The 57,686-nt window shown below is 45.2% G+C and overlaps 5 protein-coding genes across 6 annotated transcripts; 3 read left to right on the top strand and 2 right to left on the bottom strand.

Moving 5' to 3' along the window:
- Nucleotides 1–1,676: 1,676 nt before the first annotated feature.
- HYOU1 (hypoxia up-regulated 1) lies at nt 1,677–12,015 on the top strand. Of its 2 annotated transcripts, none has more exons than XM_006890845.1 (26): nt 1,677–1,730; nt 2,696–2,793; nt 3,021–3,114; nt 3,316–3,394; nt 3,516–3,670; nt 3,787–3,863; nt 4,175–4,356; nt 4,610–4,725; nt 5,941–6,133; nt 6,322–6,456; nt 6,619–6,701; nt 6,842–6,974; nt 7,253–7,440; nt 7,817–7,955; nt 8,425–8,485; nt 8,621–8,700; nt 9,103–9,288; nt 9,400–9,572; nt 9,669–9,756; nt 9,871–9,993; nt 10,159–10,292; nt 10,392–10,476; nt 10,997–11,237; nt 11,332–11,379; nt 11,628–11,678; nt 11,795–11,856. In XM_006890845.1, the coding sequence occupies exons 2-26, from the start codon at nt 2,700–2,702 to the stop codon at nt 11,854–11,856; spliced, it is 3,000 nt and encodes a 999-aa protein (XP_006890907.1). In that variant the 5' UTR covers nt 1,677–1,730; nt 2,696–2,699. The 2 variants fall into 2 exon arrangements, with proteins under 2 accessions (XP_006890907.1, XP_006890906.1); XM_006890844.1 differs by having other exon boundaries at nt 1,678–1,854; nt 11,795–12,015.
- A 17,307-nt stretch (nt 12,016–29,322) lies between these two features.
- On the top strand, nt 29,323–34,155 carry SLC37A4 (solute carrier family 37 (glucose-6-phosphate transporter), member 4). The gene is made up of 9 exons (XM_006890843.1): nt 29,323–29,665; nt 30,472–30,704; nt 31,025–31,268; nt 31,725–31,883; nt 32,120–32,205; nt 32,997–33,110; nt 33,306–33,368; nt 33,715–33,853; nt 33,989–34,155. The coding sequence occupies exons 1-9, from the start codon at nt 29,518–29,520 to the stop codon at nt 34,153–34,155; spliced, it is 1,353 nt and encodes a 450-aa protein (XP_006890905.1). The 5' UTR covers nt 29,323–29,517.
- Nucleotides 34,156–35,603: 1,448 nt separating this feature from the next.
- TRAPPC4 (trafficking protein particle complex 4) lies at nt 35,604–38,737 on the bottom strand. The gene is made up of 5 exons (XM_006890842.1): nt 38,547–38,737; nt 38,230–38,404; nt 37,544–37,647; nt 36,562–36,688; nt 35,604–35,682 (listed from the first exon to the last, which is right to left on the bottom strand). The coding sequence occupies exons 1-5, from the start codon at nt 38,719–38,721 to the stop codon at nt 35,604–35,606; spliced, it is 660 nt and encodes a 219-aa protein (XP_006890904.1). The 5' UTR covers nt 38,722–38,737.
- A 410-nt stretch (nt 38,738–39,147) lies between these two features.
- RPS25 (ribosomal protein S25) lies at nt 39,148–41,067 on the top strand. Its single transcript, XM_006890841.1, has 5 exons — nt 39,148–39,213; nt 39,436–39,531; nt 40,194–40,377; nt 40,846–40,944; nt 41,032–41,067. Exons 1-4 carry the CDS (start codon nt 39,211–39,213, stop codon nt 40,938–40,940), a joined length of 378 nt encoding a protein of 125 aa, XP_006890903.1. The 5' UTR covers nt 39,148–39,210; the 3' UTR covers nt 40,941–40,944; nt 41,032–41,067.
- Nucleotides 41,068–41,194: 127 nt separating this feature from the next.
- On the bottom strand, nt 41,195–53,337 carry CCDC84 (coiled-coil domain containing 84). Its single transcript, XM_006890891.1, has 11 exons — nt 53,218–53,337; nt 52,953–53,116; nt 52,116–52,214; nt 43,912–43,978; nt 43,759–43,821; nt 43,364–43,428; nt 43,105–43,201; nt 42,313–42,343; nt 41,550–41,645; nt 41,334–41,466; nt 41,195–41,261 (listed from the first exon to the last, which is right to left on the bottom strand). Exons 1-11 carry the CDS (start codon nt 53,335–53,337, stop codon nt 41,195–41,197), a joined length of 1,002 nt encoding a protein of 333 aa, XP_006890953.1.
- Between the last annotated feature and the right edge of the window lie 4,349 nt (nt 53,338–57,686).

Here is a 57,686-nt window from a genome sequence, read left to right as displayed (position 1 = left end):
AGTGTCAGAGACAGTGCGATTGGCACAGGACAGAGCGGAGTTTAGGGCTGTTGTACATAGGGTCGCTATGAGTCGCAAGCGACTCGAAGGCACATCACAACAACAACACAACAACAATCTGGAACTGCTACACCACAGAGGGAGAGCCAAGGGCCTTCAGCCAAGCTTGCAGGACCAGGGGAGATGCTGTAATTGGCAGAACTCAGAGAATTTTGTAACACTGAAGATCAGAGAATCTGTGCACACAGTTGAACAGTTGCACTGACTCTTTTAACCTGAGTTAGAAACCTGTCAACTTCCCTAATACAACCCATATCCATTTCTGTAGTTCTGTGTGATCTGTGTGGCCATTCCAACGATTCTAGGACCCAGTAGCACAGTAGTGAGAGCTCTGGGAGGTTATATAGACAAGACTATATAGTACAATGTAAACATAACTATTCTGTGCACTGGAAACCAGAGAATTCGTATAACTCAATTTGTTGCTATATTTACTGAGGGGGTGTAGAACAGAACTCTGTAAGGTAAGCCTCTATATGAGACAAAACTAACAATCTGAAAGACTGCATATGGACCTTAATGAGCATGAGTGTATGTAAGTGGGAGAGAAGCAATTCAGAAATAGGTAAAGGATAGTTATACATTTTAAAGAATATAATCAAAGTCCTGACCTCCTCTTTCCTCTCCACATCCAAGCATCATGAACAGTGTAGAGAACCCTGCTTATGCAAGTTGGATCCTTGAGGTTTTTGTTAAGGGATGCAGAGGCGTTGGTTTATCAGGAGGGGAGACAATGCGACTAATTTACATTTAGTAGAATGCGCTTAAGACAGTAAAGTAACAGAGTACCTCTTGCCCAAGGTGTTTAATAACAGAATGAGGGAAAGACAAGATTCACACAATTTAATGGAACAGAAATGAAAGGTGGTGGCTGAGATGTAAGTTCACCCTATTTTAGCCTCACTGATAAAAATCATTGGTTGTGGCGCTTTAGAGTTCATTTGGGCTTTAGGAATCGTGGCCAAATGCTGTCGCTAATGAAGCGTAAACTCCGACTCAATAGTGATTGGGGTTTTTATGGCATAAATTTCCTCAATGAAACAGGAGAATTGGGGTGAACAGATCCTGAAGAACTAATATTCTCTGATATCTAGCCAAAGCCTGAGGCAGTTGAATACCAACCAGAAAGCAAGTGCCACTTCCGCGTGGCTGCGGAGGGGATGTCCATCACTGTCATTTCTTGGCCAGAGCGCCCCAGGTATCCGTAAGAAGACATCTCAGCCTGTGGTTGCCTGTGTATAGACTGTGGGAGACCTCGTTCACTTCCGAGGCCCTGCACTGATGCAGGACGCAAAAAAGGTCCCACGAGTGACCGGGGCCGGTGCTGAAGAGGAGACAACGAAAAAGCTTCGAGCCATGACGTGGTCCAATCCCAAGCAAACGTGTACTGCTTTAACCCTACCGGTGCGCTGGCACCGCCGCCTCCGCGGAGGCAGAGGCTTGCGGGGGGGGGGGGGGGGGCGGGTTCGGGTCAGAGCGGGCTGGGGGGTGGCGAGCTGGGGGGGGGAGACAAGGCAACGAAGGGGGCGGGCCTAGGACGTGGCCCAATGGGAGGGCGCGCCGGACCGACGGGGGCGGGGCCAGGAGCGCGGCGCAGGTCAGGGCAGCACAGGCTCCAATGAGCTCGCGCCGCGTCCGGGGCCGGCTGGTGCGCGAGACGCCACCGAGAGGTTGGTGGCTAATGTAACAGTTTGCAGAGCAGGGGAGTTGTGAAGGGCGCGGGCTTGGGGGCGCGCTGCCGGCTTCGGGGCTACGTCGGCTGGCGCGTTTGTCCTGGTGGAGCAGAGGCAAGAGGTAGCGGGGCCAGGGATGGAGCCGGGCGCCGGCCACCCCTCCAATGGGAGGCAGCGTGTTAGATCTAGGGGCGGGTCAGCAGCGGGAGTGAGGGCCGCGCGGACACCGGCCGGTTTCGGCCCGGTACTTTGGGCCCCGCATCTCATTCCTCGGTTCGCTTCCACGCGATAGGGGTTGCTCGGGGCTCGTTTCCGAGTGTGGGAGCCGCCGCCTTCGTCAGGTGAGGGTGAGGCGAACACAGAGTCGTTGGTAGCTGCTTGGTCCGGGAACCTTAACGCTCCAGGCACAGATGTGTGTGGGCAGAGGGGCCAGGGAGGGGCTTTGCGGATACCTTTTGTAAGGGGGGGCGGGTGAGACCACCAGGAAGGCAGCCGTGGAGGAGGTAGGCCCTTCTTCCATCCGAACTTTCCACAACGTCACTATCTCTTTTTTCTGTTCAGGCCCAGACTGGCTTTCCTTGCCGGTGTGGTAGCTCCAGGTGTAGAGAGGTAGTTGAGCTTTGGGTGGGGATCCCTAGCCGAACCCCATGTGTCTGACATCAGGGGCCCTGTTGGGATGCCCCATGTATAGCCTGTGGTGGGTCTGAGTTTCAGGTCTCCTTTGTGTCTTAGCTTCTTTAGGGATGTGGTGGAACAGAGGACCAGTGTCCTTTGCCTTGAGCCATTGTCTGGGTTCCTCAAGAAATGGTTAAGTCAGTGGCTGGTACTCATCACTTAGGAAGGCCCACTTATAGACTACTGTGCCCAGGGTTAGAGTGGAATAGGTATGGATCTCTCGTTTAGGTCATGATCTGTCTCCCTCATTCAGTGCATCTAGTTACTTTTTTTTTGGTTTCCTCCAGGGCCATGATGACAGCCGCGCTCAGAAGGCAGAGGCCGAGGAGGCTAGCCTGTTGGGCTTTGATGACCGTGCTCTTGGCAGACTTGTTGGCTTTGAGTGGTATGCACCCCATCAGAGGGCTCAGAAGTAGTGATGGGAATGAATGGGTGCAGGGGAGAGTGAAGTGCTCTAGTTGGAAAACTCTGGACTCTTCTTGATGTATCCAGAATTTACTTCCCTATCTTTCGGTATCTTTCTTTTTCCTAGGAAGCGATAATGCTTTGGTTAGGAGATATGCTCAGGAGATTGAGGGAGGAGAAAGATTAATTGAATCCATTTCTTTTCAGACACACTGGCAGTGATGTCTGTGGACCTGGGCAGTGAGTCGATGAAGGTGGCCATTGTCAAACCTGGGGTGCCCATGGAAATTGTCTTGAACAAGTAAGGCAGGTCCCAGTGTTGGGATAGAGAGAGAGGGGTCTAGGCTCCAAGTAGAGGTGTTGATTTGGTTCACATAACAGACATTAGTATCTGAGTGATGGGGGAGAGTGGGAGGTGGCAGATGTCCAGGGTCCAGAATCTTCATTCTACTAAGCAAGTACATAAACTTTTAGTCTCCTGAGGCCAGTGTCTTTTCCTCAGGGAATCCCGGAGGAAAACCCCAGTAACAGTAACTCTGAAAGAAAATGAAAGATTATTTGGAGACAGTGCAGCAAGCATGGTGAGTAGCGGTGGAAAAGAGATGCTATTGGCCCCCAGGGTCTGTTTCCATATTATTCTCTGTGCTTCGGGAGGTAGGCTATGATGGGCTAATACTATGCCGCTTCTTCACCTACTCTCAGGCCATCAAGAATCCAAAGGCCACACTGCGGTACTTCCAGCACCTGCTAGGGAAGAAGGCAGATAATCCCCATGTGGCCCTGCACCGGACACGTTTCCCAGAGCACGAGTTAGGTGTCGACCCCCAGAGACAGACTGTACACTTCCAGATTAGCCCGTGAGTGTTCTTGTGGAGAAGGCAGGCTCCTCAGTACCATTAGCTCCTGATCATCCTGCCTCAGTGTCCGGTTGTTCTTGCCTCTAACTCACTCCTCTCCTCTCCCTTTCACCCAGGCAGCTGCAGTTTTCACCTGAGGAGGTATTGGGCATGCTTCTCAATTACTCCCGTTCCCTGGCTGAAGATTTTGCAGGTGAGTGGCCACTGTAGGACCTCTGAAGGCGCTGTTGCCTGGGGTCTAAAGCAATGGTTCTCCAGCAGGAGCAATTTTGGAAATGTTTTGGAGTTTGAAGACATACTTGGAAATGTCTGGAAATATTTTGGGTTGCCACAACTTGGGGGATGGGGGAAGTCTTATTCTTACCGAGTGGGTAGAAGCCAGCAGTGATGCTGCATAGGACAGTTTTCCATACAAAGAATCCTACGTCTCAAAATGCCAGTAGTACTGAGTTTGTTGTTTAAGATAAGGAGCTGATGGGAACCCTGACCTGTTGTCCTCTGTAGAGCAGCCCATCAAGGATGCGGTGATCACTGTGCCGGCCTTCTTCAACCAGGCCGAGCGCCGAGCTGTGCTGCAGGCTGCTCGCATGGCTGGTCTCAAAGTGCTACAGCTCATCAATGACAACACTGCCACTGCCCTCAGCTATGGTGTTTTCCGCAGGAAAGATATCAATACCACTGCCCAGGTGAGCCAGGAAGCCCTGACTGGACAGGTCGGGCAGCTGATTCTGAGGAGAATGTAGGGCAGCTGGCTCATTTTGCATCTTGTTTGCACATACTGGCCCTTGGCAATGTGACAACAACTCCTCTCAGCCTCTGAGGAGGTGCTTAGACTTTAGATTGAGATTTAAGCAACATTTTTAGAGGCCAGCAGGTGGGCAAGCCTGTATCATAGGATGGGATGAGGTTCCTGAGACCATTGCCTTGATGCCTCTACAGAATGTCATGTTCTATGACATGGGTTCAGGCAGCACCGTGTGCACCATTGTGACCTACCAGACAGTGAAGACCAAGGAGGCAGGGATGCAGCCACAGCTACAGATCCGAGGAGTTGGGTGAGTAGACTCAGGGCTTTTTCTTCTGAAGGGCAAGAGTACTTGACTTTCCTGCTTCCTGCAGGAATACTCTTTTATCCCTCTGGATACCTCTTACAGAGAACAAAGGGGAGATGGAGGGAGTGGATAGCTGAGGGAGATTGAAAAGCAGGGAATTCCCTGAATTAGCTTCTGAGGAATTAGATAGGACTGCAAGGTGTGTATGGTACATCAAACTCTTTGGGCTCCCTTCCTTCCCATTATAAATAAATGCTGTGTTTTGTTTCTTGAATTCATCCTTTTCTGCCTTTTCACTACTCCTACCCTTGTTCAAGTCACTGTTACCTCTTACCTACAGGCTTACACAAGATCTCCCTGCTTTCAGTGTGACCTCCCTCCAGTTTCTTTCTCCACATGCAGTCAAGAGTTCTTTTCAAAATGCCAATCAGGTTATGACTCATTTCTTTGAATGCCCTTCAGTGGCTCTAAACCTTTACCCTGGCCCATGAGGCTGAACCTGTCTAGCCCTGAGCCCTTGTACAGCTTATCCCAAATCATCAGTCCTCTTGTTTTTTGAGGTCCAGAAATACTCTCCATTGAAGCTTTTATCTCCACATTTGTGTCTCAGGGTCTTTGTACAGATGGTTGTTCAATCTAGAATGTTTTTATCTTTTCTCCTCACCATGTTAGTTCTAAGTCATCCTTAAGGTTTCAGTTCAAGTGTCACTTCTTCAGCAAAGCATTTCTTGATGTCTCTATACAGCTCACATTTCATGTGAACATTTTTTCATAGTGTCATCTCCCTCCTTTATAATATGTTGTAATTTTATAGCATCTGGTTATTTTAAGATTACTTTTGTTAAGTGCTGTCGAGTCAGTTGCAACTCCTCGAGACCCTATATACAACAGCTCTGAACCCTGCTCTATCTTGAGCCAACTTTATTGTTTTTGAGAGTAGGGATTTTTTTTTCCTCTCTAATGATCATATCTCTGAGATGAGTTCACAGATGGCTAGTAAATGCTGTTTTGTATGGTAAATTATTGGATAGGTTACTGCAGCATGGGGTCAGCTATGTTGGGGAGGCAGAGAGCCGATCATGTGTCCACAGTTGAGGTGCTGAGGGTGAGCAGGGCCCCCTAAAACAAAGGAAAGGTTTGCTATGGGCATGAATGGGCTGCTCTGTAGATGAGAGCATTCTGTATGTTCCTCATGGTTTCTCTTCCTTTCCCTGATAGATTTGACCGCACACTGGGGGGCCTGGAGATGGAGCTCCGGCTGCGTGAGCATCTGGCTGGCCTTTTCAATGAGCAACGGAAGGGCCAGAAATCAAAGGATGTGCGGGAAAACCCTCGTGCTATGGCCAAGCTGCTACGTGAGGCCAACAGACTCAAGACCGTCCTGAGTGCTAATGCTGATCACATGGCCCAGGTGCCCACAGATGAACTGGTTAAAGACGAATGTTTCCCACATGGAGGGTGGAGCTAATTATGTTACCTTTGCGCTTCTTGCTGTTCCTCTCAACATCCTTCCTAAGCACTTGTCTCTCAGTCTCTGTCCTGCCCACAAAGCAAGCAGGATGTGGTACGAACTCCCTGACAATTTTTATCCTTCCCCAGATCGAGGGCTTAATGGACGATGTGGACTTCAAGGCAAAAGTGACTCGAGCAGAGTTTGAGGAATTGTGTACGGACCTGTTTGAGCGGGTGCCAGGGCCTGTGCAGCATGCCCTCCAGAGTGCAGAGATGAGCTTGGTGAGGGGGTAGAGGGAAGTGTGGGGGTGAGAGGGTAGGAACAAGTAGACTAGAAAGAGATTAGCTTGTGGCAAAGAGGGAACAGACATCAGGAGAAGTCAGTCCTGAGGAGGAAGAGGAGCTTAACTGCAGGCTGTCTCATCCTGTGTTTTCTCTCTGCAGGATGAAATTGAGCAGGTGATCCTGGTAGGTGGAGCTACTCGAGTGCCCAAAGTCCAGGAGGTACTGCTGAAGGCCGTGGGCAAGTGAGTGTGAGACCTGGAGCCTCAGGGCTGGTTGTGCCTGGGAGCTGGGGCTTGTGAGCTAGGCATCTGGTGGACTGAGTGGAGGGTGTCAGGCGGCATTCTCCATCGTGGTTAAATCCTGAAACCTGGGATCCTCACAGGGAGGAGCTAGGAAAGAACATTAATGCAGATGAAGCTGCTGCAATGGGGGCTGTGTACCAGGCAGCTGCCCTCAGCAAAGCCTTCAAGGTGAAGCCATTTGTAGTTCGGGATGCAGTAGTCTACCCTATTCTGGTGAGTAAGCATCCCTGTCAAGTGGCAGGCTCCCTTTACCTTCCCAGATGTTGTCATTTCCCCTTCTGTTTGCTCTAGCCTCTCCCTTTTTTTTTTTAAATTTTATTATTTTTGTGTGCGTGTACCGTCAAATCAGATCTGACTGGTACAGGAGGAGATTGTCCCTCCTTCCCCGGCAGAGTAGCCTCTCCCTTTTTGTGTGCTGGAGGATGCCCCCAGCCCGTTACTCCAGAACTTGCTCTCCTTCTCCAGTGTGTCTTTTCTCTGTCACTCCTTAGGTGGAGTTCACACGAGAGATGGAGGAGGAACCTGGAGTTCGTAGCCTAAAGCACAATAAACGAGTGCTCTTCTCTCGGATGGGACCATACCCTCAACGCAAAGTCATCACCTTTAACCGCTACAGCAACGATTTCCATTTCCACATCAACTACGGTGACCTGGGCTTCCTGGGTCCTCAGGATCTTCGGTGCGTGGGAGGGTAGGGTAGATGTGCAATAATGAATGAATATTTAAAAAAGAGAGTGAACTGAGGGAGGAAAATGTGCAACAATGAATGAATGAAAATCCAACTTTCTGTAAATTTTCATTAAAATCACATTTAGAATAAAATTTTACTTTTTTTAAAAGGATGTAGCAGGAACAAGGCTGCCAGGAGACTTGAGAATTGAGGATGAGGGAGGATTTAGGACCTGTAGGCTGGGGGTTAGGGCTGGGTGAGGAGCTGCCTTCCTGAAAGTGTCCTGGGGGAGGTCTTTTAACATCTTATTTCTGGAGCTGCTACTGTCTATGGGTGGAATTGGCCTGGTTTAGTTTTCTTTAATTTGTCTTTCCTCTCTAACCAGGGTATTTGGCTCCCAGAATCTGACCACAGTGAAGCTCAAAGGCGTGGGTGAGAGCTTCAAGAAGTATCCTGACTATGAGTCCAAAGGCATCAAGGCCCACTTCAACCTGGACGAGAGTGGCGTGCTGAGCTTAGACCGGGTGAGCAGGAGCCCCTAATGCAAGGTCAAGGCCAGGCCCCCCTGGTCTTTCCCAATTCCGTTTCCACAGAGTATTAGAGCCTTCATGGAGCCTTTAAGAACTTAACGGGTGTTGTGAACTTCTCTGGAGGAAATATAAAGGGATTGTGGAACACATGTTTGGAAACAGTGGTGTTTTGATATCCTTTGAAACATACTAGGAAAAACAGTGGTATGCACTGTTGTTAAATGGAAAAGTCAGGCCTCTGGGGGGAGAGAAAATAGCTTTGCTACTACTATTCTCAGTGCTAAGAATCAAAGAGGATAGGTGACTTGATTTAGAAGTCTTTACAGGAAAGAGGGTGAGAGGCAAGCCGCAGGGCTGGTAACTAAGCCAACAGGCACGTGTAGGCCTACCCCAGGGTATTGCAAGCACAGGTAGGTCAGCCTGTGGAAGGACTAGTGTCTTCATCACTAATCCCTCTTTGCAGGTCGAGTCTGTTTTTGAAACTCTGGTGGAGGACAGTCCAGAGGAGGAGTCCACGCTTACCAGTAAGATGAGCTTGGATATAAGTGTGTGCATGTTTGAAAGAGAATGTTTGGGGTAGCGCTCAGGGTATTCCCCTGTGTGACATAGTGGAGTCACTGCTGTGGCCTCTTTTGGATCTTAATATTTTCTTCCCTTAGAACTTGGCAACACTATTTCTAGCCTGTTTGGAGGTGGTTCCACACCAGATGCCAAAGAAAATGGTACAGATATTGTCCAGGTGAGCCCGGATAGAGCCGGGGGTGTGGAGGTTGACCCCGCGTGAGCAAGTGGTGACAGTCGAGGCTGAGTTGGGGTGGGCATCCCAGTGACTTAGCATTTTGTAGCCTTCCTCCTTCTTATTCATGGTGGGTTAACCATACTCATGCTCCCTTGGACTCCCAGGAATTTCTTATTCCAGAGGCACCAACACCCATTTCCTCATCTCCAGACTCTGTCTTGGTCCAGCTAGACTGCTACCGTCCAAGCAGCCTGCGCACTCTTCATACAGTGGCCTCTGGTTCTACTTCCAGTTACATCTACTACTGTGGACTCCCAAACAGAACCTAAGGGCTTTGGTGTTGGCGAGGCCAGTCCTGATGCATAGGCTCTGCTCGTGACTATTGTCTGGGATTGTTTTCAGGAGGAAGAGGAAGCCCCTGCTGAAAGGAATAAAGATGATGCTGGGGAGCAAGCAGAGCTCAAGGAAGAAGCTGAGGCCCCGTCAGGGGACACCTCTCAGCCTCCACCACCTGAGCCTAAAGGGGACACAGCCCCTGATGGAGAGAAAGCTACAGGAAAAGAAAATGAGGAGAAACCTGAGACCCAGGTAAGCTGTGAGCATATATGTGATAAACTGCCCCCAATGCTCTGGAGCCCAGCTCTGTGGGAAAAGCAGAAAGGCCTAGGCATTTCCTGATATATGTCTTTTCCGTCCTAGAAGCCAAGTGAGAAGGAAGAGGCAGGACCTGAGCGTGTCCCTCCAGTACCTGAGGAAGAAAAGAAGCAGAAGCCTGCCCGGAAACAGAAAACTGTGGAGGAGATTGGAGTGGAGCTGGTTGTATTGGATCTGCCTGACTTGCCAGAGGACGAGCTTGTTCGTTCAGTGCAGAAGTAAGGACTGCAAATGTGTGTGCGCGCGCTCGTACGCGTGCATCTGACCCAGGGTCCCAGATCTGACCCTCTCTTATCCTCCCTCTCATCTCATAGACTGCAGGACTTGACGCTCCGAGACCTCGAGAAGCAGGAACGAGAGAAAGCCGCCAACAGCCTAGAAGCATTCATCTTTGAGACCCAGGTTGGTAGACTGAGAGGCAGCACCCTCCCTGAGACTTGGGTTGGGCAGGACTGGCTCTGTGAACCTGGCCCTCAGAGGCCAAGGGCATGCATGGTGACGTGTGTGCCTCCCCAGGACAAGCTGTACCAGCCCGAGTACCAGGAAGTGTCCACTGAGGAGCATCGTGAGGAGATCTCCGGGAAGCTCAGTGCTGCTTCCACTTGGCTGGAGGATGAGGGCTTCGGGGCCACCACAGTGGTGAGGGGCTTCCCTTGGACATGAGAGTGGATGGGAGACTTCTTCCTGCCTCAAGGCCTAACAGTGTCGGAAGATCTGGGTGTGAGATCCTAAAGAGGGACACACGGGCCTGACACCAGGCTGTCTCCTAACCCTTCTTCTGTTACCACTACCCAAACTTGACAGATGCTGAAGGAGAAGCTGACTGAGCTGAAGAAGCTATGCCAAGGGCTCTTTTTCCGGGTAGAGGAGCGCAGGAAGTGGCCTGAACGATTATCTGCTCTCGATAATCTCCTCAACCATTCCAGCATGTTCCTCAAGTGAGTTGCTGCTTTGCCATACTTTTGTTTTTCATTGTTCTCACTTTAGGCTGCTTCTAGCTCTTCTCCGGGACTGACTGTCCCCTCTCTGGCTTCTAGGGGGGCCCGGCTTATTCCAGAGATGGACCAGATCTTCACAGAGGTGGAAATGACAACGTTGGAGAAAGTCATCAATGAGACCTGGGTAATTTCTGTAAACACTGACCTGACTTGGTGCACTATCTAGGTCTCATGAGAGAATCAGAGATACAGCAGCTTCTGCTTTCTGGCTTATCTCTTAATTGAGAGAGTAAGAGATGTTTGCATTTGAGGTCATGTCTAATTAGCTCCAAACGAGGGTGATAGTCTCCTGAGACTGGAGGATCAAACCTCATCCACTCGAGGTTAAATCAAACTACTTTGAGGAGCCGGCCAGAGTATTGATGGGTGAGATTGATTTATTACATGAAGCAGAAGCCATTTTGGATGTATGGGGATGTACATACAGCTGTAGTTCTTTTAGAGCAACAGGACACAGGCTTGCATGGTGTGATGTGGGATTCTTTTGTGGAGAACTTTGAATCCCAGACTGAATCTACTTAACCCCCAGGGGGCTGATGGCCATCGTGGCAGAGCAATTTGAAGATAGGGATCCTGAGACCAGTTAGGGATGCAAATTCTCAGGGCTGGAGATCAGCTCTGAACCTGTCCTGCCGCGCCCACAGGTCTGGAAGAACACAACCATGGCCGAGCAAGCCAAGCTGCCTGCCACAGAGAAGCCCGTGTTGCTTTCAAAAGACATTGAGTCCAAAATGATGGCTCTGGACCGTGAAGTGCAGTATCTGCTCAATAAAGCTAAGTTTGCCAAGCCACGGCCACGGCCCAAGGACAAGAATGGGACCCGAGTAGAGCCTCCCCTCAATGCCAGTGCTGGTGACCAGGGGGAGAAGGTCATCCCTCCGCCAGGTGAGGACAGGGTGCCTGGCACTAGGATCTGCAGGGCAGGGAGAAGCTCTTCTTTCCCTCTTGGGGCTACATTTTGCTCCTGGTGTCATTCTAGGTCAGGCTGAAGATGCAAAACCTGTTGCAGAACCTGGGACAGAGACTGGTGAGTTGAACAAACAGTTTGGGAATTGTGTCAGCCCAAGGGATCAGCCAGCTGTGTGTGGCACATTAACTATGAAAGGTCTTTATGCATTTTTTAAGAGTTGTTTAAAAATTACTATAATACGCAGAGAGACTAAATGTAGTCCATTAATCTTAAAATATTTAGTATCTGGATCTTTACTAAATCGATTTACTAACCCCTCCTGTAGCCCCTTCCTCAGAGACTAACCTGTTCCTTCCAAAATACAGGGCCTGAACCAATAGAAGATGAACCTCTGGAGTTAGGACGTCCTGGAGCAGGTGAGGGGACAGCTGGGGTGGTGGGGAAAGTCCTGGTGCTGAGGGATGATTTCAGATAAGGAACAGACATATTTATCTGTGTCCTTCCTTCCACTGTCTCCCTCTATCCCTGACAGAATCTGAACAGAAAGAGCAGTCGGCAGAACAGAAGCGGACTTTGAAGAATGATGAGCTATAACCCCACCTCCCCATCATCCCTGCCCCTTTCTCCCACCACCTCTATTTATTAAACACTGAGGTGAGGAGGAGAGGTCAGCCTGCCCTCAGGGGCTCATTCCTTCTCTCACTTGTGACTGGAGGTACAGAGAAGGGAAAAGAGGGGACAGCTCACCAGTTCTTGAGTAGTTCTGCGGTTAAAACCGAAATCTGTTCCTCAACTCCATGCCCTGGCTCCCTACCATTCAGGCCCCATCTTTGGGGAAAATCACTATTGTGTCTTCATTCTTTGCCTGTGGATAGGTGAGAGAATGACAGTGGTTGCTTGAGACCTGAGTGGTGGAGGGTCTCCTGTCTTCTCTGGCCATCCCTTCCTCCCACCTTTCCTCTTCCACCACTAAATCAGTGCCCTCTACCTACTTGGCAAGGGACATATGGGGGCTACTGTCCTCAGAGCTTTGGTTTCCAGCCTTGATTTCTGAGTATCTCTGCTCCTTTCCTCTTCCAAGGTCTTCTCATTCCTTGGAGGAAAGAGGGAACCCCATCTCTGTCTGTCTCCTTTTCCCATGGTCTCCTGGGTTTCCTGTGCAGATTGGGTAGCCCCCTGCCCAGAGCTCTTACATGAACACTGGCTGGAATAACTCAAGATCTGTTGCAGCCATGCAGTGGTCTCAGACTCCAGCGGTCAGAGTAGGCAGGGAGAAAAGTGAAGAGACTCACCTAGCAAGGAAGTAAGAGGTGGGAAAGCCCTGTAGTTGCCTTCTTTGGGCTGTGGGACCCAAAGAGCAGCATGAATGGCTGTCAGACCGGCTTCTTCCCAGTAGGCTTTTAGCCCAGGTCTTTAGAACTACCTGTCCCTTTCTCCTATTTGCCTGTGCCAGGCAGAGCTTTCCCCTCACCTTCTGGGGTTGACCAAAATGTGCTTTCTACTGTGAGCCCCTATTCCAAGACCCTGGGGAAAAGGGGGAGACCATGGTATGAATGTAAAAGTGCTGCCTGGATCTCTCTGAAACAAGCCTTGTAGGTGAAGGACGAGGGTGAGGGTCGTTCTTTTGGCTTGTGTTGCCCTGCTGGGATGGTGGGTGCCTTACCCACGAAGACTGAGCCTTGGGAGCCTGACCTACAGTATTCTGTCTGTGGCAGGAACCAGGGTTGCCACCCCAGCTACCAGGACAAGGGGGGCATGGTTGTCTCTTGTCTTATTTTCCCTTTTTTTTTTTTTTTTTTGCCACATTGGCAGATATGGGACCCAAGGGTCCTACTCCCACCCTTTCTTCTATGTGTTTTGAGTTTTTTCATTAGCAGTTGAGACTGGGTGAACAGGTTTGAGTCAAAATTGTCCTTTGCTCCATTGTTATTGAGAAACTTTCAATAAAATATTCTTTTCTATACTGTGCTGTGATATTTCTATCATGATACATATTTCCTAAATATAATGTATAATGTTGTTGAAAATTTGTAAGCTAGAAACGTGAATAATAAACTTAAGAATCCTTAATACTACCAAGGCAACGTCCCACTGAGAAAATGATTAGCTAGTGGTTTGGGATTACTTTTGTTTAGTATTCATTTGTCCTGGCCATAGAGTTTTTTTGTGTTTTTTTTTAAGCACTACATTTTAAACCATGTTTTAAAAACTCAGGGTCACTTTTAAAGAGTAAGTTTTGATTCATTCCTCTAATTTACATTATCAGGCATTATCGGTGGCCCTGTGATAGTCAAAGGAGCACATACAACATGAGAGTGACCAAGTCTGACTTCTACCCGCTTCATAAAGGGGAACCTTCCCCATCAATATAATCCGTAGTACCGTATGAATAGCTATATATGGTAAGACACCATCCCACATACTCCTGCACCAATTTTTACCAGTTTGGATCCAATGTTTGTTATATATTAACACTTAGACTTTACGCAGTTTTGAGTTTATTAAGGAAATAGGTTTGGGAATGGGGAAGGGCCAAGGTTATCACACTATACAAGTCCAGGTTTATTCCAGCAGTTCAAAGATAGATTGTTGTTGTGTATCACAGAATCAGAACCAACCCAAAGCTGAACTGACTGCAGGTTTTCAGAGACAGTTAAACATACAGGAGGAGATTGCCCATCCTTGCAGAGTAACTGGTGGCCTCAAACCCTGTGCATTTGAGATTGCAGTGCAGTTTCTTGCCACTAGGCCACTTGAGCTCCCCCCAAGACAGGTTAACAAGGCACAATTCCTGAATTAGTAGAAGTCCAGTTTCCGTTCAGCAGCACAAAATGCACCTCTGGTTCCATCAGTCATCCAGCAAACCTTATCTCAGCAGTTACAAGTAAGCTTTTCCTTCTATTACCCAGCAAGAAAAACCCTTAACTGCCACCATCTCCAGCATTCTCCTGGTTACATTTTGCCACAGTCTCCTCACAGCAGTGCCACATTCTACCCTCTACTGCTCGCTCTCAGTGTGGAAAGTGCTGTCTTATATTGGTCTAACAGCTGTTGGTAATTTGCAAAACCATATGTCCACAGTTAAGGTAATTGGAGGCCATGTCCCCAAAGGGGGCTAACATGGATAGAAAAGATAATTTCTTTAATTTTTTTTTATTATTTTTGTGTACGTGTACCGGATCTGACTGGTACAGGAGGAGATTGTCCCTCCTTCCCTGGCAAAGCATCTGGTGGATTTGAACCGTGCACCTCTGGGATTGTAGTTGCAGCTCCTTGCCACCAGGCCACCAGAGCTCCCCTAATTTTTTTTTTTAGCACAAGTGAAAAGGTTTAATAAAGCAGAGGGATAGCTAGTGAAAAGTAGGCAGTGAAAAAGAGAAAGGAGAAAAGAACTACTTGAAAAATGGGGAAGCCAAACCTTACAGGATGTTGTCAGAATGATGAGAAGCCAATTTTAAAAGTCATTTACTGACAGTACAGTGATTCACTGAATACCACCAAAATTTAATATCGAGTCAGAACCAACTAATGGCGGGTTCTCCAGCAGGTTTTTAGAGGCTTTTCTCACATGAGGAGATTACCCATTTTTCTCCTGCAGCTGGTGGATTCCAACCACCTGCCTTTGGGTTGGCAGCACAATTCCTTACTGACTAGGCCACCAGAACTCACTTAATGTTGTGTGAGGTGTTTGTTTGTTTTTTTTCTTCAATCATGTTATGTGCCATCGATTAATCTGGGACTCATAGTGACCCTGTGTACAACATCTCTGAAGCCTGCTCTGTCCTGAGCCAGTCTCACTCACTCTGACACATCTACCCCCATTACCCCAGATCCTATATCAATCCATCTCTTCCTGGGTCTTCCTCTCCTGTGTTATCCTCTCACTCTTCCGAGCATGATATCCTTTTCCAAAGCCTGATCCCTCCTGGCTATATGCCCAAAATATGTGAGACAGAGTTGAGAATAATTGAGAGGAAAAATAGGCCAAGGATAAGAAAAATAACAAAGAATAGGATCTAATCAATGAACTAGTCTGAGCATGATACTCTTCTCTAAGGATGCTCCTGGCCACATGTGTTACTGAATACCTAGGATGTTTCTGTTTGGTTTTTTCTTACTTTTGGACATAAAGCTATTTTTTTATCTCTTAAAAAAAACTCATTGCCTGTAAATGAACAAAATATAATGTAAATGCAATACTGTATTAAACACAATATATATGACAGAAACAATTTTTAAATATAAAAATGGCTACAAAGGTGGTGCTGAAAGTGAAGAAGGAAGCCCTTGCCCCTCCAAAACGGAATCAAAAGCAAAGGCATTAAAGGCCAAGAAGGCAGTCCTGAAGGGCATCCACAGCCACAAAAAAGATCTGCAGGTTACCCACCTTCTGGCAGCCTAAGATGCTGAGACTCAGAAGGCAGCCTAAATACCACTGAAAGAGCGCCCCCAGGAGAAACAAGCTTGACCACTGTGGCATCATCAAGTTTTCCCTGACCACTGAGTCAGCCATGAAGAAGATAGAAGATAAAAACACACTTGTGTTCATTGTGGATGTCAAGGCCAACAAGCACCAAATTAAACAAGCTATAAAGAAGCTCAATGACATTGATGTGGCTAAGGTCAACACTTTGATTAGGCCTGATGGAGACGAGAAGGCCTATGTTCAACTTGCTCCTAACTACGATGCTTTGGATGTTGTCACCAAAATTGAGATCAACTAAACTGAGTCCAACTGACTAATTCTAAATACAAATTATTGTTACCAATGCCCCAACAAAAACCCAAAATGAAAATATGCCAATAAAAAGGATGTTATAAAACTTAAAAAAAAATAAAAACAACAAAACCAATCTCAACACACTGCCATCATATTAGAACCCACTCATAGTTGACTCTTTGTTGGGTTTCCAAGGCTGTAAATCAATGAAATTGCCCATCTTTCTACCTCTGAGCCACAAGTGGGTTTGTACTGCCAGAGAAGCCTTTGGGTAAGCAACACAACTCCATATAGAGCATGTCATCAGAACTCCCTCAATCTCTGAACGTACATGAAGAAGTTGTGGATATTTGGCCAAAAAGTGTTTTCGTATTTTGAGATCCTGTATGCAGAGTAGATTTTATGAAGATGAATGTGGTGCTGGGATTGGAGATTTAATAACCTTTTTTAGGTAGATGACACAACCTTGCTTGCTGAGAGTGAGGAAGACTTGAAACACTTGCTGTAGAAAATCAAAGACTGCAATTTTCAATGTAAATTACATCTCAATGTCAAGAAAACAAAAATCCTAGCCACTGGACCAATAATAGCCAACATCACAACAGATGGAGAAAAGATGGAAACTGTCAACGACTTCATCTTACTTGGATTCACAATCAGTACACTTGCAGTACTAGCAGTCAGGAAATCAGGAGATGTATTGCATTGGAAAAATCTATAGTCAGGGACTTCTCCAAATTACTAAGAAGCGATGATGTCAGTTTGAGAACTAAAGTGCATTTGATTCAGGCCAGGGTCTTTCATTCACTTGCTATCTAAGAGCTAGAGAGTCAATAAGGATGACAGAAGAATTGATGCCTTTGAATTATACTATTAGAGAAGAATGCTGAATATCCCATAGTCTGCCAAAAGAACAGATTATGTTTTGGAGAAGGTGCAGCAAGAGGGCTTCTTGGAGGCAAATTTAATGAAACTTCACAAACTTTGGGGATGTTGCTAGGAGAGATTATTCCTTGGAGAGGGACATGAAAAGGCAGAGGAATGGCGAAGGAGAGGAAGACTCTCAACCAGGTGAGTTGACATAGTGACTGCAGGATGAGTTTGAGGGTGTCAGAGACTGAAGTTGGCATAGGATAGGAGAGGCCACATATCTGTTGTTCATAGGGTTGCTATGAGTTGTACTCAACTTGAAGGCACCTAACAACATACAGAGTAAAACTTCTGCACAGAGTCTTCCAGGTAGTGGCTTTTCAAAAGCAAATCTTCCATAGCTGCTTTCTAAGGTACATCTAGGTGAGTTTGAACTGCTAGTCTTTTAGCTAGTAATCAAGCACTTAACCATTTGCATCTTCCAGGAACACATCAGAAGATGTGATCATCTAAAGCCTCATTCTTAATTTGAGATATTTTTGGTTGTTGCAAGTAGGTAGTTGTTACATGTAATGGGTTGGTGCAAGGATGTTAGTAAAAATCCTGCAATGCACAGGAATCCTCCTTCACCACAAAGAATAGTGAAGTGTCGTCAAGTCGAGTACGACTCATAGTGACCCTACAAACAACAGCTCTGAACCCTGTCCTATCTTGGGCCATCCTCATCTCTGACACACTTGAGCCCATTGCTGCAGTCACTGTGTCAATCCATCTCATTTGGAGGGGTCTTCTCGTACTGCTTCTTCACCTTTCTAAGCCTGATGTCCCTTTACAAGGAATAACCTCTCCTAGCAACATGACCAAAGTATGAGTGACAAAGCTTTGCCATCTTTGCTCCAAAGAGCACTCTGGCACACATTTTTCTTTTTTCTTTTTCTTTTTTTTTTAGGATTTTGGGGGGTATTTTTAATGACTGAAATAGAAGATTTAAAATCTCAGCTTCTGGAAGAACCACTTGTTTTTGCCTGACTTGACTTGTACCTCTCCTCAAACTTGATCTTGGCTTCCCGCCTTGCCTTGCGTTTAAGAGCAGGGTCTCTGAAGACATCCTTGTTAACAACGGTTTTGTCCAAAGGGATATCCACAGAGTACCTTGTGGGCATGAGGTGATTGTAGTTATAAACTTTCACAAAGGACTTGATCTTTGACCTCCTGGCAATTTTTTTCTTGCCCATGGCAGCTGTCATTTTTCAGGGATAGCGGTCAATTCCAGCTACCAGAGCGTGGCTGTAGGGGCGGCCGGAGGTGCCATCATCAATGTTCTTGACGATGACGGCTTTGCGTCCAGAGTAACGTCTGGCCAGGACCAGCACCACCTTCCCTGGTTTCATGAACTTGCCCATTTCGACAGCTACCAGCCAGCCAGACAACAAAAAGGAAGAAAAAACATTTTTCAAGACATATCTGTTTGTTCATTTAGCAGTCCATGGCAAAGTATCCATGACAGTACTCTTCTCCAATATCATAACTCAAAGGTATGAATTATTCTTCTGTCATCCTTATTAATTGTCCAGTTCTTAAATGCATATAGCAAGTGACTGAAAAGATCATGGCACAACTTAAGTCTTCAAACTGACATCATTGATCTTCAGTATTTTTGAGAGGTCTCTGACAGCAGATTTTCTCAATGCAATACCTCTCCAGCTATCCTGACTGCAGGTACTGCAAGGGTGTTGATTGCTGATCGCTGATCCAAGCAATTGACAAGTTATTGACAACTTCAATCCTTTACTATCATAATCTTGCCTGTTGGACCAATGGTGAGGACGTTTGTTAGCCAACCCAAAATGTCAATAGTGCTGATGTTGAGAAACTGTGATTTAAGGTCTCAAATATTTTATTCTTAAAGGATATGTGTGGAAAGTAAAAGCATTCAGTGATTGAAGAATAGATTTTGGAGCCTAAAAATTTAAAAAATGGACATTAAGCCTGTTCCTGGCCTTGTTTGTGAGACATATCATTTGGTTTTACTATTTATTTTAAAAAGAGAGAAAATTTTGCATGGCTTCTAAAGTCAACATGGTATTAATATTTTAATTTTGTCAATATGCTAAGTGGAAATGGGCATCACATTTTTTTCCCTATAATTATATTTTATTAATTTTCATAAACATTTACAGAGATTTTGGGCTTCCACTCATTCATTGTTGCACTATTCTCTCTACCCTCCTCCCAGTTTGTTCTTGTCCAAATGCCACAGTGCTTGTCAAAGCCAGTTCTGATTAATCTTCTTTGTCAGTGTGTCCTTTGCCATTCCCTATCACTCCTCCCTGAGAGAGACTTCACCCTGAGTCATAAGGAAAAGGGGATGGCGTATTCTCTTAGCTACTTCCTGCTGAGAAGGGACGCTGTGGGTTTCAGGGTGAAGATCTTCTCTCACTACTCTAAAGGTGGGCATCACATTTTAATATGGGTTTAAGCCTCTTTCTGAAGAGTCCCCTTTCTCCCCCCTTTTCAATAAGCTATTGATTAGTGCCTATTCTTTGCTATTTTTCTTATCCTTTGCCCATTTTTCTACTAGGTTTTAGTAATAACATTTTTTCCTCTCAATTATTCTCAACTCTGTCTCACATACTTTTGGAATGTAGCCAGGAGGAATCAGTCTTTGGAGAAGGATATCAAGTTGAGAAGGGTGGAGGAGTAGCACAGGAAAGGAAGACTCTCCGATGAGACAGACTGACACAATAACAAGGATAGTGAAATTAAGTGTGTCACAGACAGTGAGAATGGCTCAGGATAGAGCAGGGTTCAGAGCTATTGTGCATAGGATCACTAGGAGTCACAGATGGCTCAATGGCACATAAAAGCAATCATTCTTAAGAATCAACTATGTATGACCATGAGTTTTAAATAAATCTTTCACAGCTTATATTTCAACTACACATGACTTTTTTAAGTCATGGAAATACGTTACAAAACATTTACCATGTCAAAAAAACCCCAAACCCATTTGCCATTTCAATATTCTTCACTTAAAAATCTCAGTAGCAGGGAGCTCTGGTGGCCTAGTGGCAAGAAGCTGTAATACAATCCCAGAGATAAGCAGTTCGAATCCACCAGATGCTCTGTCAGAGAAGGAGGGGAAATTTCCTCCTGTACCAGTCAGATCTGATTTGACGGTACACACACACACAATAATTTAAAAAAAAAAATTAAAAAAAAACACTCAGTAGCGCCTAGTGGCAAGAAGGTGTACTGCAATCTCAGAGGTGCACGGTTCAAATCCACCAGATGCTCTGCTGGAGAAGGAGGAACAATACTCTCCTGTACCAGTCAGATCTGATTTGACGGTACACACACACACAAAATAATAAAATTTAAAAAATGAAAAAAATCTCAGTAGCATGGTTCGAATCCACCAGATGCTCTGCTGGAGAAGGAGGAACAATACTCTCCTGTACCAGTCAGATCTGATTTGACGGTACACACACACACAAAATAATAAAATTTAAAAAATGAAAAAAATCTCAGTAGCATGGTTCGAATCCACCAGATGCTCTGCTGGAGAAGGAGGGGCAATCTCCTCCTGTACCAGTCAGATCAGATTTGATGGTACACACACAAAAAAATTTAAAAAAAAATGTTCTTTAAAAAAAATGACATCTGATTTTAAAGAAAAGAAAATAAAAGAAAAATTAAAACCTAAAAAAAAAATCTCAGTAGCATTATGGTCATCATGTTATTCAACTGTAATCTTCATCCATTCTGCCTATAATTCTAATTATATAGAAGTCAGGGGAACAATTTACCACTAGTTTGTGAGGCTTTTAGGTTTAACTTGTTCAGATCCCCCCCACTCTAAAAATGTTAACATTTTTTTTCTAGTATTTACAGTTTCACTTTTTTTGAGCTTTTAGATGTTTTGCTCTATTTAAAATTTACTTCAGCTTAACATGTGAGATAGTGATCCAATTAGCCAAATCTCAACTCCATGTGTAAAAATTCAACTTTTTGTCAGTTAGTATGGAGAGCGACACTTACTATAGAACAGATTATCATATATATATATATATATATATATATATAATCTTGAATAAAATATTGCTACATATGACAATGTAAATATATAGAGAATTATACTAAATGAAGGAATGAAGTACAAAAAGCTACAAATTATGTGCTTCCATTTATTTGTTGTTGTTGTTGTTGTGTGCTCTTAAGTCAGAAATGCCTAGAGTAGGCAAATCCATAGAGACAATATAGTCATTGCTGTGTTAGGGAAGGAGGATTGGGAATGAAATGGGTATAGTTTCTTTTTTAGAGTGGCAAAATATTCTGACAATGGTGAGAATGTAAAATGGTGTAACCACTATGGAAAGTAGTGTGGTACTTCCTTAGAAAGTTAGAAATAGAGATAGAAAACCTACTACTAGGTAAACATCCCAAAGAAATAATAACTCTCTCACACACGTTTATGGTTGTTGTTGTTATGTGCCATCGGGGCACTTGCGACTCATAGCGACCCATGTACAAGAGCTCTAAATGCTCTTCTATCCTGTGCCAACCTAGCCATCTCAAACGCACTTATTCCCATCACTTCTATCACAGAATCGATCCATCTCATCAAAGGTCTTCCTTTCCTTCGCCGCCCCTCCCCTCTGCCAAACATGACATCCCTCTCCAAGGACCAGTCCCTCCTTGCAACAAGCCCAAAGTATGTCAGATGAAGCTTCAGAATCCTTGACTCCAAGGAGCCTTCCGGCTTCACCCTCTCCAGGGCAAACCTGTTTGTTCTCCTAGCAGTCCATGGTATATTCAAAACTATTCTCCAGCACCACAGCTCAAAGGCATCAATTCTATCAACCCTATTCACTGTCCAACTCTCTGATGCATAGCACGGAATTGTGAAGACTGTAGCCCGGGTCAGGCACACCTTAGTCTCCAGTCTGACGTCGTTATTCTTCAGTACTCTTTTTTTAAAGTTTTTTTTATTTTATTATTTTTGTGTGAGTGTGCCATCAAATTAGATCTGACTGGTACAGGAGATTGTGCGTCTCTGGGATTGTAGTTGCAGCTCCTTGCCACTAGGCTACCAGATCTCCCCTTCTTCAGTACTCTTGAGAGGTCCCTCACAGCTGACTTTCCCAATGCAATTCTTCTCTTGCTTTCCTGGCTGCTGTTACCAAGAGTGTTGATTGTGGAGCCAAGTAAACTAAAACTGTTAACTCTCTCAATCTCTTCACCATCCATACTGATGCTGCCAGTTGGCCCAGTGGTGAGAATCTTTGTTTTCTTGATGTTGAGCTTTAGTCCATCTAGGAGGCTGTAGTCCTTGATCTTCTGCAGTAAGCGCTTCAGGTCCTCCTTAGTTTCAGCAAGCAGGGTTGTGTCACCTGCGTAACGCAGGTTGTTGATGATTCTCCCACCAATCCTGATGCCACATTCCTCTTCATATAGCCCAGCATCTTGGATGATCTGTTCTGCATACAGATGGAAAAGGTATGGAGACAGAATACATCCCTGACAACTCCCCTTCTTGATTTTTGAACCACGTAGTGTCTCCTTGCTCTGTTCTGATGACTGCTTCTTGGTCCAAGTATAGGTTTCACATTAGCACAATCAAATGTTCTGGGATTCCCATTCTTCTCAGAGTCAGGCACAGTTTGTTGTCAAACCCTAAACATCAATTTTTATGCTGAACAAAAACTTTGAGACGCTCGACCTTATGACATTAACATCCTGTATTACACAGATGACACAACCTGGCTTGCTTAAAGTCAGGAGAACTTGAGGGGTTTGCGGTGCAGAAGGTTGAAGACTACAGGCTTCAACACAGACTACATATCAGCATTGTTGTTGTGGTTGTTGTTTGCCATCGAGTTGGTTTTCAGAAGCAGGAAATCGCATGGGAAGAGATTGTTCATCTTTCAAATAGAACAAGTGAGTACTTTATGGTTAAAGTTCTGAAATGTGTCTGTCAGGATTATATCCTTTCAATTCAGAATGCTACATTACTGCTGAGCAAGTAACACAAGAAACTGGACTATAATCAGAATGCAACAACAGGACTGAAGGAAGACTCAGGCAGGAGTAGTGTTTCTGCACGTGCAGAATTGATTTCTTTTTTTTTCTATATTTTATTAATTTTCATAAACATTTACAGAGATTTTGGGTTTCCATTCATTCCTTGTTGCACTATTCTCTCTACCCTCCTCCCAGTTTGTTCTTGTCCAAATGCCACACTGCTTGTCAAAGCCAGTTCTGATTAATCTTCTTTGTCAGTGTGTCCTTTGCCATTCCCTATCACTCCTCCCTGAGAGAGACTTCACCATGAGTCATAAGGAAAAGGAGATGGCGTATTCTCTTAGCTACTTCCTGCTGAAAAGGGACGCTGTGGGTTTCAGGGTGAAGATCTTCTCTCACTACTCTAGAGGGCCCCTTTGGCAGTAGGAAACACACAGACTATTATGGAGATTGATTTTGGAATTTAGATGCACTCTTATTGATTGTGCTTGGCCATACATGTTCATATCCTTGAAGATGTATCATGGGGGTGTTGCAACCTAGAAGGCACAAATTTGACTAACAAGTTATAAGTACATGATTCCAAAAATTATGGAAAAGTAAAAGAAAAGATTCTTTCATTGTTTTACAAACCCTCCCCCAGGTCCCCTCCACCATGTAGCCCTCGCTCTAGTCTCCTGTGATGACAGAAATACCTAGTTATATATCTCTTTTAAACAGTTTTCTCCCTCCTCTGTTTCAGTGCAGTATACATTATTGAACCCATCTTACTCAGTCTCTCCCCAACAGTGGCATCATGTAATATTTGTCCTTTTGTGACTGGGATATTTCACTCAGCATAATGTTCTCCAGAGTCAACCATTTTGAATAATATTGCATGAGTTCCTTGTTTTTTAATGCAGCATAGTATTCCATTGTGCGAATATACCACAGCTTCTCTAGCCATTCGTTTGTTGATGGGCACTTAGGTTGTTTCCAACTCCTTGCTATTGTGATAGAATTGATTTCAATGCAGACCAGGTTTTCTGGAAGCCAATCTATAAAGAACAATGTCTTACTGCAGAGGAGGATTAGCAATCATCAGGTGTTGGATAGCTGAGCTAAAGGCAATTAAAGGATTTTAAGAGGGGCTAGAGGTGAAGTTCCAAGGTGAGTCTTACTCTTCGATCTCAACATCATCTATACAGTATTTCTTTCTGCCAACATTCTAATCTATATCATTGCAAAAGCAGTTTTTATGTTGGGTGCCACAAAGTCTACTACAACCCAAAGCAACTCTATGAACAATAGATGTGAAATTTGTCCTATCCTCACAATCTCTGTTATGTTCAAGACCATTATGACAATCCCTGAGTCAATTCACTTCACTGATAGTCTTACTATCTTTTGCTGACCTTCTACATGATGTCTCTCTGTGGACTAATTCCTCCTGAAAAGATCCCAAAGTGGCATGAAATGTCACCATTTTTGCCTCTAAGGAGCATTCAGGTTGCATTTCCCTCAAGGCAGATTTGTTTGCTCTTTTGGCAGTTTGTGATCCATTCAGTGCTCTTCACCAACACCACAATTGAAAAGCATTGATTCTTTATTCATTGTTTAACTTTCAGATACACAGGAAGTAATTGAAAATCCTAAAGTTTAGATCAGGTATGCTTTAGTCTTTGAACTGACATCCTTTCTCTTTAGGAGTTTGGGTAGTTCCTTAACAGCAGATTTCTCCAATGCAACATGCCTTTTGATTTCTTGACTGCTGCTTTCATTGGGGTTGATTATTGATCCAAGTAAAACAACTTTTCTTTGCAAAAATAACTAAGCAAATCTGTATTACAGGACATTCTGCAAAACAACTGGCATGGCCTTTTTCAATAATATTCGTGGAACATTTTAAAAAGGGTTATAGGAGACTGTAAAGGAACTTTAGTGGCCTAGTGGTAAACTGTGCTTCAATCCCAAAGGCACACAGTTTGAATCCACCAGGTTTCCCATGGGTAAAGGATGGAAAATCTCCTCTTGTGTGATTACTGCCTCTGAAAATCTGCTGGAGGGTCAGCTGTGAGTTGTTCTGATTCAATGACATACAAGAGGAGACGGTAAAGTTGTAATTGCATACATTGATTGATAATCTTGGATTAAAAAATCTTTTTCATGGTCATTTGGATAAAAGTTTAAAGAGCAAATTGATTTTTCATTCAACTATTCATACATATTTTGTTCTGTGACATTGATTATAATGCCTACATTTCAATAACCCTTTACCATTTTCTCCCTGTGATTTCCATTTCCATTCACCCTTCTTTCCCTTCCTTCCTCTGAGCTTTATTCATGGAGAAATACCACCCTTTTGGTTTTGTATGGTTGATTGTCATAATAAGAATCAGGTACCTCCCAGGTATTGTTTTATAATTTTTAGGCTATTGTTTGGCTGAAAGTTGCACCACCCAGAAGATCTCACTGCTAGGCTCAAAGAGTGACTAAAGCCATTGTCTGGGGGCTCCTCCATTCTCCAGCAACCTACTAGCATGCCCATTTTTATGATTCTCCTTTTTGCTTCACATTTTTTCTCCCACTGAAAGGACTTTCTACTGTGATCCCGGTCAGTATGGTCAGCGGTGGCAGGATTCTGGCTTTTTAAAAGTTCTGAAGAACATATTTGGGAAAATTGGAGACATTTCAATATAGGGAGCTCTGGTGGGTTATATACTAGAGACGAGTGAGTGCGAGAGTGGTTCATTGGTAAAATTCTCACTTTTTCATGAGAGACAATAAAAAGAAGTAAGATGGGACAAAGATAGGCAGATCTGACCTCTGCTTACTCCACAAGGGCAAGGGGAAACTGTATCATCAGCTGTCCCCCCACAACACCACTTCCCATGAAGTCAGACATGTTCTCCCTGCTCCCACACCTCTTTCTTCTAATTGTAACACCAAGTCTACTGTTGTACTGACTCTAAAATCTGTTGCAATAGCTTCACAGACTTCATAGAACCATACTCACAATTATGGGGCTTATTAGGGAAATCAACAGGTTACAACTAAGGTTGGCCACAGGATACAATTTCTTACTTAGGACAGTTTCTGAAGCATGCTCACTGGTCCTTTAGCCTTTAGTCTTACAGCTTTTGAAAATTTTTTAAATTTTACTTTTTGTGTGTGTGTTTACTGTCAAATCAGATCTAACTGGTACAGGAGGAGATTGCCCCTCCTTCTCCACCAAAGCATCTGGTGGATTCAAACCATGCACCTCTGGGATTGCAGTGCAACCTCTTACCACTAGGCCACCAGAGCTCCCCAAGTCTTACAGCTTTAGGTCAATGTTCTAAAACTTTCTAGTCTTGCCAATTATGGCATTACAACTGTACCCCTAAATCCTCAGTAAACTTGGGCAAAGTCTCCTGGCTCTGGCTCTGCAGGACATTGCTTGATTTAAACCTGGTAGAATTGCAAAATTAGCCAATCCCCAGCCTGATAGACTAACACATTCGATTTACATGCTTCCGCTCAGCCCTGTAGCAAAGTTAAGGGCAATGTCCTAGGAAAGCCATTTTGAACAATATAGCCATTGTACCACAGAGATCGAGGTTAGATTCCTAGAGTGCAGCCACTTCCTGTCTGTAGTAGAGGACTCACTGTTGCTGTGATGCTGAAGGGGTTTTAAGAGAGTTTCTGGTCCTCAGTGGATGAGAAGAAAAACTTGACAATCTACTTCTGATAATAAACCAATCAAAATCTGAGGGATCAGAGTGGTCTAAACGGCAACTGATTATGGGGTTCACACAGAACTGGGCCAATTGCACAGCAGCTAACAACAAAATTATAATTGTAATGTGGTCACATAGGAGAATATCCTGTTTATCAGCGAGCAACAGACTGAAGTACCTAGCGGCAAAATGTCATGATGTCTGAAACTAAGCAGTTTATCAACGCGTTAATGCATAGTTAATACAGAGACAAGGGAGCTCTAGAGGTAAACCTAGAGGGGGTTGTGCTGTCAACTCAAAGGTGGCCTAGCTTGTGGTTTAAATCCACCAGGTTAAATTTCTCTGTGAGAGAAAGATGGGCAATCTCCCCTCATGTGATGTGCAGCCTCTAGAAACTCATTGGAGGGTCAGCTATGCATCCGTTCCAAATTAAAAGCAATGAGTTTGAGTTTTTGAGGTCATTATAGGAGAAATCAGGAGATGTATTACACTAGGCAGCTCTGCTGTCAGAGACATCTCTAAAATGCTGGAAAGCAATAGTGTCTTTTTGAAAACTAAGGTGTGTCTGATTCAGGTCATGATCTTCTTAATCATCTGCTAAACATCAGAAAGCTGGACAACGAAGGACGACAGTAGAAGAATTGATGCCTTTGAGTTGTGGTGTTGGAAAAGAGTACTAAACATCCTATGGATGACGAAAGAACAAACAGCTAGGTGTTGTGGATAGTGCAGCCAGAACACTTCTTGTAGGCAAAGATGAGGAAGCTTAGTGTTTCATACTTTGGACATGTAGCTAGACAAGACTATTCGTTGGAAAAGGATATCATGCTTAAAAAGATAGAGGGTCAGTGAAGGAGAGGAAGTGGGTTCTGCAATGGGCTGCTCTATAGAGTGTTAGAGATGATGAGGATAGAGTAGAGTTCATAGGGTTGCTATGAGTCATACTCTACTTGATGGCATCTAACAACAATAGGACAAAGGAACCTTGGTGCTCAGTGGGCTGATGACAGAAAGGTCATCAGTTCAAATCCACCAGATGATTGGTAGAGGAAGATGGAAGTAGTCACTTTCATTGAAGATTTACAGCCTCTGAAACCCAATGGAGGGTAATAATGAGTCAAAATTAACCCTACGGGAGTGCATTTTGGCTTTATAAGAGAATCTGAATTTACAGAGATTACACCAAAATCACAGATTTTAATTTAAGGAAGTGTTCTCTGGGTCTGAATTTTAACTCTATATTAACTCTCCAACAGTTTGATTTACTTGCTAAAATTTCACGTTTTGCTTTTTGAGGAGGGTATTAATTTCATTTAAAAATACCATGTTCTATCATAAAACCTACTTTAATATCCAGTGTGTGCATATCATAGTGGGAGGCACTCAAAAAATGGTTCAATTCAGCTAAGCAGTGAACATAACAAGCCCTAGCCTCTAAGAGGCGCTGTCTACCCCGTGCTCCTGGATGACTATGGTTTAAATGCAATCCCGGGATGGATCTCAAGCGCTAGGACGGGAGGGTGCAGAGCAAGACGGGCAGGCTCTAGCCACAGTGCATGCGCACACCGCCTTGCCTCATTGTACTGCTACTCTCGCCTCCGTTCAGGTAGGAGCTGTGTGCGAGGGAGGGGCATGTCCTGGGGGCGGAGCTGAGGGGGAGCCTCAGGTCTGCAGGTTCCTCTATGGCGGAACCCCAACTTTCAACATCAGCCGGAGCTATTCTTGTAGCTGCTCCTCGGGGTAGGGGGTCTATTTCTGGGTCTGGGGGCCGCTGAGACGCTGTTCGCGGCCAGTACACTTTTTTTGCTCTCAGTCGCACAGATCCTGCCATTTCCGCCCTTGCACCCCAGGCTCCTATCTGTCCCCAGAGTCGGAAGTCCTGGGTAGCTTGAGGACACGGGGCTGGGCAGGTGCCGAGAGCTGCCGCCTCTCTCCCTCCCCTTCCTCGTCGCTGGTCCCTGCCTGCCAGGCTGAGCTGCTCGCTGCCAGCTGCTGGGGGGCCTCCCGGAGTCTACGTGCCGTCTTGCTTCTCCTGCGCCTCCTCCTTCTGCTTCAATTGCTACCTTAACGGAGCGGAAAAATTGGGGGCACGCCGGGGGTCATGGGAAACGGGGCTGAACTCAGCTTGTGCACGCTTCCGCCACTAGGCGGTCCAGTCCGGCTGGTTGCAGCTCCCGCCATAGCCCCTCAGGTTGGACTTAAGACCCTGCAGCCCCCAGCTAGTTAGGGAGCCCACAATTGGTGCTGGGGGAGTGAGGGTCAATTTTGCAACTATAATTCCAGAAGCATCAGTTATACCCCACCGAGTGTTAAGCACTGGAAGTTACAGGGTGAGATCTGTTCTAGAAGACGTGGAAGTAGGGTTATTGGGAGAGAATGTGTCAATCTGTGTGTTGGAAGAGTATGTGTTAGTTTGTCTGAGTGTGTGTGTGTAGACAGTAGCCTTTCATATGCCTTTGCTGAATGAATGGGAAGGTAGGGTGACTAAGGAATCAGGGCTGGAGAAGGGAACTCCACTTAACCCACACCTGCCTCCCCTGGGCTCATGGCAGACAAAAGTAATTAGGTTGAGACTTTAATCACTGCTGGTTTCATAGGCAGGTGGACTAAGAAGAGGCGGGAAAGGCAGAAATCCTGGGGATGTGGGATTCGAACTTGGCTCACAGGCACTGCCACACTGTGGGACCCCCCCCAGGGGCCCCCCCCCCCAGATTTGCTATCATTAACCTGTTTTCTTTTTGCCCTTAGGACACTGGGTTCCCTAGGAGCCGCCCCAGGCTTAATGATTGTCCAGAAAGTGGCTATAAAGGGAGCCTGGGAGCCTGAGTGGAGGAGGGAGTAGAGAAGACCTTACTCAGCAGATCCGGTACTGAGATTGCCAGCAGGCTCCAGCTGCGGTCAGAGGCTCCACGTCCTGGCCAGTAGGGCCTGCTCTCCTCCACCATGGCGGCCCAGGGGTATGGCTACTATCGGACTGTAATCTTCTCAGCCATGTTTGGGGGCTATAGCTTGTACTACTTCAATCGCAAGACCTTCTCCTTTGTCATGCCTTCGTTGGTAGAGGAGATCTCTCTGGACAAGGATGACTTGGGTGAGTTCTAAAGAGAAGGGAAGGGTGGTGACTTGGGATCAGAACTGCAGGATGCATGGGGTGTGTGGCAGAGTGGTACACCATGGGTATCGTGCCCAGCAATGGGGTGCACTGAGTGAAGAGGTTCTGTGCCTCATGTTTATGTATCTGGAGGAAAGGATTCAGAGTTTGCCTCTGCATGCCTGAGGAAGTGATGTGCATGTGCGCTGTGTACCTATGACCTGCACATGTTCTCCCAGGCCATGCTTCTCCTGGATGTATTGAAGGGTTCTGAGTGTGGTCTCCACACCTGTGTCAGGCAGGCTAAGGCTGCAGGCTGAGTGCTGGCCCTTGACATCATAAGTACTGGGCACTGAGGAGTTGGCATAATGACTGCATGTGCCTGGCAGGCTGCTCTTCCTGGCTCCGATCCTGAGCCCTTAAGCCTCATGTTCAGAGATAAGGCAACAGAATTGTCAGAGGCTGTGGGGTGATGTCCAGGCTCAGGTGGGCAGTCAGGCATATATTACATATCCCAGGGGAGGGAAGTTGTCTGACCCGCTCTCTTCTGACAGCTGCAGCTAGAACTCTCTGAGAGGCTGAAAAGTCATGGGTCATCTGGGGGCTAGTGCTGGTGAGGAGGCAGGGAGGAGCTGGGCCCTTGAATGAGTGTTAAGTTTCCACCACCAGCTCTTCCTGTTCCTCTTGGAAGGAATATGTCTCACCCTGCTGACACCTCTATACACCTGACCCCATGCCTTCCTCCACCCCTGTGCCCTCTGCCCTAACCCCCCAGGTGTCCTGCTCCCTGCTCCCCTCCCCTGCAGGCCTCATCACCAGCAGCCAGTCTGCAGCATATGCTATCAGCAAGTTTGTGAGCGGGGTGCTGTCTGACCAGATGAGTGCTCGCTGGCTCTTCTCTTCGGGGCTGCTCCTGGTTGGATTGGTCAACGTCATCTTTTCTTGGAGCTCCACAGTGCCTGTCTTTGCTGCTCTCTGGTTCCTCAATGGTCTGGCACAGGGGCTAGGCTGGCCCCCGTGTGGGAAGATCCTACGAAAGGTGAATGACTGCTTCTAAAGATACTGTTTAGATTGGCATGGGAGCCACCAAAGAGCATCTGGGCATACTCCTTCTTACCCACCACTTCCACTCCCCACCCACAGCAGGTTCCTTGGAGTTTCTGTCCAGCTCCTACTGCTTGTCAAGATATTTTAGGAGTCTGAGAGTGGTGGGATCAGGTGGCGGATGAGGGAACTGGCCCTGCCAAATGGACTCTTCCTCTCCAGCACCCTTGTAATATGATCTGGGTCTGCCCCACCTGACCCCACCCTGCATGATCTATAGGCTGAGTGCCTACTTTCCCCTCCTCTGTCCCACAGTGGTTTGAACCATCTCAGTTTGGCACTTGGTGGGCCATCCTGTCAACCAGCATGAACCTAGCTGGAGGACTGGGCCCAATCCTGGCAACCATCCTCGCCCAGAGCTATAGCTGGCGCAGCACACTGGCCATGTCTGGGGCACTGTGTGTGGTCGTCTCTTTTCTCTGTCTTCTGCTCATCCACAACGAACCTGCTGATGTTGGACTTCGCAATCTTGACCCTACCCCCGCCAAGGGCAAGAAGGGTGAGTGTCTCTTCTCAGGCTGACCACTGGGCACCCTGATTCATCAGTCATTCACAGATTTTTGTTGAAGATTGATTCCATGCCTGGCCCCATGCTACCTGAAGCATATTTGGGAATGTGTGGTGGTGGAAGGGAGTACAGACACAACTCCATGCTAATGGGCCATTCGATTACAGACTAATGGCAGAGCGTCCAGGTGGCCTGGTTGTGCGTCACAACAGGAATTAAACCTTCCTGAGAGGATCCCAAACTTAAGTGGCTTGGGTGCCTCCTCCCTCTTCAGTTTTCTTTTCATTGGTGGAGGCTTGCAGGGAGAGGAGGGCAATGTGGTGGAGACCCTTCATGCTGGTCCCTGCTTTGCTGACAGGGGCTCTTACTCTGGTTGAAGAATGGTTGGGGCTTATGTGAGGGCAGGGCAGCAGGAAGCAGTATTGAGGCCTGGTTTTCCACCTCCAGGTTCCCCAAAAGAGGACAGTACCCTACAGGAGCTGCTGCTGTCCCCCTATTTGTGGGTGCTCTCAACTGGCTACCTTGTAGTATTCGGGGTAAAGACCTGCTGTACTGATTGGGGCCAGTTCTTCCTCATCCAAGAGAAAGGACAGTCAGCCCTTGTGGGTAAGAGAAGTGCTGGGATGAGGTGCCCGAAGAACGGTATGGGAGGCACAGGAGGGGACATCCAGGGCTGCTTCTGTGTCCTCTTTCTTTCCCTGAGGCTGCGTACTGCACAGGCGGTTATAGCCAGTCACCCTTGGGGACCCCTACTTCTCTGGGTTTAAGCCAATATGGGTTAACCACAACATAGAACTCTTTTGTACCCTCCCTTTCCTTCTTCCCACAACTCCACACTGCAGGTAGTTCCTACATGAGTGCCCTGGAAGTTGGGGGACTTGTAGGCAGTATTGCAGCTGGCTACCTGTCAGACCGGGCCATGGCTAAGGTGAGTGGGCAGAAGGGACAGGAAGGTAGAAGGTCTCTTTGATTCTTCCTGAGAGAACAAACAAAAACATCTTGGAGAAAGTGAAACCAGGGGTGCTCCTCAGAGGCGAGAATGGCAGTTTTGTCACACATACTTTGGGAATGTTGTTAGAATAAAGGCCAGTCTTTGGAAAAGACATCATGGAAAGGTGGAGGGTCAGCCAAAGAGAGGAAGCCCTTCAGGGAGGTGGACTGACAAAGTAACTTTACAATGGACTCAAGGACATCCAAGATGGTGAGGATGTCACAGAAGAGGACAGGGTTTAGGTCCATTGTTCATGGGGTTGCTATGGCTTACAGTCTTACCTGACAGCACCTAACAAGACTGAGTTAGGCACCAGTGAGGGCATTCCAGGACACAGGCAGGTTGGCATGTATTGGTTTATATTAGATGAGGTAACAGTGATTCCATGCTACTCTTACCTTTCCTAGGGAAGTGCATGGTAAGTCTCTGGGGGAAAGGTTTGTAAGGGATGTCAAGGACAGCAGACTTTCTCTCTCTAGCTGTAGGCTCTTTCACAGCCTCAGAAAAACTAGGAGGGGGGAGGAGATGGACGGGTGCACCTCCCCAGCACGTGTCCCAAGCCTGTGGAGTTTGGCCTTAGAATGCAATGAGCAGGTCCTAGGGCCTCCCAGAGCTTCCTGGGCCAAAAACTGTGGTGGGATTGCCAAAGACCTGTCAGCAGAGGCCCTGCTGTATCATAGTCCAGGGGTGGGGGTTCGCTGCTTAACTCCCAGTGCCTGAATCCACAGGCAGGGCCGTCCATCTACGGGAACCCTCGTCATGGGCTACTGCTCTTTATGATGGCTGGCATGACTGTGTCCATGTACCTCTTCCGGGTAACCGTGACCAGTGACTCCCCCAAGGTAAACAAAGAGGGCTGGCCCAGGGAATGCGAGGGCCGCTGGTTCTGCCTCCCTCCCCCTGGGTTCCAATGTGGCTCAGTTTTCTGTTCACACTGCCCCCTCCAGTTCTGTGGTTTGTTCCTCAGTCCTTCTCCTCTGTCCTCTGCTTCTCCTCCTCCATTCTGGCCTGGTTTTCTTTTCTTTATGCTTCTCTAGGATGCTTTCTGGATTCCAGCTCTGCACCCTCTCGCTGAACTCACAGGGTTTACGGAGCACGAGGTGCCTTATCTTTATCTCTGGTTTTCCGCCTGGTCTGTCTTACCTTTGCCCAACTCCCTCTGCCTTGCCCCTAGCTGACCCTATTGTGCATAATTTCTGGGAGATGACAGCATCAATTCTAGGGGATGGCTAGACCTCCTTCACTCCAGGTGGAGGCCCTCGGTGGGCTGTGCTGTGCTAGGCACCACAGTTCTGTGCTGTGGATTGTACTGAGAAGTCGGGTGAGGAGTCACACATAGTGCCTTTACTACTGTTAGTTATTCCAGGGGACCAAGCACTTTCTCCTGTGGTGGGGTGGGGTTGGAGGTTTCTCAGACTCTGAAGCTGCCCTGTATTACCCTTGCAGCTCTGGATCCTGGTGTTGGGAGCTGTGTTTGGTTTCTCCTCATATGGTCCCATTGCCTTGTTTGGAGTAATAGCCAATGAGAGTGCCCCTCCCAACCTGTGTGGCACCTCCCATGCCATTGTGGGGCTCATGGCCAATGGTAAGTGAGAGCCTAAAGATGCCAGCCTCTCTCTCACTGGGACTTATGCCTTACGTAAAGGCCAGGATGAAGCTTCAGCATGCCTCTCGCTCTAGCCTCACAAATAGTTGTGGCTCTTTCCCTCTTTCCTGACAGTTGGCGGCTTTCTGGCTGGGTTGCCCTTCAGCACCATTGCCAAGCACTACAGCTGGAGCACAGCCTTCTGGGTGGCTGAAGTGATCTGTGCAGCCAGCACAATTGTCTTCTTCCTACTTCGAAACATCCGCACCAAGATGGGCCGCGTGCCCAAGAAGGCTGAGTGAAGAGGAAGCAGGATCTGGGGGATCTTCTCTTACCCAGAGCTTTTCCAGGAGGATGCTGGGTGGGCATCGGCTGCTCTGGTAGCACTGGACCTTTGACCTTTTCTGCTCCTTCCCTCGCCAAGGTGGCACTGGAAGTTGTCAGAGGTCAATGAGGTCTCATCTCCTATCCTGTGCTCTATTTAAAGATACCCTTTGTCCTGGACTCCAATAGCTCCTATTTTCTGCCTCCAAATGCAGCACCCTTATAGACAGAGAGTCTCCTAGACCTCTTCTTTCCTGGACTTGGCATTATTATCACCCCATTAGGGGTGTGGTTGCTCTTGCAGCACAGGGCACTAATGTCCTAACCTCTGTCCCAAGGTCTCTCAGCAGTGGGTGACTCCTACTGCCAACCCCCCTTAGACTCCAGGGGAAGAGAGGAGCTAGCCATCCCACTAATACCCTGGTACAGTAAGGGGTATGGGAGGGAGGGGAGGGAGACTTGTTCTAGAATATTAAAACTAGATTTGATACTAAACACTGTGATTCTTTGTTACAGAAAAGGGGACCATAAGCCACTAATAGCTTTCTCTGGAAGAAAGCACTGTCTCTTTCCACTTCAAAAGAGAGACTCCATTTCCCTGTAATGGGAAAGTGGTGATGTAAACAGACTCCTATTGTCGTCCTTTAAGTTCATGCCTCCTCTGCCTTCCTTTTAGTACCCTATAGTTCAGAGGTCTTTAAGGGCAGCTGCTGGGCTTCAGGCAGGTTAAATGTCCTGATAGAGGGAGGCAGTGTTGACAATGGTTCACTAATAACTGTAGTCAGGAAGCCTAGGCTCAAACTCAGACTGGCTGTCAGTAATTGGCGTAGAGCCTTTGAAACACAAGGTTTCAAAGGCACCCTGCTGAACTTACTGTCGGTAATAGAAGGTACCCCTTGAGTGAGGGTGGATGTTAAGTGAGGAAGAGCAAGAAAACCTAGTTGAAAGTACTTGATAAATGTTCCATTATAATAATTACTATTATTTCTACACCTCGGGAAATCAGCAGCCATCTGGGACTGTATCCAAGGCTCACAACTCAAAGTCCTGTGTTCATTCATTTAATCAACACATATTTGTTTGGTTTTCTACTAGAACATAATGTCTTAACTTCACAGGATTCTCTCACTAGTTCTGTCTCCCCTCTAGTGCCTTGCCCCAAAACCATCAATTAGGATAGCAAATACTGAGGTCAGAGGATGTTTATTACATTCCCAGGCCCACCTCCTCCATAAATAAATCTGTACAGAGTTAGGAAATGATATATACAACAGGAAATAGAGCACAGTATTAAGACCGATGGATCAGTATGAGTCTTCAGGCACAGTATCCACCTGTTTCCATGGACACTATCACGACTGCTGAGTGTTTCACTGAAGTGGAAACCGCAGGAGCTCACGATTTGGGGATCTGGTGCAGGTTTAGCCTATGATCCAGGTCCAAAAGTCCCAGCCTTTTCTGCTACCTCCAGGGCTAGCTTCAGGTTCTGATCAAACAGCTCACATCTAAGCCATAAGGCACAAGAAAGAAAGAGTATGAGGTCTAAAGCTTTCTCCATATTTTAGGTGCATACTCAGGACAAGTAAAAACTCTCCTTTAAAAAGGACAAGAACCCCAGGAAAAATCTTTGGTTTCTCAAAATAAAAACACCACTATTTGTTTTAAGTAATTCTCTACTGTGTTGTTGTTGTTATGTGCCGTCGAGTCGCCTGCGACTCATAGCGACCCTATGTACAACAGCCCTAAACTCTGCTCTGTCCTGTGCCAATCGCACTGTCTCTGACACTCCCATCCCAATTATCCCAGTCACTGAATCAATCCACCTCATAGAGGGCCTTCCTCTCCTGCGCCGTCCCTCCACCCTCCCAAGCATGATGTCCCTCTCCAAGGACCGGTCTCTCCTCACAACATGTCCAAAGTAAGTCAGACGGAGCCTCAGAATCCTTGCCTCCAAGGAGCCACCCGGTTTAACCCTCTCCAGGACAAATCTGTGTGTTTTCCTAGCAGTCCATGGTATTCTCAATACTCTTCTCCAGCACCACAGCTCAAAGGCATCAATTCTCCTTCTATCCTCCTTGGTCATTGTCCAACTCTCTGATGCATAACAGGTGATTGCGAAGACCATGGCCTGTATCAGACGCACCTTAGTCTCCAGAGAGACACCACTGCTCTTCAGCACTTTGGAGAGGTCCCTAACAGCAGACTTTCCCATGGCAATGCGCCTTTTAATTTCCTGGCTGCTGGTGCCAAGACTGTTGACTATGGAGCCAAGCAAACTAAAGCTGTGTACAATCTCAATTTCTTCACATCCATCCAAAATTACTTAAGAACCTAGGAGAGGTAAGGAGGCTTTTGACCAGGATTTGGGGAGTGGGGCCACCCACCTGATGGGCATTTCCAGGGAGTAGAACGGATTCTTGAGGGCATAATCTGAGTAAATCTCATAAATTTTTCGAAGAAGGGAATCAATTCCTGCTTGCCTAGGATCTGCAAGCACCACAAACTTGATCCCTGGAGAGAAGCAGGAGATAGTTCCAAAGGTTTGAGAATGAAGCAAATAATGACCTCCTGCAGTGCTTGGAGAGCAGTTTCAGAAGACCATTTTAATTTTATTACTACAGAGAAGAACACTGTATCTATAGCCAAGACTATAGAAATGAAGATACTTCTTAGCTATCTGATTGAGAGTTGGCTTTGAATTCTAGCTCTGCTACTTTTAAATGGCCTTAGGAACCCTCAGGTGACAAAAACTTATGTTCATCTACTAAGCTAAAGATCTGAGGATCACGCAGCCTCATGAACTGTGGAAGATGATCCTGGCAACCTGCATCTATCTACATTAACAGCTAGGAAAACCCTATGTAGCAGGTGCATTCTGTAACATGGGGTTGCTATGAATCAATCAAGAGTTGATGACAACAGGTTTGCTTTTTTGTTTGTATTTTCTTTAAGGGATCCTCAGTACAAAGAGTGGCAAGCAGGGAACAAACTCCGTTTTCAATTATTTGCTTTAGAGGAATAAAACAATGCCACCCAGGATCTTAAGGGTTCTTTCGTTTTAGCTTTCAAATTTCATCTTTGAACAAGACACCTTCCAAAATGCACGTGAGTGTGACACCTTTTAATATGCATGGAGTGAGAGTAAAGTGAGTTTTCTATGAGTATGGGATAACCAGGGCCGAGCATACTGGGTAACATGGACAATTGGCTTCAGAATAATATCTGCTTTGGAGTCACAAAACATGGATGTCTGTACAACTGCCTCAGGAAAATCTGACACTGCTCACCCAACCTTTACCAAACTGTCTTTGACCTCCATCTCTTCCTCCAACCAGCCCACTGTATGGACTACAGGGAAACACATACCTGTCAATGTCTGAAAGCAGTGCAGTTTGAATGTGTCTGTCTCCAGCATCTCAATGCCTGAGCTGCCCTGCTCAGGAGACAGCTGGGAACCGATGGCAAAGAGCCTATATGCAAAGGAGGCAAAGCTGAGTATGTACCCCACTGCTATCAGGTAGGGTGCTTTTTTAAACTTTGCATTAAGGCAACTTTCAAGATTACTGCCTGGGCCTGTCTGGAGAAATAATGTAGAACAACTGGTATCAGTATCTGCATTTCTTAAAAACTGATCTGAATCTACATGTATTACAATACATGTAAAGTATTACATACTTTACTAGAAAAAAATAATTACTCCATTAAAAATTGAGTCAACAGCCTCGGAATACATGCCATGTTCACTTCGTGGTGATGCAGACTCCAGCACACCTCACACCCAAGCTTCAGGAAAAGATCTTTAAAGATCACTTTGTTCAACTGCCTTAAAGATGAAAAAACTAAGGTTCTCAGAAGAGAAGCTGACATAATCAAGATCACACAGAGTTGCTTAAAATGTGGATACACCAGATCAGCTCTTTTTCTTTTCAGTAGAAATTGACCATTATAGTGGCGGCAGTGAAAGGTACTGCAGTCTTGAGATCTTGCCCTCAAATACACAAATGCAGCCAGCCAAAGGGCTAAGCGCAGGCCGACAGGGTTAGAAAACTTACGAGTGGAACATGGAGGCAAGCATGAGCTTCTCGTTAGAGGTGAGGCGGGGTCGTCCGAATCGAATGGACACCGGGTAATTAGCAGGGTTGCCCAGGTACTCCAGCAGCTCTTTGCCGTCGGCCGTGTACTTGCCGTTCACGTCCATTCCATTGATCGCCAGAATTGCGTGTCCCACTGCAGAGGTGAAGCTAAAGGTCAAAGAAGCCTTAGCAAGGGAACCGTGTGCAGGGGGCAAGGACCTAGCTGCATCTCCTCACCCCGTAACCAGAACCGCCAGGCCCCGGTAAAACGTCTCCCCGGCCCGAACCTAGCCCACCCCGGATGCCATCGCGCTGGCCGAAGGCAACCAGCACACGCTCGTCGTGTAGCTTCAGCAGCAGATCAAGCGGGTAACTGAATGTCTTCTCCGTTTCTGCCCGTGGCGCATAGTTGTCTAGCTGGTAGATGAGGCCACCAGCTTTGTTGACCACATACACACTAAAAATGGCCATTGCTCCGGCCGCCGCTCCAGGATTCGGAACCCAAACCTTCCCTACAGCTCCGCCCAGGAGATGCGGTCGGCAGGACCCCCCCCTCAGCACCTCCCTTCCGGTCCCTACGGAAGGCCGCCTGCAAGTGTTTTCGTGGTTTCAACACCGCGCTTTAGTTAAGTTCCGTTCCTGGTAAATTATTTTCTCATTCTCATCCTAAACCAGAAAATCCCAAAGTGTGACTGTTTCACACTTAAATATAAAGGCTTCCAGCCGGAGTGGACACTGCGGGACGGCACTTTTAAAAGTGTGCCACAGGAAAACTACGGTCTAATTCCTTTTCTGGTCGGGCAAGAGTGCGTTTGGAACTTCTTTCGCGTTGCTCCGCCCACTGCCCCGGAAGTACTCACCACTGACTGAGGTTTTTGGGCGTGTGGCAGAGCTGCGCTTTCTTTTTCTCCGACATCTTAACAAGGCTGCACTTGTGGTAGCTCCTCTCCGAGCTTCGCGATGGTAAGTTTCGGGGGTGGAGAGGCACTAGGGTGCTGCAGGTAGCGGCAGTGCTTGGGTTGAATCGAGACAACGTCGACTTGGGGCTCCGTGCGTCCCCGGACAGACCGCGTTGTTGGTGAAGCCCCATGTGCTCCGTCGTGGACTTGAGGCGGGGGGTTGAGGCGCAGTGAGGAGGTACAGGGTCGCCTTATGACCTGGCTGCCTTTCCCTCTCCCTTCACAGCCGCCCAAGGACGACAAGAAGAAGAAAGACGCCGGGAAGTCGGCCAAGAAGGACAAAGACCCAGTGAACAAATCTGGGGGCAAGGCCAAGAAGAAGGTGGGAGCGAGCCCCGCTGGGAGGGGGGAGACGGGACGCCCGGCTCCTGGCGGCGTAATAGTAATCAGCGTATCGTAGGGGGAGCCCAGGGGATGGAGGCAGTACAAGTTGTTCTGCCAACCAAAGGCAGACGGTTCGAATCCACTGCGGTTTCCATGCGATTTACGGAGTACGGAAACCTGCTAGGGGGCCAGTCATGAGTCAGTTCCGACGCCGTGGTCGGAAGGAGATGCCAGGTGATCAAGCTGCGGGGTCTAGAGACTGCTTATTGTAGTTCACGCACCCATTAGGCTCGTGCGGTGCAGAGCCCGTTTTCTGAGATGATGGTGAAAATTAAGAGGGTAAAAATATTTGCTTTTAATTCCTAGCATTCAATACCATTTTGACGGCCTATTATGGATCATAAAGCTTCAAAGATCATGTCATTGGCTGTTTTTTTCTGAGGGGATACTACTATTAACAGTGACAAAGACCTCATTTACTTTGCTGCCCTGAATTGGGCGGTGCTGCAATGTGATTGGTATTTACCGGCCAGGCTGCAGAGTCCATCACTGATTCTGCAGTCCCCCAGAGTCATGGAGGGGAGCCCTCTGATAGAGTTGGGAAGGGGAAGTGTGTCTGCCAAAAAAGTGACCTCTTTTTTTTCTTATTTATTTGAGCAGAAGTGGTCCAAAGGCAAAGTTCGGGACAAGCTCAATAACCTGGTCTTGTTTGACAAAGCCACATATGACAAACTTTGTAAAGAAGTTCCCAACTATAAGCTTATAACCCCAGCTGTTGTCTCAGAGAGACTGAAGATTCGGGGTTCCCTGGCCAGGGCAGCCCTTCAGGAGCTGCTAAGTAAAGGTGAGGGGTGTTGTACCAGCATGCTTTGGCACTTAAGTCGTCCTGACTGTGATAAGCATTTTGTGTGTGAATAAGAGTAGCTAACACTACCCTGGTGTTATATTTTTAAATTGATAAGACAGATACATAGACAAAATAGAGGCGATTTTGAGTAAAATGTTTAATAAAGAGTAGAAAGTAGGGGAGCTCTGGTGGCCTAGTGGCAAGAAGCTGCACTGCAATCCCAGAGGCACATGGTTGAAATTCACCAGATGCTCTGGTACACACAAAATAATAAAATTAAAAAAAGAAAAAAAGAGTAGAAATTGAGTCTTCATGCTCAAAAAAATTTTTTTGTTTGTTGTTTTCTACTTGCTTGAATGAGGCTGAGATCATGTTTTAATGAAGGATGTAATACCATGCTGTTTCTGGTAATGATAAGCAACCTGATAGCACTCCTGGGTAAAAACCTTTCCTTTCTCCCCATAGGGCTTATCAAGCTGGTTTCAAAACACAGAGCTCAAGTGATTTACACCAGAAACACCAAAGGTGGCGATGCCCCAGCTGCTGGAGAAGATGCATAAACAGGTGAGCAGAATTCAGGACTCATGCAGGAAACATGTATAATCTTTTCAAGGCAGCACAGTTCTAACTTTTATTTCATTCTTTTCACAGGTTCAACCAATCTGTACATTCTAAAAAATAAAATTTGACTCAACCAAAAGAATGTGTGTGAGAGAGTTTTTTTAATTATTATTTAAGATGGTGACAGGATTTGGTGGAAGAAATAATAGTACACTGAGGTAATGACTGTCAGCTTAAAATAGCTGGAAGGTTATTAGGTAACCACGGGGGTTTTTCCTTTATGTGACTTCTGTTTGTTCCTTTCTGTTTTGAATTGATGCCTGAAAAGAAATGTATGAATGAAGAATAATTTCAAAAAGGGTACTGGGTGGGGGTAGTGGGTAGGTTTATACCTGGATTGCCAGCGGCGTCCATTGTTCCAGACTCGACCAAAAGAAGGCAGCCAGCATGCACTGGTGCTGGAGTTGTGATCAAAGTTGGCCCCAACTCTGCCTGGGGGCAGTTTCTTCAATTTCTCTTTTTCTTCTAAGATGATAAGGGAAAACTAGCATTTGAGTGGAAAAAAAATTTAAAAGCACTTCCTACCTTTCCTGATTTTGTTTACTTACTTTCTTTAAGAAATTCTTCATAGGATGGTCCAATTTGTTGGCTCCCGGAGCTGGAGCTATGTTCCTCATCATTAATCATCCAGGGAGGTATAGCACCTGAGAAGATCCAACAGGCAGTACTGAAATTTTCAGGCTACTGTAAACTATTAATTGACTGCCAGTTCCTTTTAGATTTTCTTAGTATTCTTTTGTGTGTACCATCAAATCAGATCTGACTGATAAAGGAGATTGTTCCTCCTTCTCCAGCAGAGAGCATCTGGTGGAGTCAAACTGCGCACCTCTAGGATTGTCCCGTTCCCCATTTCTTAACACTGTTCTGCTTGTCTATAATAGGTTAATGTAGATTTTATATAAATAGACTATAACAGGTACTGAGACTCAGCTATATGGATCAGTATTCTTTTCACTTGAATATTGTTCCACTGTCCATAATAAAGCCACTTCAAATATTTGTGTACAGGTCTTTGTACACTGCTAAACTATTTTCCCACATGGCACAGTATATAATCTTAACAACAGTTCAAATCTACCAGCTGCTTTTCAGAAGGAAGATGAATAACCTCTTGGATTTAAGCTCTGGAAACAGCAGAACTGGCCTACTCTATGCCGATGGGTTTTTCTTTATTCTAAGCATATAGTGGCTTATGGATTTCCCTTCATGTTGTAGAAGCATTTTTTTTTTTGCTTTTATTGAGAGTTCATCTATGTTGGATATATGCTCTAAAGGTTAAATGCCCCATGCATTTTGAGTAATGAGTCTTACCTGAGTGGATGTTGCCAATTCTTGGTATCTCCTGTAGTGGAAATAAGAAAAATTCTGGGTATGAAAGCCAAGAGGTGATAGGGTAACAAAATAATGGACAGGCCTTCAAGAGGTTCATGTTTTTAATAGTGGAGATGTCAAACTTCATACTAAGTGAGCAAAATCCTACTCCCAGGGGGTGGGGGTGGGGGGTGTTACTACCGTAACATCTCCAGCACTGGAGCATGTGTTAACTTATAAGGAGCCCTGCTGGTGCAATGATCAAGTACTTGCTCCTAACTGAAGGGTTGGAAATTTGAACCCACAAACTGCTGTACTGAATGATGCGCTAGTTTACCTCCATTAAGATTACAGCTTTAGAATTCCTGTGGGGGCAATTCTGCCCTGTTAACCTGTAGTCAGAATCAACTAGAAGGCATATAACACAACCTGTTCAGATGAGCCAGCTGAGGGAAGGAGAGCATAATTTAAGATAATGGCAACTACGTGCATAGACGGGAGCAGCACAGAAGAGATTATTGTAGGGCTGAATACAGGCAAAGGAGGTAAAACTGATAAGACAATCCAAATGCAGGCTGTGGAAGGTGAGGAGAGGCTTTCCATTTATAGTAATGGGTAAAATGTGGGTTATCTAACAATGTTCTGTAGCTAGAAAACAAGATCTAGAGGTGGATAAAGATGAGCAGGAGGATGAGAAAAGCGGTCTAAGAAAGGCAGAAGTGCAGGGAAAGGAGGTGAGTAGTCTGAGGAATGGGTGGAAAATTGAGTGTCCAGGTTGCTTATCCTTTGTACCTGATGGCCAATGAATGTCAGAGTTGGTTTTGTCTCCGTCCAGTCAAGCTCTGGGCCTCTGAGGTCTAAGGGCTGCTGTGAACTGGAAGGTAATTGTCTGAAAAAGAAAAGGGAGCCAGGCTGGCAGATGAGGTCCTTGGGCCTGAGGAAAGGAAGCTCACCAGAACTGTTAAGGAGAGCACAGATGAGACACATTCTCATTTCCCAAAAGGTTAAAAAACCTCTTACAATGATAGATCAAATTCCCTAATAATCTTACCTGTTTCTCTCTTCCCAGCTTCCTTGTGTTGAAGAGCCCTCTTCTGGGTCTGGCACTGCCTGAGGCTGAGTTTGATTCAGGAAAAATAAATTGTGTCGAGGATGCTTAAGTGCCTGTCTAGGCCATGCCCCACCCTATAGATTCCAATATTATAAAGAGGACACAAACTGGTCACATAGGTGATGCTGCCCACCTTGCAAACTCTTCCCACCCTTGCCCCTAGCCCTGCTCACGTCTTCTCAACTGATAAGGTAAACCATTCTGGAGATTTCGAGCAGATGAGAAATGGAGTCCATGAGTTTTCTAAGAAGAGCAGGGAGGTGATATGCTGGACCTGGGTGGGCCAGTTACCAGTGGATTTGGATACTTCTCTGGATCTTCCAAGGGAAACCAACCTCTAAGACAGACCGAACCATCTCCTGCCGGTTGTACTCCACCTCTCGAATCTGAGCTGCCATCTGGTGGGGGTAGGAGTGGGAGGGAAGCTGCTTAGACTGGGTCAGGCTTGGGAAGTGGGTGAATACTTGAGAGGCTTGCTTTTCTTTTACCTCTTTGATCACTTGATCCTCTTTTTCCTCATAGGAATCCAAGCCTCGTACCATAGATTTCTTGAATCTAAAAGGAAAAGCACATCAGCCCAGAGACGTGGTCTCTTGCCAGTGGTCATTCAAGCTACAAGACAGTTGTCTAAATGAAAGTTCTCCTTAATACTAAAATTTTTTTTTAAATGTTATTTCAGACCCAGAGAAACAAAGCAGTACAGTGAACCCCGATATACTTCTCCCTCAGGTTCACTCTTAATGGTTTGCTACTCTGGCTCCACTTCTCTTTTGCACACAGATGTATGTAAATACATTGCCTTTTTGCAAACTCAAGGACAGCTTATAATCCTATACATCTCTGAATAGAAATGTGCTATACAACCACAAAAACATTCATTCACTCAATGTTTCCCCCTAATTACAGTTGTCTCTAAAATGTGCTTCTAATAGCTGTTGGCCTAGCATGGAAAGTTATGCTACCAAGCCAAAGGTGGATGATTTTACTCTGCGGCTCTCAGGCCTGGTTTTAAATGTTTTTGGTCAAACATTCTTCTAAGTGGTATAGCACTTGTCTGTTCATTTGCTGTACAGAGGTAATGTGTGGTGGTTATGATGCTAAACACTGCAAGACTGATGTGTCAAATGCGATTAATTTACCCCTGGTGGACAGTGTTTGGTGGAGCTTCCCAATTAAAACACGCTTAGAAGCAGGAATGGAATCCAATTCTGAAACAGCTTGCCTCCGGAAACTATGAACTTGGAGGAACAATGAAAGTTACACACATGTTCAGGTCTTTCGTTCAGAGGGTTGCTGAGTCTTCTAGACTTCTTCTAGACTCTACCCTTCCTCTCCCCTACCCCCTCACTCCCAAGGTCCAGTAAAAGTTCCCACATGGAATTTATCTCCATTTTCCCTCCAATCTAGAAAAATCTGACTGCTTCCTTCTGTCTATTATTCTGAATCCTCCAAAGATCCCAGCCCCTATCTTATACATACATCATCAGAAATTTCTGAATTCAGTGGTTTCCATATAATGGGAGGTGGAGGTTAAACACTGCATCACATCAAGAGTCATATACATGTCAACCCTGCTCCTACCAGGGGCAAGGCTGATCATTTCATAATCATTAGACGACTCCACTTTACTGCTTTTTAAGACTTCTCCAGTTTAGAAGTGTATGTTTTCCTTTGAAGATAGTAGGTAATCTGTTTTTTGTTATTTTTGCCCCCATCATTTTGATGTCTTTTTAGTAGGTAATCTGTTTTATAAGACTTTTTTTTTTAAATGTTTCAGACTTTTTAAATTATTAATTTCACTGAAAATTTAGAGACTTTGGATTTCCATTCGTTCATTCATTGTTGCACTTTTCTCCCTGCCCGCCCCCCTCTTGGAAAAGTAAAAGAAAAATTCTTTTATTGTTTTACAATCCCTCCCCCCCAGGTCCACTCCACTATGCAGCCTTCACTCTGGACTCCTGTCATGACAAAAATACCTGATCACATATCCCTTTTAAATGGTTTTCTCCCTCATATGTTTCAATGCAGTATACATTATTTATACCATCTTTCTCAGTCTCCCCTCAATCCCGATGTCAGTCCTGTTTTACAACAGTGGCACCATGAAGTATGTCCTTTGTGACTGAGATAATTCACTCAGCATAATGTCCTCCAGGGTCACCCATTTTGCATAATATTGCATGAGTTCCTTGTTTTTCAGTGCAGCACAGTATTCCATTGTGTGAATATACCACAGCTTCTCTGTCCATTTGCTGATGGGCACTTAGGTTGTTTTCAACTCCTTGCTATTGTGAACAAAGCCGTTATAAACATGGGTGTGCATATATCTGCTTGGGTGTCAGTTATGGCCTCTTTAGGGTATAATCCCAGTAGTGGAATACTGGGTCAAATGGTATCTCTATTTGCAACTTTTTAAGAAAGTGCCATACCACCTTCCACAGTGGTTGCACCATTTTACACTCCCACCAACAGTGACTAAGGGTTCCAGTTTCTCCACAACCTCGCCAGCATTTGTTGCTTGCTGTTCTGTTGAATTTTGCTGTTCTTACTGGGGTGAGATGGTATTTCATAGTTGTTTTGATTTGTATCTCTCTTAGACCTAGGGATTTTGAACAGTTCTTCATATACTTGTTGGCCATCTGAATGTCTTCTTTGGTGAAGTGTCTGTTCATATCCTGTGCACATTTTTCAACTGGATTATTGACCTTTATCTTGTTGTGGTCCAACAGGGACACTGTTGACTGCATGTCTATCTACTGTGAACTGCTATTGAAGGCCCCTGCAGGGGAGCCTGCTCTCAAAGTCAACATTCCTGGTCTCTCTGTACACTCACAGCTCGGGCCTTGAAATCAGAACAGACTTCCTGAGGAGTCTGGCCAAGCCTGAGGACTGTTGACAGGCTGTTGTGTGCTAAGAAGCAGACATCTTGGCTACACTCACAATATACAGAAATTATCACACTCAATATACACAAAATATCAGAAAGGAGTCTGACAGGACCAATGCAGATCTTCCTGGAGATCCCCACAGCACAGGCCAGCACTTCCTTTACCTGGACGCTGTCATCTGCAAGCCACTGTGAACTGCTGCTACAGAAAGGTCTTGCAGAGGCATCTACTCCCAGTCAGCATTCTACTGGCTTCACCTCACACTCAATAGTTTTGGCACCAACAGGACAAACTTCCTTGGGAGTCAATTAGGGTTAGTCTACCTCTGCTTACAGTTGGGTGTGAAAACTACTGGCTGAGGCTACTGTTTATTAGGAAGCAAGAGTCTAGGTCAGCTAACAGTTTACCTGGGGAACTCCTGACAGCAACAAGGCAGACCTCCACAGGGATGAGAGCAGAGCACAACCTACTTCCACCTGATTAGTTACTGAACTGTTGTAAACTACTAAAGAAGGCCTGTGTAGTGGAGTCTGTTCCTACAGCACTCTACCTGCCTCCTTTACCTAACAGCTCTGAAGCCAAAAGGACAGACCTCCTTGGGCCTAGGTTTGTGTTTGTCTGCTCCCCATTCTAGTTGGCACTGAGGCTGCTATACGGTGGGAAACAGGCATCTGGAGTGGAGGCTACATCACAGTTGATGTACTAAAAGCAGACCTCCCTGGAGGTCCATCTGGAGTGTGACTATCCTTCCCCCATGGGACTGCTGGACTGATAGAGAAACTACAGAAAATTCCCTACAGTGCTACAGAGCAGGGAAGGAAACAGACAAAAACAGTAAGATGTCCCTGAAAGGGGTTCACTGTATGTTGAGTTTTCAACTAAAAACATAGCTGCACAAACTAAGCAGGGAAGAGGGAGCTCTGTTGACCTAGTGGTTTTTTGTGCTGTGTTACAATCCCAAATGCACAACGTTCAAATCTACCAGCTGCTCTGCAGGAAAAGTGTGGGCAATTGCCTTCCATGGGATTTACTGCCTCTGAAAATCTGCTAGAGAAACAGCTATGGGTTGGTTCTGACTCGACAGCACATCCTATCAACAACAAGGTGTATAGTCAGAAATTAGTGTTAAAAACTCTTTTTTTCTTGAGATTGCTATCAACTTCATATATAATTAAGAAAATCTCAGATGCTCTGCCGGGGAAGGAGGGGCAATCTCCTCCTGTACCAGTCAGATCTGATTTGAGGGTACATGCACACAAAAATAATAAAATAAAATAAAACAAAAACAAAACAAAACAAAACAAAAATCTGTCTGCAGGAAAGTTTAGCCTTTGTTTTCTGACCTAATTTAGTATGTAAAGTAAGTAGCTCTGCCATGGCAAGTCAGTGGTCCTGCATGAAGCCATATGGACAAGGGTTGAAACTTTAGCTTCTATTGAGGGTCCTGCAGTCCTCTCAGAAAAATAGTCTTGAAGCTGCTGCTATAAGGCTACTGGTGGCCTAGTGGCAAGAAGCTGTGCTGCAACCCCAAAAGCATGCAGTTTGAGGCTACAAGCTGCTCTGAAGGAGAAAGATGGGCAATCTCCTCCCATGCAATTAACTACCTCTGAAAACCCCACTGGAGGGTCAGCTACAGGTTGGTTCTGACTTTATGGTACACAAATAAGGCTTTCCCACCCAGATCAGAACTGCAGACTATAAAACCAGATAGCTGCAGCCTGTAATTGTCTCCCCATTAATGCTTATTATAGTCATTGGTCCTTTTTATAGCAATATCATTTTTCTGGTATGATGTGAAACAGGAGCTTAATCGTTTCTTTTCTACTGGGTAAATAAGAGGGAGCTCTGGTGCCCTAGTGGGTAAGAAGTTGCACTAGCAAACCAAAGGCAAGTGGTTCAAATCCAGGCTATCTTTTCCTGTGTGATTTATAGACTCTTAAGACTTGCTGGAGGGTGAACTATGAGTCCATTCTGATGCCAAAGCAATTAAGGTCTATCTTTTTTTTTTTAAAAAAAAAAAACAACAAACAAAACCCAAACCAAAAAAAAAACATAGGTAATATTCTATCTAAATGTAAAAGTGGTTCCTTTTCTCTTTACCAATCTCATCTGTCAGGTCCTGGCCTTGCACTGTTTTGTATATGTGAGTTTATTAAGTTTCGTGGTTCAAAGTAAAAATTATTCTACTTTTAAAAAGTATACTCAGAAATCTTGCTGTTAATGCTATCCTTTTCATTTTTGCACTCTTTCCCACTGACTCACTACATGTAATCACTTCATGAGTTTCTCGGTTGTTCCTCATCTATTCAAGTTCCAATCTGTTATTCATAGGGTTGCTATGAGTCCTAGTCAACTAGAAGGCACCAAGAATAACACCACATCTATGTGAAGCTCTTGAGGAACAAGGGTTAAGTGTTCAGCAGCAAACCAAGGTCAGTGGTGTGAACCTATCAGCTTCCTCACCAGAGAAAGGCCTGCAATCTGCTGCTGTTAAGATTTTTTGGCTAAGTATACAACTCCCTGGGGACTAGGCCACCAGGGCTTAGAAAGCTGTACAGGGCAATTCTACTCTAGCATACACAATCACTAGAAGGAGGAATCGACTCAAAAGCTGTATCTTGTTGTTAGGTGCTGTCCAGTTGAGTATGACTCATAGCAACCCTATGAAGAGATCTGAACCCTCTCCTAGCCTGTGCCATTTTCATCACCTCTGACACACTTGAGCCCACTGCTGCAGTCATTGTGTCTATTCATCTTATTGAGGGTCTCCCTCTCTTTTGCTGACCCTATACCTTTCCAAACATGTGTCTCCTTTTAAGGAATAAATTCTCCTAGCAACATGCCCAAAGTATAAAAGAAGCTTCCAAGGAGCTCTCTGTGCTTTTTCTAGGACATATATGTTTGTTCTTTTGGCAGTCCATGGGATATTCAGTACTCTTCTCCAAACACTACACCTCAAAGGTATCAGTTCTATCATCTTTATTCACTTTTCAGATCTTAGACATATAGCAAGTGACTAAAAAAACCATGGTCTGAACCAGGTGCAATTCAGACTGACATCACTGCTCTTCAGTATTTTGGCGAGATCTCTTGACAAGAGGCAGACTTACCCAGTGTAATTCATCTCCTGATCTACTGACTGCTGGTACCAAGGGTGTGTTGATTGCTGATCCAAGCAAGATGATATCATTGACAATTTCAATCTTTTCCCCACCTATCATGATGTTATCTACTGAACCAGTGTAAAGAATTTTTGTTTTCTTGATGTTGAGATGTAATTCATATTGAAGGCTGTTATTCTTGATCATTGCAGCAAGCATTTCAAGTCCTCCTCACTTTGAGCAAGCTAAAGTTGTGTCACCTGCATAACACAGGTTCTTGATGAGACTTTCTCTGATACTGATGCCTCATTTCTCTGCATAGGGTGCAGCTTCACGAATCATTTGCTCAGCATACACTGATGGTATGGAGATAGGATACATACATCCCTGGTGCACACCATTCCTGAATTAACTCCATGCAATGTTCCCTTGCTCCATCTGGACAACAGCTTCTTGTTCTAGTTCTAGTTACAGATATCTTATGAGCACATTTAAATGCTCTGGGATTCCCATTCTTCTTGTTAGTCCTAATTTGTTATGATCCACACAGTCAAATGCTTTTGCATAGTCGATAAAGCACAAATAGACATCCTTCTGGAATTTTCGGTTTTCAGCCAGGATCCACGTGACATCAGCAATGGCATCCCTGGTGCCATGATGTCTTCTTAAACCCCTAGTGAACTTCTGACAGTTCTGTTAATGTACTGTTCTAGCCATTTTTAGGTGATCTTCAGCATTTTTTTTGCTTGCCTGTGATATTCATGCTATCATTTGATAATTTCCACATTCTGTTGGATTACCTTTCTTGGAGATGGGAACAAATATGGACCTTTTCCAGTCAGGCAACTGGTCATTATTTGTTCTGACAGACAGACAGATACACACACAAACACTCAATTTTCCTTTTCTTTTATACAAAAGGTAGACTATTATGGGTGTTACTTTGCATGCTGCTTTTTCACATAACATTCTAGAAATAATTCCCTGTCAGTTCAGTTCTTCCTCATAACTCTTAATTAAAACATCCACTCAGTTATCATCGGATCTGGGTCAAGATGTAAGGTGAGCTTTTTCTGTTTCCCATATCCTACCAGTGTGATCCAAAGACTGGAAGGCACAGAACTGGAAATCTGACATTTCTTCCTCTCATTTTCCACATTGAGGAGATAGGTATAATAGCTACCATGAGTTTTTCTGTGACTCCTTGGCTCTTAGATCACCTTGAGTTCTTTCCACGCCCCATAATGTAAGTATGTTACTGTTATGGGCCATCGAGTCACTTGCGACTCATAGCAACCTTATGTACAACAGCCCTAAACTCTGCTCTGTCCTGTGCCAATCGCACTGTCTCCAATACACCCATCCCAATTACTCCAGTCACTGAATCAATCCACCTCATAGAAGGCCTTCCCCTTCTGCCCTGTCCCTCCATCCTAAGCATGATGTCCCTCTCCAAGGACCGGTCCCTCATTACAACATATCCAAAGTATGTTAGACGGAGCCTCAGAATCCTTGCGTCCAAGGAGCCGCCTGGTTTGACCCTTTCCAGGATGAATCTGTTTGTTTTCCTAGCAGTCCATGGTACCTGCAATACTCTTCTCCAGCACCACAGCTCAAAGGCATCAATTCTCCTTCTATCCTCCTTGGTCATTGTCCAATTCTCTGATGCATAACAGGTGATTGCAAAGACCATGGCCTGTATCAGATGCACCTTAATCTCCAGAGAGACACCATTGCTCTTCAGTACTTTGGAGAGGTCCCTAACAGCAGACTTTCCCATTGCAATACGTCTTTTAATTTCCTGGCTACTGGTGCCAAGAGTGTTGACTGTGCATCCAAGCAAACTAAAACTGTGAACAATCTCAACCTCTTCACCATCCATCCTGATGCTGCCAATTGACCCAGTGGTGAGAATCTTTGTCTTCTTGACATTGAGCCTCAATCCATATTGGAGGCTTCAGTCCTTGACCCTCTGCAGCAAGCGCTTCAGGTCCTCCGCAGTTTGATCAAGCAGGGTTGTGTCATCTGCATACTGCAGAATGAGCACTACTTCTTGACCACTATAATCCAGTCCTTACTATTATGTTCCATACATTTCAAGTAATTAAGTAATTCATCTTTTTATACAGTTCTGTAATTGTCAAATAGAGTGCTGGTGGCCTAATCCCTAGGGAGTTGAGCTGCTAATCAAAAAGCCACCACTGATTCCATGTGAGATGAGCAATCTCTTCTCATTGGATTTACAACCTCAGAAACCCAAAGGCAGGTCAGTTCCTATTTGATGGCAATGAAAAAAAATATTTTGCTAAATGCGTTGTAAATCCCATTTTCCCCAATGAGATTACAAACCTTTCAATGCCATTCCTTTTATGTCCAAATAAAGCCTAGAATAAGGAGTTCCGGGGAGCTCTGGTGGCCTAGTGGTGAGAAGCTGTGCTTCAATCCCAAAGGGTGCACTTCAAATCCACTTGCTGCTCCTAACAGAGAAGGATGGGAAATCTCCTCCTGTGCAATTTACTGTCTGACAATCTCCTGGAGGGTCAGCTATCGGTCAGTTCTGACTCAATGGTTCTCACACAACACACACACACACACACAAATGAAGACAATATATAAGCAGTCTTCCAATACAGGAAGGTCTCATACCTGGAATGGACCCAGATAATTAACCACCTTCTTCAGCTCTGCTAACCAGTAATTTACCTTGCATAATCCTGGGAGGAGATCAGAAACTTGTCTTTCATCTGGACTTCAGCTTTGTTCTCCCACCAAAATTTGTTGGTTGCTTTCTTGTGCTCTAGGCTGAGAATGGAGATGATCAGTAATCTCAGATAAAGAATATATAACTCAGATAACTAAGCATCAGCTAAGCAATGTCCTATGATCTCTGGTAAAAGAATACTGCTATGAGCTCCCTTGAGATCACCAGTCTCCCTTATTCCAATAAAAAATGTGAGAAATGAGATGACAGTCAGTGACCTTTGAGCCACATGCTGACTAGCTGGCTTTCCCACCTGTTAGGTGCTAGTGAATTGTTCCAACTCACAGCAACCCTGTGAAGAGCAGAATAAAACACTGCCTGTTCACTAACTATCCTGTCAACTCAATATACAATTGAATATTTGCATTCAATATAGTAGCCACTGTGTCAATCCCTCTAACTGAAGGTCTCCCTAGTTTTCATTGTACCAGGTATGGATGTAGTTCTCATGGGGCTGGAGAGAAATCACCTCATCCTGTTCTGAGGAGGGTGCGGGGCTGTACTTTATCCAAGACAGATCTGTTCATTCTTAAGGCAGTCTATTCAATAATCTTTACCAACATCTTAACTCAAAGTCACCAATTCTTCACCTCTCTTTATTTATTGCGTAGCTTTCACAGCCGTATGAAGGAACTGAAAATACTATTGCGTAGGGCGGGCGCACAAAGTCACATCTCTACTTTTAAAGTGGTCTTTTGCAATAGACGCAATCCATTCACCGTGATCAAATCACAAAAACACCTTACTTCGCAGGCCCCTCCCCTCGGCCCAGATCTTACCTAGCGAGGTGCTCCAGCAGCCCTCCGTGCAGCACGGTCAGGTTTCCGTGGCTCAGGTGTTTCCGCACTTCACAGGCGCAGCAGAGACACCAGCAGCGCTGATCGTGCTCGGGCGCGTAGCGCTCCACCTGCGCGGCGCGGACGGCCTTGCGGGCGGCCTCCACCTGCGACCGAGAGGACAGATAGTGAGAAATGCAGAGTAGGAAGCCCACGGGCCCGCGCGCCCGCCCCAGGTCGCCCGGCCCTGCCAGCTTCCGGTCCGTACCTGGGGTAGGAGCCGCTCCAAAGCAACCTGAAGCTGTCGCTTGTGCTTGAGACTGTAGACGTGTCCCCGACCACAGAAGAAGGTCTGGCGGCAAATGGGGCAGTGATGCGCCGGAGCCATAGTCACAGGAGAAGGTAACCGTGAAAATGACGCCACTGATCTCTCAGCATCCGGTAACCTCTTAGGGGCGGGTCAAATACAGCAACAGCTTCTGCGGCTGCGCAGATGTGTTTCCCAGAGTCCCTCCTATTTTCAAATAACCGCGGTCTCTGTTTAAAAGCAGTTAATCCACAGCAGTTAATCCACAAAGTGTGGTCTGTATTACTCTGCCGATGCGCGGGAAGGTGAGCATGCAATACTTAGGTGAAGACGTAAAAAAGATAGATAATGTTACAAATCACAACTTTCATAGGCTGCTTACTGTGTTGAAGAAGTCCTGGTCTGTTGGTGCAGTACTCAAGTGCTTAGCTGCGATCTTGATTCCAATTCACTGAGAAAGATGTGTCACTTTACAGCCTTGTAGAGAAACCCAACAATCTGTTTTAACAAGTCCGCAAGGTGATTCAAATACTTTAATGTTTGAGAATTATTTGTCTAGGTCTCAGGTCATCTTGACTTCTTCTCATTCACTTTTTCACATTGTCATCGAATCAGTACTGACGCTTCGGAACCTGCCTTTGGCCACCAGAGGGTATATACTATATGATATGCCTATATTTAGTATATTGTTGTTGTTGTTGTGTGCTGTCCAGTCACAACCTTCCCATAGCTGATTTGGATTTTTTTTTTAGGTTTTAATGAAAGTTTATAAAGAACTTGGGTTTCCATACATTGTCGCACATTTTCCTCCCTGCTCCCTTCCCCCGAGTTCACTTTTTACTTTGGAAAAAAGTTCTTTCATTCACCTGATTTTAAGAAGCACATGCCTATACTTCTTTTTTTTTTAAATTGTGACTTTAAAGAATGTTTACAGAAAAGTTACATTTTCATTCATTCATTGTTGCACATTTTCCTCCTGACACCCCCAGTTCACTTAAAAAAAATAATAATTGTTTCTTAATTACCTCTCTCCACCCACCTCTTCCACCAGGCCCATACTTCTCTTGCAGAGCAGTTGGTGGATTCAAATCATGTGCCTTTGAAATTACTGTGTAGCTTTTTACCACTAGAGCTCCCTATTTAATATATTTGCATTAAACATGGTAGAATGTTAAATGATACAGGAAGCATTACAAGAAGATGAAAGGAGTACACAGAGTCACTGTATCAGAAGGAATTGGCTGACACAGAAGAATTTCATGAAATAACATGAGCAAGAGCCTATGGTGATGAAGGAGGAAGTCCAAATTGCTCTGAAGGAGTTGGCAGAAAACAAGGCTCCACGAGTTGACAGCATGTCCATTGACATAACAACAAACAGATGCTGACCTGAATGTGCTGACTAAGTTATGCCAAGAAATCTGGAGGACAGCCAGCTGGCCAACTGACTGGAAGAGATCGATATTTGTTCCCATTCCAAAGAAAGATGACCAACAGAGTGCAGAAATTATTGAACAATATCATTAATATCACATGCAAGCAAGATTCTGCTGAAAATTATCCAAAAACATTTGGAGCAATATGTCAACAGAGAACTGCCAAATGTGTAGGCTGGATTTAGAAGAGGTCGTGGTACTAGGGATATTATAGCTAATGTTAGATGGATCTTGGCAGAAAGCAGAGAATACCAGAGGAATGTCTATCTGTGCTTCATTGACTATGAAAAGGCTTTTGACTGTGTGGATCATGATAAGCTATGGCTGACTCTGAGAAGAATGGGAATCCCAGAATATTTGATTGTGCTTATGTGAAACCTATACTTGGACCAAGAGGAAGTCATCAGAACAGAGCAAGGAGACACTATGTGGTTCAAAATCAAGAAGGGGGTTTGTCAGGAATGTATTCTGTCTCCATACCTTTTCAATCTGTATGCAGAACAGATCATCCAAGACGCTGGGCTGTACGAGGAGGAATGTGGCATCAGGATTGGTGGAAGAGTCATCAACAACCTGCGTTATGCAGATGACACAACCCTACTTGCTGAAACTGAGGAGGACCTGATGCACTTGCTGCAGAAGAAGGTCAAGGACTGCAGCCTTCAATACGGATTGAAGCTCAACATCAAGAAAACAAAGATTCTCACCACTGGGCCAATTGGCAGCATCAGGATGGATGGTGAAGAGATTGAGATAGTTAACAGTTTTAGTTTGTTGGATCCACAGGCAACACTCTTGGTACCAGCAGCCAGGAAATCAAGAGACAAGAGTATTGAAGAGCAACGATGTTAGGCTGGAGACTAAGGTTCGCCTGATCTGGGCTATAGTCTTCATAATGCTATGCATTGGAGAGTTGGACAGTGACTAGGGATAATAGAAAGAGAATTGATGCTTTTGAGCTGTGGTGCTGGAGAAGAATGTTGACTATACCATGGACTGGTATGGACAAACAGATTTGTCCTGGAGAGGGTGAACGCGGAGTGCTCCTTGGAGTCAAGGATTCTGAAGTTTCATCTGACATACTTTGGGAATGTTGCAAGGAGGGACTGGTCCTTGGAGAGGGATATCATGTTTGGCAGAGTGGAGGGACGGTGCAGGAGTGGAAGACCCTCAATGAGATGGATTGATTCTGTGATGGGCTGTTGGGAATGAGTGTATCAGAGACGGCAAGATTGGCACAGGATAAAGCAGCATTTAGGGCTCTTGTACATAGGGTCGCTATGAGTTGCAAGTGACTCGATGGCACATAACAACAACAACAACAATATTTAATATGTTTTTATATACTATATATTTGCTATGTTGTTGTTGTTGACTGCCTTCGAGTTGAGCAAGACTCATAGTGACCCTATGAACAAAATGCCTGAAGCCCCTCTACACCTATCGACATTTAACAAAGTTCATAGAATTTTTAGAAGCAAGTTGTTTAGGAAGTATTTATATTAAATATCTAAATTATTCAAGATAATTCTCTGACATCTCTTCCCAGATTAAGGGTGCTACCATCCCACCCCCCAATCTTCAGGGCTGAATCCTGTTCAACTGTAATGTGGCAGGTAACTACATCATTTCATAATTGCCATATTTCCTCATTAACTAAGTGCCAATCATGAAAATCATGGCTAACCTTGACACACAATTTTAACTACAAGTATCATCTGAAATATAAAATGGAATGTAATTTCCATGAGATTAGTGACTGTGATACAAGGTAAACTTTTAATTTTCAGAGGCTGTAATATGCAAGGCACTGTAACTAATGGTCAACTCCAAAATGAGGGATTTCTCTTTCACTACTCCACAAATTGCTGTCTGTCAGATACTCCTCTAAATCTAAACATTCAGATTAAGACAGACTAGGAAGAAGGATTAGCCATCCACTTCTGAAATAGCAGGCCTCTGAAAACCCTATGTACAACAGAACACATTTAGACTAACAGAAAGGGCAACATAGGTAGAACTTTCAAGTATGGAAATACAAAGGAAGAGGAACAGTTGTAAGCAGACACTAGTGACTGGAACATGGAATGTGAAAACCATGAATGTAGGAAAATTAGAAATTGTTAAGAAAGAAATGGAACACATAAACATTGACATGCTAGGCATTGGAGAGATGAGATGGACCAGCATGGGGCATTTTGAGTCAGAGGATCATATGATATATTACTCCGGAGATGAAAAGGTGAGAAAAATGGGGTTGCTTTCATAGTTAAAAAAGTAATTTCTAGATCCATCTTGAAGTAAACATTGTGAGTGATAGGATTATATCCATACGCTTACAGGGAAGTCCAGTGAATACCACTATCATTCAGATATATGCACCAACAACCAGAGCCAAAGAAGAAGAAATAGATGATTTCTACCAACTTTTACAGTCAGAGATCGATCGAACATGCAATCAAGACACGTTGATAATAATGGGTGACTGGAAAGCGAAAATTGGGAACAGAGAAGAATCACTACTTGGAAAATATGGGCTTGGTGACAGAAATGAAGCTGGGGATAGAATGATTGAACTTTGTACAATCAATGACTTATTCACTGCAAATACGTTTTATAAGAAACATAAACGCAGATTATACACATGGATTTCACCTGATGGTATGCATAGGAATCAGATCGATTACATCTGCAGAAAAAAACCACTGGGGAAGCTCAGTATCAGCTGTGAAAACTAGGCCAGGATCTGATTGTGGAACAGACCACCAACTACTCATAAGCAAGTTCAAGCTGAAGTTGAGGAAAATTAAACCGAATCCACAAGAGCCAAAATATGACTTTGATTTCATCCCACCTGAATTTCAGAATCATCTCAGGAACAGGTTTGAGGCCTTAAACACTAATGAGTGAAGACCAGATGAGTTGTGGGAGGATGTCAAATGTATCATCCAGGAAGAGTGCAAACAGTCATTACAAAGACAGAAGAGGAAGAAA

Source organism: Elephantulus edwardii, unplaced genomic scaffold, assembly GCF_000299155.1.
Source record: "Elephantulus edwardii isolate Elephantulus edwardi_28Jun2011 unplaced genomic scaffold, EleEdw1.0 scaffold00093, whole genome shotgun sequence".
NCBI lineage: Eukaryota > Metazoa > Chordata > Mammalia > Macroscelidea > Macroscelididae > Elephantulus > Elephantulus edwardii.
Note: the sequence above shows the minus strand (reverse complement) of the source record. Positions and strands in the feature narration are given on the sequence as shown.

Coding starts and splice junctions, on each gene's coding strand:
- RPS25 (XM_006890841.1), top strand. Junction 39,532..40,193: donor GGGGCAAGGCCAAGAAGAAG/GTGGGAGCGAGC, acceptor TTATTTGAGCAG/AAGTGGTCCAAAGGCAAAGT. Junction 40,378..40,845: donor TCAGGAGCTGCTAAGTAAAG/GTGAGGGGTGTT, acceptor TTCTCCCCATAG/GGCTTATCAAGCTGGTTTCA.
- HYOU1 (XM_006890844.1), top strand. CDS start 2,700: ATGATGACAGCCGCGCTCAGAAGGCAGAGGCCGAGGAGGCTAGCCTGT. Junction 6,702..6,841: donor CTGCTGAAGGCCGTGGGCAA/GTGAGTGTGAGA, acceptor GGATCCTCACAG/GGAGGAGCTAGGAAAGAACA. Junction 10,477..10,996: donor AAGTCATCAATGAGACCTGG/GTAATTTCTGTA, acceptor CCGCGCCCACAG/GTCTGGAAGAACACAACCAT.
- SLC37A4 (XM_006890843.1), top strand. CDS start 29,518: ATGGCGGCCCAGGGGTATGGCTACTATCGGACTGTAATCTTCTCAGCC. Junction 29,666..30,471: donor TCTGGACAAGGATGACTTGG/GTGAGTTCTAAA, acceptor CCTCCCCTGCAG/GCCTCATCACCAGCAGCCAG. Junction 31,269..31,724: donor CCCCGCCAAGGGCAAGAAGG/GTGAGTGTCTCT, acceptor TTCCACCTCCAG/GTTCCCCAAAAGAGGACAGT.
- TRAPPC4 (XM_006890842.1), bottom strand. CDS start 38,721: ATGGCCATTTTTAGTGTGTATGTGGTCAACAAAGCTGGTGGCCTCATC. Junction 38,405..38,546: donor CCAGCGCGATGGCATCCGGG/GTGGGCTAGGTT, acceptor TCACCTCTGCAG/TGGGACACGCAATTCTGGCG. Junction 37,648..38,229: donor CTTGCCTCCATGTTCCACTC/GTAAGTTTTCTA, acceptor CTTTGCATATAG/GCTCTTTGCCATCGGTTCCC.
- CCDC84 (XM_006890891.1), bottom strand. CDS start 53,337: ATGGCTCCGGCGCATCACTGCCCCATTTGCCGCCAGACCTTCTTCTGT. Junction 43,979..52,115: donor TCCTCCCAGGATTATGCAAG/GTAAATTACTGG, acceptor TTTTCCTTTTAG/ATTCAAGAAATCTATGGTAC. Junction 43,429..43,758: donor TGGTTCGGTCTGTCTTAGAG/GTTGGTTTCCCT, acceptor AATCAAACTCAG/CCTCAGGCAGTGCCAGACCC.